Here is a 72,089-nt window from a genome sequence, read left to right as displayed (position 1 = left end):
AAATTAAAACTTTGGTAATGGAATAGGAGGAAGTCTTTGTAAAGAAAGAATTATTTGGCAGTGCACAAGAAAAGGCACAATTCGTGTTTCCGTGTTCGTTTCAGTGTACATTCCTGCATTTCGTGTTCGTTTGAACACGAAATGCAGGAATGTACACTGAAACGAACACGGAAACATGAATTGTGCCTTCTCTTGGTTCTGAAAATCTTCGTTCTGAACATTCCTTTTCAGCACTTTATCCATGTCTTACTGATGGCCGCAGCGTGCCATTACTAGGTTAAAGTGCAGCGTGGGAAAACTAACCTAACCAATCGCAAAAAGGGTCCGTAGAGGCCGCCAGGAAAGCGCCATGCTATTACTTAGCCAACTGGCAACGATGCTCGAATCATCCTCGCTTGCGGAAGGAATCTCATTTTGCGGGAATGCAAATCCGCCTTGGTGCGCCTTTCTATCAAACACTGGACTGCCAAGAGCAAAGCAAAAAAGATTAGATCTACGTTCAAAAGAAAAACAAATTAAGAGGGCGTGCAGAGGGCGTGCAAATGGGGACATGACGAACAGCCGGAGGCTTCGCAAAGCACCGCGTCTTCCGTTCGCATGCATACTGCAAGAGCACGCTCAAACGGAGCCATTGCATGCTTCGGCCGCCATGAGCTCTGCCGCATGGACGGACTGCCCTCTCATCGGTTTTCCGACTGTCCGGCGCCGTCTCGGTCGGTACCATTAATTAAGGCTCGCTCTCTGCCCGTCCTTGCGCTTATACGTTCGTGCGCCGCGCGCCGACCTCGATCGTTCTCGCGAACCGCGCGCTATAGTTGCAGGCTTCCGCGCGGCTCGTTTCTCGACGCCGAGTGCGCTCCGGTGGGCGCCGACGGCGAGAAGCCGCGTAATGCCGCGCGGTCACGAATCTCTGGAAAGTTTCACGTGACCGACGCTCTCTGCCGCGCGGCCAGGCGTGTTATGCAGCGAAGAGAGCCATAGCGGGGAGCAGGTATACGGTTTGCGATTCGCGCGCTGATTGCACTTATCACGTCGCTGTTCAGCGTATACGAAGGCTTACTGGCAGCTGAAGAGGCGTCCGGCTCGCTCGCCTATATTATTTCGTTTTTGTTTTATTTAGTAACATACTGCTGTTTTTGGAAAAAAAAAAAAGACAACAAGCAGATGGGCGATATCAAATACATAAAGGTGCATTAATCTGAAAAAAAAAAATGTTTTGCATAAATGCATCACTATAAGCATGTACAGTCTTTGCCAAAAGTAACTGGGCAACGGTGGTTTTATTGGCCGCGTAGAGAAGCACGTATGGCAGCCCTTAAGCTCTGAGAGAGAGAGAGAGAAATGGACGGAAAGGCAGGGAGGTTAATATGTGTAAAGTAAGGTGAGCTCTTGTCCTCACATTCTGACACATGTCGCTCCTTAGGGGTGCCGTAAAGGCTCCGTTATAGGGTTGAGAAGCAAAAAACCTGTTGCTCGGTTACTTTTGCCAAAAGGGGTACGTATACGTTATACAAGTAGATGCTATACAAAGACAAGTTGCCAGAGTAAGAAAAGGCACATGAATGCATATACGTGCCTTTTTCCAGCAGGGAAGCCTCAGACAGCTAGCCAACGTTTCGACAAAAGGATGTGGTCTTCGTCTGGACCAGGTCCTCCTGCCGAAACGGCGGCCAGCGGTCTGAGGCTCATTTCCTGTCCCTTGTTAATTTTGTGCTACGAAGAATTCCATTCCCTGTCCTCTGTCTTTCTTCCAGAAGGTTACATGTTAAAGGGACACTAAGGACGGCTCCATACATTTTTTTTTTTCTGAGTACAGACTGTTCGGCTTTCGTGCCTATCTGTGTTGATAGACAGAGAGCTGGGCTTTTGCCCTGCAGATGACACTAGTTAGGCTGATGACGACGGTGTTGATGTTGGTTCAGTAGCAGAAAACGCATTTATTGATCAGAAAATTGAATTTTAAAATGTAACATTCTTCCCTGCCACGCGATCCTAACTTGTGTCGTCAATACCAAAAAATATCCATGATCACTTTTTGAATGTGAATGGCTATTAATGTAGTCTAGCCCCAAAGATCCGAGCACAAAAACAGCCTTGGCGTCATTGCAGTTTGCTTACAGAAACGGCTGGGGGCGGCGGTGCCTGCCGCATATAATTTCTTGTTCTTTTCTAGTTTGTAATTTTAGCTTAGTTTTCAGTGAAAGCGGTCTCTTTGTTATTAGAAGGCTGTAACCTATCAAGACAGACCAACTTCAGTTTGTCTTAAGAGCCCTTTCAAACATAGGGCTGTTCTCATTTCAATGCTAATTAATTGTTCCATGATCATGCCTCCTATGTCACTTTCCGTTATTTTATTTTGTTGTTTATTCGTTTATTTATATTACTGTAAGCCATTTGGGGCTGTTACAAGGCAGAAATCAAATAAATCAAAATACAAAAGAACAGTTTCTAAGTTACACTACATGCAGGGAGGACATCAATAGAGGGTTAACAGCACAATACAAAAGAGCAGATTCCAAATTAGACAAAATGCACTTTAAAATTCTTCACAAAATTGTAGGATAATTGCAGATGACGGACATTTCAATCTATGACTAACTTATTTTGGAAGAGAAGAACGCGTAAGAACATCGGTTTTTCTTCTGGTGATAATAACTGCATGCGGGTGATTAACACTGGGCGATAGTTACCCAGCAGGCCGAAGGTATACGAGATGGGATCCAAGTTTATTTCATTATTTTAGAGCTGATAGAGAAACTTCAGTGGGCCTACCTTACTTCTTGTGGCTAGAAGTTGTGCTACAGCAAGCAGGGCTGTTGCCGACTGGCGTCCTTTGTCGTTGGAAAAAAAAAAAATAAATCCAACTGTAAGCCTCTGAGCTCGTTCTCTATAAGGTACTATTATGTACTATTGATGAAGTACCCAGATTATAATCATGCATTCCATAGTTGGCCTTATGACATTTTCATTAGCTTTTTAACACCAGCGCAAGCTATTCGCAAATTGCGTTTTAGAAATTCCGAGCTTTCTTTGCGCCGAACGACAAATACGGTTTATACGCTTACTTCAATGCAGGTTGTTATTAAATGTCACGTCGATATGATGCAGCTTGGTGATGCGTTTGATTTCGTTGCTGTTAACTGCATATAGAAAAATCAGAGCCTGTTTCTCATTTGAAACGGCCATGTAAACCATTTCCCAGCGATTAAAGCCCATAATCCATTCAGCATTACAATTATGAGTCTCCTTCAAAGAATCGTTTATCAGAACCTAATCATGAGCATTTCTGAGGCGTTAAAGTTACAGGCAATCTTTCCCGAATAATCACACTTCAACAGAAAGCTGCATATCATTTGCGGTATCATTGATGTAAAACAATAATAAAAAGCCTTAAAGGGACCCTGGTGGGACAAGTACTACAGACGACGCATCTAAGAGTGGTAACGTTCACCACCAGTCTCAACGAATTGCCTCCTGTTAGGCAAGTAGACCTGTACGCATTTGGTAATCTTAGGTAGACACAAACTTGTCGTTTTTTTTAACAAATTTCACTTTGCATACCCTGTCAAAAGCCTTTCGCAAGTCTAAAGCAACGACGCCAATTTGATCTTTGAAGTTAGTGGCCCCCGGCAGGGCTGTGAATGGTGTTAAATAACTGCGCAACGCTCGAGAGGCGACTGCGAAACGTATGCTGTTTGGGGTAAAAAAAAAGATTACTACTTTCAAGTAAGCGTTTGCGGATATTTTCCAGCATTTTCACTCCGTGGAAGTGGTCGAAATCGCCATTTTCAACACTCAACCTGTCTCCAGATTTATAAATGGGTACAGCTCTTTCCAACAGTCAGTCACTCGGTACGGCGCCTTCAAGCAAGGAAGCAGAAAAAAATTTTAACCAGGGAATGTGAAACCAATTCACAGTAAAGTTTTAAAAGTTCGTTTGGTGTCATGTCAGGGCCTGCAGACTTCTTGGAATCTAAATTGTCGGTTCAACCGCAGTGAGTTCAACCTGCTCTCGATATACAACAATGTGATCGCAATTCGTCTTGCATGGCGCTTCTAAAGGACTCTATCAAGTTTTGGAACAAAACCTGAGGCAAAGAAACTGTTGACCGCGTGAACCACCACCGTCGACTTACAGGGTACGGTTTTCCATTTGAAAAGTCGTTGTAACTCGGCGTTAACTCCCCAGCGCAAGAACAACATAAAATAGAATAACTACCGCATTACGCCGCTCTTGAGCTAAACCTTAGCAAATATATATATGAATGTCTCTTTGGTATCTCTCAAAGGCACGAAATTCACCGTTTGCTGCAACGTATGCGGTACCGAGTTTAGGCGAGGCATAATGCCTCTGTGGCACCCCTCCTCATAAAGACCAAACTGCAAAAAGTAAATAGATAAAATTAACAAAATTAAATAGTGACAGATTCATATACTTGCTTACCGGCGAGTTTGGTTAATACCGGGTGCATTGTGATAAACGTCCTGTCCGTCAGGGTCTTAAGGAAGCACTCGTAATTTCTGGGGTGGCGGCCGCTACACTTCGCCTCCCCTTGCAACGTCACTGGGGAAGAGGGAACACCTTTTTTTTTCCTCCTATGAAAAAAACACATAATCCCCATCGTTCATGTATCAAAGCACCTAATATGAAATCACTTTGCGCGCGTCTTTGCGCGCGTCTTTAAGCTCTGCTAACACTGGACCGCCAAGAAAGCCATCTTGCGGAGGGAGAGGAGGAGGTACGAAATAGAAATCAATAAAGACTGTCACATGTTTCTTCGGAGTAGAATTATGACTGAGATGGAGGATGACGACAACTGCCAATTTCAGCTCCAGGATATTTTATATGCACTCATTTATGCTTAGAATGACATGCATATATATACTTCATAAACTCTACAGGGCCAAATAAATGATGAGCGCTTTGAACTCCGTTGGAACATTTATAAGAGGCAGCCAGGTCTTTAACTTCCCAAGTTTTTACAAGAAGAACCTCTGTGAGGAACTTGGAAAACCTTTGGTGGCTGAGGGTACAAAGTTATCTGTGTATAAGCACCTAAAACATCGAAACCGGTGCTTGGACGTTGTATAGTCCGATGCAGTGGCGGGTAGTGTATTATGCCCACGTAGACCCATCTAAGTTGTTTTCACTTAACTTCGCAATGTATATTCCCAAGGAAATTTCCGATTGAAAAGTTTAATATATATATGAGCTTGTAGCGGTGACATCGTCATCACTGGCTCTGCTCCGCCTAGCTCGCTGCACCCGCCGGATCGAGTTGGAACCTGGGCCTGTTTGCCTCGTCCGCGAAGTCCCTTCTCCCCACAGCGGGGTGACCCGGACGTGATTAATGCGGATGACGACGCCACGAATCCTCCGCTTCCTGCAGAGTGGTGAGCTCTCCTTCGACCGGGCCGCACGCTCATGGACCCCTGGTCGTCATTTCACTCGCCCATCCCGCAGTTCCGGTCCGCAGCTTTGGAGATGGTACGCTCAGCTTGAGGCCATCAAAGCGCTCAACGCCGTCACCGTGCAGCCTTGTTTTAAGCTCGCTATTCTCTACGCGCTGCCGACCAAGCCTCCACACCCCTCCTCGCCAACGGGGACGCGTGTGTATTCTCTCCGAAGTTTCCGCAGTCTCTAGGCGCCGAGGCAATCGTCCACATGGAACTGATCCCTGCCACGCATCAGGGCGGCTTCCTACCGCTACGAAAGGCGCTACAGCAACCTTAAATATTCGACGAGCCTGTGCGCCTTCGGCTTCCCGCCCGGTGTCACTGTATACACACACCCGCGACCGACTGCCTTTCAGATGGCATCGTTTGTGAATGTCGTGTCTGCGTCAACAGCACCGCCTTCGATGAAGTTCGCAGACGCCACTCTGCTTCTCCGTTTGTGTGTTGCGGCTCATCCACCTTCCGCGACTTGTCACTTCGGCTCCGACTGTTCCGACGGTGATGCCGTAGCCGCCCCACCCGTCTTCCCGATGACCATCGGCGACCGCCGAGCCCGCCATGCTTGCTGTCTTTCCGCCATGTGCCTGGAAAGAGCGTGGTCACCGAGCCGCACAGAAGACTCTGCAGCGATGGTATTTGTTCGTCACGAAAATAACGTTTATGTCCAAAATTCTCGGAAAAAAATTTAGGAAAATAAAAAATTGTTAGGACACTGCTATGGAAATATTGAAGGTCCATTCTTCTGATATATAGCAAAATCTTTATTTTATAGTGTTTCCATCGATCGCAACGAACAGTTAAGATTGCCATAGGAAATCATTGGGGAACGCTTTTGACGATAGCAAGAACGTTGATAGAAAAAAAAAAAAAATTCAAGACTGCCGTCGGATGATCTGCGGATATATTGATTGTTATAGTGATACACTACATGAAAAAAATTGCATTTTAAACGGTTTCCTGCTCTAAAATGCTTTCATCCAGAATTGTCGGGTATTTGCACTCGAAGACTGGGCTTAAAATAATTGATGGTCTATTCTGTTCTAGCAGAAATGGAAAACTACTATTCAGAGTTCTGTAGTCTTACTGCAATAGCACTTGTATGGCAGTCTATCCTCCCTATACTACACATAGCTGCATCATCTTAAATGGCTCTAAGGGGGTTAAATGGCATTTAGGGTATCGTAGACTTCCACACTATTGCATAGTACATCGTCTCAGCACCGGTTCGATGTATTTACGAAAGCGCCTTGTGCCTACGCCATCCTCTACTCAGGAAGAGGTGGCAAGGTGATGTTGAAGAAGTTCGAACAATCTAGAACATTATCTAGAACATTATCAGGAGATAATGGATTAATGATATGATGAAGTGGGGAGGGCTCATCAGAAACAGCTGTCCCATATAAAAATGGGACAAAGCTGTAAAGAAGAAGATAATTTTTGGGAGGACTCTGGCCAATCCCCCACCGTGGGTATGGGTCATTGCTTCGGAGGAAACAACTTTCTATGCTATGGCTGGTATGAGAGGCATTGTCTGTGGTGAGTGACTTCAGCAAGGTGTGGCATTAACCGGGCGAGTATAGTTTACGGCGAATATTGTAAAATGTTTTTCTTGTAGTCAAGCGGAATGTTGTAAAGGTGTGGCGGTTGCTGTACTTCTCCGATCCTGATAAATGAACCCAACGTAAACGAGGTTTCAGGATAAGCAAAGTTAACACTCATTCCGTCACGTTATGCACCGTGGTGCAGCACACGGTGCAGCGTCGATGGCACCCAGAACACGGCAACCACCTGCTTTCATTGTGCGATACGCCTCAGCACCGACAGCCGGAGCTCTTGCTCATCTTCGTGCTGATTACACTAGCGGCCAAGCTCTCAAAATACGCACGACATATCGAACATCCTTGCTGTCATCGTTGCTCTCTACTGACCGACAGTGCTGTCTTTCAAAATTCAAAATTCCGCAAGTGCGCTTTTCTGCATAACAATGTTGCCACAAACAAGATGGCCGACTTCGCTATAAAGGAACTACGTGGACTACAGGACAGGCGCTAAAGGTGTGGATAGAATGTAAGAAACGTATTTTGGAAGAATCAAACAAAAAAAACCGTCTTTCTTGCTTTGTTTCAGCTGGAAACGCATAATCAGCCATCTTGTTTGGGGCAACATTGTTATGCGGAAAAGCGCACTTGCGGAATTCTGAATATCCCCTATTGTGAGCTATATACCTTTCTATCTGGCGAGGAGCTAGTGCGAGAGACAAGAATCCTCCTCTCGCTGCCTGGTACCATTTGTGCACCTACTTCACACTCTCCTAAGGGCTCCACTTGTCCACGATATGCCGTGTTCGGCAGGCAAAATGGCGGCACCCTGGATAAAGAATCACGGATACATCATAGAATTAATGACTCCAAAGTTATAGCGGCGGCTGCCCTCCCACGCACAACTTCTCCACAATCTTCCGAATCATGGTGGCAGCCATTCTGGTAACGCCTCTTGACAGCCAGCCGTTACCCTCCGGACAAAATACAGAGTATGCTATTGCCCTTAAACGATTTTTCCATATCCCATGATCCTAACCGGTACCAGGATGGTCACTACGAACCACACTGCTGCGACGATTTTAAAAGGTGTAGTGAATAGTACGGATTCCCTTTTCCCATCGCCCGCTCGAGGTACCTGTGGATCGCCACTACGTACTTCCCTCTACGGCCTGCCTCAGAGCGACAGCAGAGGGACACCAGCGCCGTCTCTTGAGCAGCTCTCCTTCCACCCTCTTGTGTATGGGAATTGCGTGGGCAGTTGAGAGAGAGACGGTTCCACCTGCGGAGAGGACGAAACGGTAATACACTGCACGTCTGCCCTGACCATGACCCGGCCCACAACATCCTGGTGAGCGGTTACTGACACCTCGGCCTTCTAGCCACCTCGGACCAGGATCTCTTCTTCCCAGCCCGCCACCATGTGGTAGTCCTAAACTTCCTTCCGGAGTTTCTCCAGGCGGCCGGGCTAGAGTGGACGATGAGTCACCAGCGAACTGTTCCATCCCTCCCCTCTGTCCCCCCCCCCCCCTCCCGCCAAGATTCAAACAGTGCCCCTCTAGAGGTTGGCAAAAGACTAGCTTAACCCCCCTCCCAAACAGTCACTCACCATAGAGAGACAACGGAACGATGCCGAGGTGAGAAGACAGAACAGAACCACCGGAGAGTAAGCCTTCCACCTTCCTGCCGCCTGCGCTACCGAGGGAAGCCAACAAAGTGGGAAACCCTAATAAACCCTTTTTCTTGCTGGCTATTCGTACCGGTGTTGCGCGTGTTGTTCTTCGTGGCCTGATCCGAACTACCGGAGCGGGCCTGACCACGGTAGAAACCCCACATTCATGACGCTCAGCGCGTGGCATCTTTGCAAGTCCCGTTGGGGAGGCTATAGCTCACGAATAGCATGACGACCTAGCTACTGCAGATGCGTACTGCGAGGTCCGTGGAATTCCACGCACGAAGACGCGGATGCAGTGAGCAATCGAACTATCCTGCCGAGAGCTCCTGACCAGTACAAGAAGCCTGAGCCAGTTGGTCACGGCTTCCAAGCACCGTCGCTCCGTTGATCTCAGGGTCATGAATTTCGGTCCCCACGTTGGGTGCCAAAATTGTGGGGTTTCTGCCGGTGTCAGGGCGAGGACCGCTCAGCTAGCCATACCACCTTTGTATTCCCAAAGAACAACACACGCAACACCGAGGAATAGCCAGTAGACAAAGGGGGATTTCCCAAATTTCGTTGGCTTCTCTCTCATTTGCGCAGGCGGCAGGAGGCAGGCGCAAGAGGGCAATTACCACCTGGGCGATCGCTCTTTAGTTCTTCTGGTCCGTCTGCCTGCCTACGTGCCCCTCCGTTGTCTGTGTCCACATTCCCCTAGCGCATCGCGTGAAATCAAGGGAGGGAACGGAAAGGGCCCGGATGGGAGCGGGTAACGAAGTTGCCACTTGTATGACGCTGAGTGTAGAGTCACTGATTAGTGACAACAGCTGAGCGAGGGTGTTAAGTGCATAGGGTGCGCGAGGGAAGAAGCGGATTCCCGCAAGGCGCACTAAGGACTATTTAGTCCATTTTTTATTTTTAATAAAACTCGATCCTGTGACTCATTCTGGCAATTTTGTTGACTGTCCTGCAGCAAAATATCAATTTCTTGCCAAGCAAATTCGGTTTAACAATATTCCAGCGACTATATTCGAACTCTTTACGTCAAGACCGAAAATGACCTCGTGGCGACGTTTTGAAATGAACTGTGGGGTAACCTAGCCTCTGGGATCCGCACCTGAGATGCTGTCCTGACAAAACGCAGTTTGCTTGCAAAATCGGCTGGTGATGGCGACACCTTATTTCGTTTTTTTTTTAGACTTTTATAACTTATAAAAGCTGCGTTTTCAGTGAAAGTGGCCTATTTGCCATTAGAGCGCGGTGATCTGTCCATATATGTCCACTTTAGGAGCTGTGAGCTCAGATATATGAAAATACTATTCTCTATAAACGAATCGCAACGCTTGCTGAAACACCGAGTCTGGTTTTACGTCTCATTTTGAGCAAGCATTCTTGGCGGTGTATCATATTCTGTCATAGTACGGGGTTATCGCAAACTCTACTGACCGTCTTACCGCTCTGCTATTCGTAGAAGACTGAATTTCATTCAACGTACACTAAAGAATACGAGGGAATTGCGACGGCGCTGCTCTGAAGCTATGGTTTAACATTTCTAAACCGATTTCGGATCAGATTTCGAATAAAGTCGCCTTACTGTTCGAAGGTGAACGTCGTTAAAGAGAGCTAAAAACATAAAATACTTCCACTCTTAAAAATAAAATCACCTGTATATGTTTAAAACTGCTTTGAATTATTTCGCTTCGTATGCATCCCCCCCCCCCCCTCCCCTCGTGCCTCAAACCCCTAGAATACCACCTCTATATATAACAACTTTAGGCGCTTTGTATTATTTTTGTTTTACCTTAGTTCCCCAAAAAACTTTGGTATGTTCAATGTGTGAGGTTTGTGTTATTTTTGTTCAGCATCCCGATAACCCCCTCCGAAGAAAAATAAAATTTCCCGTATGGCTTTAACATATATTTTTTTTATATTGTGCTTTTCATTACTGCTTAAATTCAAATTTACGATGGCACCAGGGCGACAAAAGGCCTCAAAGCGTTGTATCCTACCTCATTCCATCTGTCCCCTTCCCCCAACGAAAAAATAAGCACATTCCTCTTTGCCTGAGAACTGCATACTCTCGCAGATGCTCTGTGGACGTTTGCGACATGAAGTATTTTGTCATCATTGCTAAAAAAAAATCCTTTCGTGTTGCAAACGACCAAAATTTCCTTCCAGGACTGTGGAAGTACAGTAGCGGCTGACAAAGTGATACGATCATGTAAGAACGCACGCACACACGCCCGCATGCAGACTACTAAAAATCCCGCAACCGGTAACGAGCTGGTCTTTCGAAACAGCGCGCCAGCAGAGCTCTCACAGTTTGCCGAATTACGTAACCTGAGTGCACTGCCCGTTACAAAACCTTCCCTTAAATTGGAGCCCGTTGCCTAGCTATGCTCCTCTCTGTTTATATTTACTCGTGAAGCAACAACGCAGGAACTCATTACACTTCGTGGCTCGTTCGTTACCATACCACGAAAAATCGGAGTTCGAATTTCCCGCGCGCTCTGCGCTTTTCTTAGCGTGTTCAGATGAAGCTGACCCACATATCTTGCGCTAGTCATCTCAGAGAACACGCGAACTCGTCCAGTAATCAGTATCGACTTACCATTGCACAACAAAAAAAAAAGTGTATCTAACCTTAAAAAAAAAAACACAAACTATTCAATTCGAAATTCTGAAATAGGTGAGTAAATAACTTCATTGATTCATGAGAGAATCAAGTCGGGGGAAGGGGGGCAGGAGGAGTAGGACGACCATGGGCCCTCGGGGCGCTCTAGAGAATAATGAGAGAAAAATACTGTCCATACATTTTAATGTCACCTGAAGGAACACCTGGCTTCAAAGAATAGATTCTCGTAGTGCTCATAAAATTCGCTCTTCAAAAATATACCTCACAAAGATTCGTCCCCTATAAAATAAAATAATGCTGCGAGTTAAAAGCTGATCATTATTGGACTTGGCAATGATTCATTTATCATAGCAAAAGCCTTCCAGGTCTTTCAAACTACGAACAAACCAGTAAGTATCAATCAATCAATCAATCAATCAATCAATCAATCAATCAATCAATCAATCAATCAATCAATCAATCAATCAATCAATCAATCAATCACCAGAACTTAGGATTCTCACTTCCCCTACACACACTACGCTTTCAGAAAATACAGGTTGCACATCTACCCTTACGTCATGCGATCAAACCCTGCAAAGAAAAAGCGAACGGCGCACGGAAAAATCGAAGAGCAGCTCTCATCAAGAGAGCGAACGGAACCGACTCCGGCAAAGGTGAGTGCTGCCCCCTGTGGCTACGTTGTGAACTGCGACACCTAACGGACGCGCACCATCGTTGTCAGACACCTGTTGTACTAACGGTTCATTGTCTTTCATTGTTGCCAACGTTAGCAGCTGTTACGGACGGTTCTAGCGAGCAAAATAAACTCGTTTTGAGTAAAATCAAAGAGGAAACATGAGTAGCATAATAAAAATAGCAAGTTCCAATTACGAACCTTTTGTGAGGCACAAGTACGCCCGCTCAAATTGCACGCGCAGCCTCCCCGCCCACAGAGGTGAAAGTCGGGGCGCGGCGGAGCGCGCGGCGAAAGCGAAACCGCATGCTCGGCGGCGCTGGCAGCATTTCCGGGTGCCATTCCACCATGGCCCCGAGCAGTTTGGATGGCGATCTCGCGAAACTGGCCCTGCTCGGTGAGTGTCCGCGTTTAGGCGCCCAGAAGGAAAGGAAGGCGCAGTGTAACACCCTCGCGCCCTTCCGTGGCGCGGGGCCGTGCTACGCCGCAGTCGTGCGCTGTCGTGCCCCGCGCCTAGCCCGCGCTGGCCCACGCCTATCGCGCTTTGCTTGTCTTGTTGGCTCCTCGGGCCCGCCCTGCGGCGGCGGCGCCCGGCCCGCCGTTGCTGCTGCTGTTGCTGCTGCTGTCGCCGCGGTGCCGACAGGCCAGGGTGCGGGCACCACCAGCGCGGCTGGTGGGTCCTCTTTAAAGTCCGGCCGCTGCACGAGTGGCGCCGCCGTCACTTTATGCTCCTCGCACGCACTGCTGCAGCAAACGAGACCGCGCTTGCCCCTCCTTCCCCCACGCCCTTCCCTCGATTCATTCCTGCTGACCGGCCTGACGGGACACCTTGGTACTACATCGCTGCTGCTGCTGCCTGGCACACCGCGTGCACACGCGTCCCGTAACTTCCCCGCTTCCCCTTTCACGCAGTTTCGGTTTGCGCGCTTCCGTAGGAGGGAGGCGCACTGCAGCAAAGCTCGTGTGCGCCGCCTCGCCAGATATGTGGCAGCGGCTGAGCTTGGTTGGCTGCGATGACAGGTGCGAAAGGTGAATGACGAGGAAAGCGGACTAACTGACCGACCGCTGTCGTGTCAGTGCTTGACAGTCTGCGTAATTAAAATGATAGGACTCGCATACGTAATAGTTGCGCAAGTGCACGCGTCGTGCATGTCTTTACATGCGTGTATGTATACTTCTGTGTACTAAAGCTTAAGTAAAAAGAGAATGCATGCGGTAAAGGTCCTTGTTAGCCACAACTCGCCTTCCAGCAAGCTTTGCTCAAATTTCTTTTTGTAGGTTTGACGCACTGCTGTAACTTCCATCACGTTTTCTCTTAAGGTGTTGCTTAGCGTGTTGTACGCACGAGTCAGACCATGGTTATACGCTGGAATGTCACTGATATGTGTTACGTCGACAGTTCATGTACTGTCATCGTTCGCGCATTGTAATTTTCATCACGTTTTGCCCTAAGGTGTTGCTTAGCATGTTGTACGCTGGAATGTCACTGATATGTGTTACGTAGACAGTTTATGTGCTGTCATCGTTCAATGAAGTATTAGAGCGCTTGCCAAGCAATGACTTTGAGTCTGCTGTTATTTAAAAGGAAAAAATCGCCTTGAGAAAAATCTCCTCTACGTGCGAGTAATGCGAATTAGTCTATTCCAATTCCATTCTAATTCTATTTCAATTCTATTCTATTCTAATTCTGTTCTATTCATTTGTAGTTGGTGCAGTTGTAAGTACTGGCACTGACTGGGATAAAAAATGAAACCAAAAACCAAACGACGTTTATACATTGCTCCTTTCTTTAGCCACGCACGGCTATTCTTGATGTTTAATGTCCTTGTTTGAATTAAGCCAATACAATTTTGAACAAAAGCCAAAAGAAGGCATCTTCGACCATTAGACGGGATATTTGATCTGTCGTTAGGTGCTAAATATTTGTGGTAGTGTCTGTTAGAGAGGCTAAATATATGCTCATTAAACATTAAAAGGAGTTATTAACTCACTTTTTCGCAGCTAAAGGAGATGACACCGCGGCTCGTTATATTTCCTCAGCAACACTTGAAACCTTGGTATGCCGATTAAGATTTACGCTTCATTCAGAAGCTGATCAATAAAACCAATCTAGAAAACGCATGTGGGAAGCGGATTAAGGCAATTCAAATGTACTTCACTAACGTATGTCGTTTTTCGGGTGTGCTGACTTATACTATTTGAAAAACAAAGAGCAGAGCATGGGAGCTCTGGTAATAAGGCACGGTTCCACTCGCACTGTTTGACATTTATTTTTCTTTTAAAATGATTTCATCCGCGGCCCCGTTGTTCGCTCTTACTGTTACGAATGAGACTGTATTCTTCACCGACGTACGAACGCGTTTCAAGGAGAGAATATGCGTCTAATATATTTGCCCTACCAAAAAACTGTTATAGCCATTTATTTTGACGGACAGCCATTTGCACCACAAACTTAGGCACTTTGTGGAAACCCAGTTCTTCACGATTTATGGTAGTGGCGTAATTGAATTGGCCTTTTCCTCTTATTCTGCGCCCATCAGTGACAGGTGGGGCTATAGTTTTTTTTATTTTTTAAGCCCACACTCATTACAATTTTCACCTGTGTCGAAAAGCATGTTGTATCCTGCCTTTTCTCTTGTGGAGTCAATATTTTTTTTTATTTTGGGGGCAGTCAAATCTCTCGTCTCTTTAATCGGTTCACCGCCGACGTTCTTTACTTAGCGGTAATCTTGATTAACGTCTTCAGGCGTGTTGTACGTTTGCTTTTTTTCAGCGACTGACAGCTGTTGTACGATTTATTCCCTGCCGAGAGGACAGGCCAGCAATAGCAGGAGCTATGTTTGCTAAGAAATAATAGCTCCTAAGCGAATATTCAACTCTTCAAATAAATGTGCCTAAATTCATCCTCATCTACCCCCATAGCAACAACCTGTAGTAAAGCTACGGTTCCTTTCGTAACTTTCCTTGAATTGGAGATATATGGCGGAGTCCATTATATATATGGAACATAAGTAATATATATATATATATATATATATATATATATATATATATATATATATATATATATATATATATATATATATATATATATATATATGGAGGTATGTACATGGAACTGGAGATATATGGCAGAGGCCTTTGCCTTGCAGTGGGCTTAGTCAGGCTGATGGTGATGATGTTGTGTCGAAATAGGTCGCCACAACACAGCCTAAAGAGTTGTACTGTGACTTCCTTCATTTTTAGTCGTCATGCAAAAATGTAACGGTGGCTTAATCAGGGTTTGAACGCACAAGAAAATTAAGATACCAGGAAATGTAGTGCTTTTCACTCAAATACCGTGGCTGAAGCTTTTGTGTTGATTGGTAAATTTTGAATAGAACTGAAAATCTCTAGAGAAACAATTTCGACGCAAAGCGCAAGAAATTAGATTGTAGGCACTTGATTGTATAAATTTTTATAATGTTTTATTAGTGGCGCAGCCAAGCAATTTTCAAGGGCAGGTGTAGCAGAAGAGACACTTTGCTAACGCGATTCGCAAAGAAGACAGAAGATGCAGTGAGATAACAGTCTTATTTATGTACACTACGTGTACGGAAAACAATGAACACAATTTCTGAAAATTGTTGCATGGAAAAGAATTTGAAAATTCATGCTGTGACCCTCAAAAGTATTCCCATCGCGTCCGCTAACGTTGGCAATCTTGGCGACGTTGCTGGAAACTTAAGGAGTCTACACTGTGTAGCTTTAGGGCATCGGCCACTTTGCTGAAGTGTGGCCTTTCAGACTTATCAACTTCTGGAAGACAAGCTACGCGAAGCACAGTCTGAGCTCAATGTTTTGAAGCTTCTATAGGACTGGTTTTCCCAGTGAAAGTTCCTTGGCAGTTACTGAGGTGTGAGTGGGTGTAATATCCCTATACAAAGGATCCATCATATGGCAGTTTCATCGCTCATGCGCAGAACTGTTCAAATGGTCAAGAACTTTCTCGTAAAACTCGGGCTAGGATTGACATTGGCTTTAAGATTGGCGCTAGGATTCATATTAAATACTTAATACTGTATTTCTTTATTGTCATTATTTTAGTAGCCGGTGCCACAAGCCAAGGCTTGATGCCATTTATGTGCCATGATGGTGATTTCGTCTGAAAACAAGTTGAAAAGTTTCACTTCATTATAAACAGCGTTCACAAGTACGAATTGTCGCTAATGTTGTTCGCACGTTATATCGAAATTATCTTTGAGATAACGCCGCTGTTTCTATTCGTTAGTTTTAAAAACTATACCCTAAGCCCACACTATAGAGAAAAAAGATGCCGGGCGCTTTTAAGGATCTTACGTGCGAGTAATGCGAATTAGTCTATTCCAATTCCATTCTAATTCTATTTCAATTCTATTCTATTCTAATTCTGTTCTATTCATTTGTAGTTGGTGCAGTTGTAAGTACTAGCACTGACTGTTACTGATTAACAATTTGTATTTTCCCGCCTTTGATGACGTCACACAGTTTCGACCAATCGCGAATTTTGCAACACCGCCACTTCTTGTTCGACGCCGGGTTTTCTTGACGATTAGCCATCTAATGTTTTAGCATTAATAAGCGATAGAGTGACAGTCGCAAGCGTCGGCAAAAAATGAAGCCGGGCGCAGTGAAAGGGCAGATGTGCATCGTCTGACTCAAAGGTCATCTTCATCATTAGCCAGAGAACGTCCACGTTAGGTGAGAGGCCTCGCCTCCTAATCTCCAATTAGCCTTGACCTGAGCCAGCCACATCAACCCCATCCGTGCTAATTTCCCTGATCTCTCATCTCCCCACCTGACTCTCGACTCGGGCTGCGTTCGCCTTCCCTAAGAATCCCTTTTACCCTATTGGTTATCTGCTCTCAGGATTGAAAGTTAACGAATATTTTTACTTGATACGACGTTGGTTCTAACCAAGTGATGTGCTCTTCTGCATAAGCAGCTTGGACGAGAGTACGCATTTCATGGGCGTGTTGTACGAATTAATTGTGAACAATTTCTTCGAGAGTAAAGAAACTATGGGGACATTTAAGTAACAATAAGAGTGAAATGCGAAGCACAAGATTTCACATTTGTCATCTTGTTTTAATTTCTGTACGTGTTTGCGTCAATTTCTTTGCAATTGTCGGTCCATCAACCGCCATACCTAGATTGTTAGCTGCAGGAGCAGGTATCTGCTAAGCTGTGACGGTGCCGACATTTGCACTTATAAAATTCTTTTTCTGAATTTAGATTTCGATTGTTTGTCTAGGTTGCTGTCTAGGAACTAGGTTGCTCACAATTCGGTGGGCAGGTTATGATGACGTCGCAAGGTCACGTGACCTCTGTCGATCTCTCTCGACCAATCCACCTCAGACATCGCTGGGTTTTTGGCGTCACGACGACTCTAATGCTATTGCTATACATAAAAAGACGATAACATTGATAACCAGCCAGATGCCCAGTGTTACTGATGGGGAGAGGTGTCCAGGGTGTTTTCCATGTTGCACAGATTGTCGCCCCTATACTTGAAAGCTTTGTGACATTGGTAGACCTGCGATGTCGATAGAATAACTTCCGCACATGCTTTGTTTGTAATTTCTATAGTATCCAATGGTTGCTCATTTTCACTCATTGCGTGCTGTTTCCTCGATTAGCCTAAATTTTTTTTCTGTGACGAGGTGTTCTAACAGGGTACCAAAATTCCGAACTTTTTGATACCAAGGGGCACCGCACACAAATGAAAAGGGTTCTAACCTGTACCTGGTTCCGCCGCATGTCTTGGCAGCATCTTTTGCCAGCCAAAAGCCCAAGGGGGTGCAGCTGTTCTCATTACTTTTCTGGACACATGTCATATGCACTGTTACAAATGCGAAGTTATCATTTTCTTCCTGTTGTGAACCCCCCATAGAAACGTCCATAAGTTTTTTTTTTACACTCGGCCCTTTCGAAATTTTTTTTTTTTTTTCATGTACCACTCGCAAAGCACATGTAACGTCTTAATAGAGATCGTGGCATCGTAAAGGCAAGAATCCTGTTTCATACGGCAGGTTTATTGGCCAGGAGGAATTGCATCGATATCAATGGGCTGCGCTAACTTTTATCATTTACACCGAAGTGTATGACCGCGCAGGGAGGATCTGCTACAATACTGAAGCGGCGAGGTGCTAAAGAAGTTACGAGCGCACTAGAGATTGCGGCTTCTGGGGGAGGCAGGTATACCATTACGATTTCCGGGCCTACTTTGCCAATACGTATTTCCTTTGTGTGCTGTCGAGCTTTCTATCAAAGAAACCTCGCGTCTACGAGAGCTTGTAACGAACGCCGCAGCCACACTTCCGGCATCTGCTGGTGTACGGTGAACGGGGCTCTGCAGCGGCCTCAGCTTACAGTCGAGTTCTCGTTACGCCACGTGCTACATTCATGCTCTGAGGACATGAGACAGTATCGAGGAGTGTCTCTGAGTGGCCCAACGAACGTTTGCGTTACGCCGAGCTGCAGCTGGCTGACGTTGGGCAACGAATTTTAAGGACGAGTCAAGGACGACGAGTCTGTCTGCGATGAAGGTCAAGTTGACCAAAACAGCAACCACGTGACCACACTGTATCACATAGCCACAGTTGACGCGTTGCGCTTTAGTCGATACGTTTAGTTTCAATCCGTTGTATATGTGCCAATATGGCGGCCATCGAAGTGGGGCCTCCCCAGGGACCACCATTTGCATAAAATTTGGGGGCCACCTGTTTGACGCAGAATGTTCGAAGCCATGTCAAATGACTTCTCATGTTCCTGAGGATAAAATTACCAATTGAGATGAAGCCCAAAATATGTGCGGGATTCGCGACGACGACCTTTCCGCCCACAAACCGTGCGTTCCGAGGACCTTCAGACTACCGTTACGGACGAACTCTTTGTCGCAGAGTATTCCGGATGGTGTCAAACGACTCGTCGTGTTGTGATGCACACGTGTATAATATTTATTAACTGATATGACGAGGAAATATACCGGATATAGCGAAGGTAGCTGTAAATTGCAAGAGCAGTGGGAAATCCATGTGGTAGATGGCGGTGCTCGTAACTTAGAAATTCTGTTTCCGGAAAGGAAACATATCTGCGGATGTTTGAATTTGGTCTTCTCCACGTTTGCTGAGCACACTGATATGAACGCTTGAAGCTCCCGTAGCTAACGCTCAAGTCGAACACTTAGGCAGCGTTGGCGGAGAATTTCTTTAGAAACGAGATACCACTACCAGGGAAACTTCGTATACAATGGTGATTCGTCAGAAATGTGAAATGGAAGTGTGGGAATTCCCCCTGATGAGTGAAGTGCTGCGAATAGTTCGCCTTGTTGCGACATTATCTGCGCGAGGAGAAACGTTTGGCTGTCCGTATTGTTCAGGGAGATCAAATCTATGACGTTTTCGCGTATCACGTATGGCGAAACGGTGCTGTCTCCTTTGAGGGAGTATAGTTTCGTATTTGTAATGAACTAGCTATATTATATTAGAAGGCGGCCACATGCACGAAACGACTTGCCTGCGTGTATCCTTCGGTCTTTTTGGACTGGCGTGAAAAACAAAATCTGTACACAGCTGCATTACAAATGTGAGTTATGGCAAACCGAATTTTGCTGCATCGTGTTGATCTCTGAAAGTTCGAGCCTTGAGCGATTTTATTTCGAGTCCTTGATAGACATGCCATCGACTCTGTCTTTACTTTACTTTGTACGAATATTCGTGCCTTAGACATAGGATTGTCTCAGAATAGAAAGTGTTTCATTAAAGGTGGCGTTCATATTTCACTGGCACCGGACTGTAGCTTGTTAAGAAATGCGTTATTTTGGACAACCCGCACTAAGTTCCTAACGGGAAGTAGTCGCAAGTGATAGACCGCGCACACGGCTTTCCAGTGAGCGTAAACGTGTTCACCGGTGATACGTCGGAAGGGTTCACTAATGCGTAAAAAGACCAGTCGGGAAAAAGCGTGTTGTAGAGTTCCCTCTAACGTACTGTTCTCGATTTTCTGGATTTAAAAGTGACTCCCGCAAAAGGAAATGATACTTTGAGCTTCACTATGCGATGGATCGCTCAGTAAGTTAAATGCGGAGTTCATTATGCAGATATATCGCAACGTCTGCAACATTTACGCATGCAATTAACATTTATTGGAACGTAAAAAATGTCATACTCCAAAAAATTCTTTGTATTCTTTCATATGTCAGGTGTCTAGTGGATTAATTTATCTCAGCGTCTTAATTTGACAAAATAATTGCATACGGAAGTGCAAATCATGACACATTTCAGGACAGTGTTATATTTCCTAAAGCTACGCAACAGGATGGCTTTACCATGTTTTGCAACGTATAAGTTGCGAAATTAATGCCGTTTGCTCCTCACATGCTTTGAAAATTTTGGACTACGTTATAAATATTACGAAATATAATTTTCCGCAATCAAGAAAAGATGAACTAACAAACATGCTCTAAGTAGTGATATAGCCTGATATTTAAAAAAAAATTGACAGACGATCATGAGAACTGATGCGGCGAAGCTGCGGTGGGAGGGGGCTTTTTCCATTCACTTTACATTGGTCGCCTTTCCATTGCTTCTTTGAATTTGCTTTCGCCGTCACTTTTTAGTTCATCTATACTGCGCGTACTACTGATGGGTGGACCCTTCTGAAAGGTGGAGTTGGGTGCGGATCGGTGGGGGGATCCTCTCGTTTGCTTCTTGTCTGTGGAGGCGTTCTGGAGGTTGGAGAAGGACTGAGGTGGGTATATGGTGTCATGGCTGGCTGAAAAAATAAGAGGTAAAGGAGGGTGAAAAACGGCGCTGAAATTGAAGTACACTCTGAACACGAATCATCATCATCATTTATTGACCCTTAAACACCCCTGGTTGGTGGGGCATTACATAATGGGGGGGGGGAGAAGGAGGGGGGGGGGGCGCTGCATCACAAAAATACACCAGGTCACAGTCAGTGCCATATACATATACGGCAGGATATAAAGAAAAAATGTGGATGCACCTATATAGGGAAAAGAGTAAACTGTCCTTTAGTGCAATCCCGTTTAGTCCTTTCTGTTTAAAATGTAGACACCCTAAACAGAAAAGAGTAAAAAGGGAGTAACGTTGTCCTTTAGCGCGTACCCTTTATAAATAGAGTGCACTAAAGGACAGCTTAATCCCTTTTTACTCTCTTAAAGGTTCATTTGTGTTTAGAGTGTAGGCATTTGAAAGCTGCTGCTTCCAGGACAGTGTATACGTAGCCGGTAACAGAGTCCCGTGCCTGTATCGATCGTCACTGATGTGCGGCTGATGAATGCCGCGAGGGAAAGCGTTAAGCCTCGACGCTCTAATGAGTGCAGGCCTGGGCGGATGTTGCAAAGCGTCCGCTCTCCAGGGAGGCGCGGTGAAGAGCCTGATGAATACAGGAACAGTACAAAAGACGCACAAACAGCGCATCTGTTCGCGCATGCGCCGTGTAGCTCTGCGTGGCGAGTTCGATACTGTGCAAGGCAATGCGTTGAACTTAGGTCGGGAGTTTCTGACAAAATATGTTATGCCTGCACGATGGACGTTGGCTTCAAGCTACCCGCACATTGCAGCCTTCGCAACCAGCGCCCTTGTCATCGTGGGCCTTTAGTGTAACTCTTTAAGAGAAAAGAACAATTCTTTTTAAGCCAGCTGGCCTACGAGCAGATGAATTGAGCTTATTACGCACGAAGGGCGAGAAAATCGTTCCCGATTTTCTTCATAATTGACGCATTCGAGCATTGCAAAACAACGCAGGCTTTATTGTTCGTAACGCGCCGACGACAGAAAGATGGCTTTCTTTTTTTTTTTTCTTGAGGCCCCACGAAATAAGCAGCAGTGAATGTCGCCAGGAGCACTAGCCTTTGTGTTCATTTCAAAGCTGCTACCGGCAAAAGAGACGGCGTGTATTTCTCTTTGTTGTGCGCTCTAGAAATGCTGACTTTGTGCCTTCAAGTACAGCAGTGTGTGACATAGTGCATGTGCGGTGGACAAAGGCTACCCCCCCAACCCCCTCGTTTTCCGTGTGGAATTCGTGCCTTGTGTGCTTCTTCAAACAGCATTCACATATCGCTTCTGAAAAGATGGGCTTAACTCGAGCGGCTGCTGTGCGTAGAGCTTTCAGATTATGATCCTTACAAAATCGTGGATTTCTTTCGGAGCTTACGATCCGTAGTTTATCTACAAAAGTGCACTCTAAATACCTTACTTTCACTAATATCATTTCGAGCTTATGCTGCGCCTGGTAGGTTCATTATTGCAACCTTTCGAGCGCTCTTGTTGAGATAACGTTACTCTTGGTTATGTACTTGGAGGAGCGTTCTTTTTTTTATTTTAGGTATGAATCCGTGTTGTTAAAGCGGTCGAAGATGAGATGCGTGTCCCCACCTTAAACCGACGCTGCGGACAGCCTCACCCAATTATTGTTATCAGTAAAAATGGATTATCTGCAGGGAAAGACGCATTTATCAGCGAGAAAATTGGATTAAAAAATCTGCCCGCCAGTCGAGTCAAACTTGCGACATATTTACCGAAAAAAAAAATGGGTTGCCGCCGCCTCGAAGTGAATAGCGGAGTAGTGTAGCCTCAGGGATCCTGTGCAGAAAAATCGTTGTCGACGCAAGCATTTTACTTCCGACATAGGCCGGTGATGGCGACACCTGTATTTCGTTTTTTGTGTGTGATTTCTTGCTTATAAAAGCTCCGGTTTTGGTGAGAGTGGCGATTTGTGATTAGAATGGGGCACCCCCTCGATAAAGGCCAACTTTTAATCGTTCTCACTGTCCCTCTAATACAACATAGTCGGGGACGACTAACATGTTGCGTGGGCTTGCATCGTGCTTTTAACCCTACGTGCACGAAGTGGCGGCTTCCCCAGTATGCTGTTCTCATGCGCTCACCAGCCAACCAGACGGCTGGAAGCTGTCGCTTCGCGCTCGTAGCATCTGCTTCATAGTGAAAGAGTGTTGTGGACAAGCATAGAAGCGCTCATATACTTAACCTTCTTCCTTGAACTTACCTCACTCGTCAAAGTGCGGTCGCTGACTCGCTGTTCGTCATGAAAGAGAAAACAAAATTTATTTTCAGCGAATGAGTGTCACCCGCTTGTCCCTATCCACAGCCGTCTCCACCGACAGCTTCTTCTCCCGACGGTGTATACCTCCACCTGTTATTTCCATTTAGACTTTGGCCGTCCCTCTTTCCTTACATATCCGTCACTCTCATCTTCCGACGTAATCACCGGTTTCACTACTGTATGCGTTTGCAAGGGCCTATGATGCGTGGAGGACAAGGAATCGTTATGCGAATGAAATCGTCAAGCGATCAGTTATGCTCTAGTTCCAGCTGCCTGAACAGCATGTTCTCGTTCGGCACATTAACGCTGCTGCTCTCAGCACTTCTATATCCGTGCGGTGTTTGGCGTTCTGCTCCGCATAAGCCATGGCCAGCGGACGGCAGCGGCCATGGAAACTCCAATACTGTAAACTGCTCACGAAGATGAGCAATGGAAAGTGAGTCTTCTAGTTTTCTCCGCGACAACAGAGTACAAACAGTGCTGTTCAAGCAAGTTTCTCGCAGCCTATCCGAAGATGTCCTTTCGCCCCCGGCTGCAGCTCTGCCAGGGTATACACGGTGGTTCCTTCTCCTTCTCCCGCGCAGGGCCATCGGGCTGCGGCGGGCGCCAGTGAAGGGACCACCATGCGGCCATGAGCGAGGCGGCCGGGGACCTGCCAGAGCCCTGGCTGCCGCCGCCCACCAACGGCGAGCCGCTGCGGCTGCCGCCCGTCTCGACGCTCATGCAGGCCAAGGAGGCGGCGGCCGTCGTCGGCGGCTGGGCACCGCCGCCACACGACCTGCTGCTTCTCTCCTCCGAGGAGTCGTCGAGCGCCGCGCCGAGCCCCGCGGCGCCGCCGGCCGCCGTCCCGAGCCCCGCCGCGGCGTCGACGACGACCAGCAGCCGCGGTCCCTTCCAGTGCAGCGTGTGTGGCAAGCAGCTGGCGTCCCGCAACGTGCACCAGCTGCACATGCGCTCCCACTCGGGCGAGAAGCCGTTCGGCTGCGCGCTGTGCGGCCACCGGTTCTCGCAGAAGACGTCCCTGACGCGCCACATGCGCTCGCACACGGGCGAGCGGCCGTTCCCGTGCGAGGTGTGCGGCAAGCGGTTCGCCGACAAGGAGCGCATCAAGATCCACATGCGCACGCACACGGGCGAGAAGCCGTTCGGCTGTCACGTGTGCGGCAAGGCCTTCTCGCAGAAGTCCACCGTCAAGCGGCACATGAGCGTCCACACGGGCGAGAAGCCGTTCGGCTGCCCCGTATGCGGCAAGGGCTTCGCCAACCGCGGCAACCTCAACGCCCACGCCAAGACACACCACCAGAGCTGACCGGCTCTGCTTTACTTAAGGCCCATATCACACAGCGCCGCTGCATGTAGCCCTTCCTCGTTAATACTGTTGTTGTTGTTGCTGCTGCCTGCTGCTGCCTCCGCCGCCGCTGCCGGCTACATGCATTGTTGAGAGCGCTTATTTATCACTGGTTAGAAGGAGAGAGAGAGAGCCTTTATTTATACCTCTGTTGGGCATTAGCTGGCTGGGCCAGCCGACCGTAGGAATCTCGCCTCGTCAAGAAGAATCTCTTAGGGCATTATTACTTCGACATTCCAGGGGCCGGGGGGACACCACTAGTCAACTGCTACCGCGGGGTCTGCTCAAAGTCCTGTGTGGCCTACGCCACCCGTAGAAGCCTCTGCGTAGCCTCCATTATAGCGTAGTCTATCCGTCCAGGCAGGGCGGGTGCCCAGTTGCGCCCTCACCGGCCGCACACGACGGCTGAATCTACTTCTGTGCATGATATATCGCTGTGCCTTCCGTTTTCACGGCTGCGAGCAACGGTGGTGGTACCTGTTGAAAGAAGCGTTTTGTTTTTGTTACGCTTTTAGAAGATAGAAAGAAAAATAAATTTCGTTTTTCAGACTCTCTGTCTGCGTCCATCGCCGTCCGCGGGTCGGTGCGAATCCTCCGCCCGCAGAGTCAATGTGACGGCGAAGTGTCTCCTGTAAGAGAAAGCCGGCAGCCATAGGTTGCGTTTGTTTTGAACGTTATTTTCCACGAATGATACAATAGGGGGGTCTTTGGCGTTTAGACACGTAGCTACCGCTTCCGTGGCAACGGTAAACACATTTGAAAGGCACGCAATCCACACCTTCACAACGCAATTCACGACAGATTCGCAACCTTGACCTACGGGGCCGAAAATGCCCGCGCGAATACACGCACATCCTTTGGGGATCGGAAGACAATAGGCGACGTCAGGCAGCGCCACTGATGCGGAACGCCCACCTTTAATTAGATGCGTTTTCTGTTTGCCTCCACGTAGCCGTCGGAGCACCGTTCTATAGCGCTACGGCACCCGTGGCCAGCACGGAGAAAAGAATCGGCATGCACCGATCCACGCTGATAAAGAAATAGAATCTGCATGCACTGCCTAGTGATCTGAGCGAAAGAACAGTACTGTTATTTCGCCGCATTACATCGATAAAACAAAGACGACAATAAATAAGCGCTCTAATATCTTCAAGATGTACAGTCGTGAACAGAAGAAGCACGCTTCGGCGGTAAAAGTCTTCTGATGCGTTACCTAGCGAAATTTAATGGATGTTTGATGCCTACGTAAGTAATATTAACTATTACATTTACACATAAAGGCAGCAAACATTTTCGTTACTCTACGCGACAGAAGAGTTTGGTTTCGTTTGGTTTTATGGGGTTTAACGTCCCAAAGCAACTCAGGCTATAAGAGACGCCGTAGTAGAGGTCTCCGGAAATTTCGCCCACCTGGGGTTCTTTAACGTGCACTGACATCGCACAGTACACGGGCCTCTAGAATTTCGCCTCCATCGAAATGCGACCGCCGCGGCCGAGATAGAACCCGCGACTTACAGGTCAGCAGCCGAGTGTCATAGCCACTGAGCCACCGCAGTGGCCGTACAGAAGAGTTTGAACACAGACGCGTGGTCCATATACCTCCACTTCTTAATTAATGTTCACTTCGTCGCCAGCATGAGACTTGGTTAAGAACTGCCTTGACGCGCTTGAAGATCAATTTTTGCAGAGAAGAGGCGTGTATAAGACAGCAATATGTCCAAGTTGCTGCCACGTTATAGAAAGTTAAGCTCATAAGAGACATGTGGCGTTCATACTTAGCAACGGGTTCACATCTGTCCGGTATTAACCAGTTCCAACTGCCGTCTTATAACCGAAGGGGAGTAAACTATTCGACGTCGACCAGGAAGACACTCCTGCAGCCGCCATGGTGGCTCAGTGGTTATGGTGCTCGGCTGCTGACACGAAAGACGTGGGTTTTATCCCGGCCGCGGCGGTCGAATTTCGATGGAGGCGAAATACTAGAGGCCAGTGTACTGTGCGATGTCAGTACACATTAAAGAACCCCATGTGGTCGAAATTTCCGGAGCCCTTCACTACGGCGTCCCCCATAGCCTGAGTCGCTGTGGGACGTTAAACCCCCTTAATTAAACGAAACCAACCAATGCGCTGCAACAAACGTTGTACTCGGATTGTATCCGCCTTGCTGTTTGCACACCATCGGAAGCGTATGCGTACACAAGAATTTGTGTTGGTGAGGTGTAAATCTTCTCGCTTCTCTACTTTAGGGAGCTACCCCCAAAGTCGGACCCCCACGTGAGCGCGCATACTATTCTGACAGAACGAATCTGATTTGTCGTCGTTGCTGTTGTTTAGATTTCCATCACTGCTGCATTGGAAGCCAAACAGAGGAAGAAAATTTCGGCAACAGGCCTCACATGGTAGCAAGCTATATAACAAAGCATATATACATTTCCAATTAGCGTTCCTTGACGTCGCCCTATTGCCATCTGGACTGCTGCGTGTACCTGGCTCAAAGCACGGTGGAAGCGGTAGCGCGAGCTCTACGCACCTGTCCGCAACGCTCTAACAGGTGTTTTAACATGTGCGCGTACTGGATGGAACTGTCTATAGCTTATCCAAAGAAAACTGCGAAAGCAGTGAGCTAATTAGATACTCAGCGGTTCATATGCAGGAATGTACACGTTATGTACACCGAAAGCATATATAAAAGGGGAGCGTGGTAGTACTGCTGCCGCTTCTCGTCTGGGTATTCTGAATACGTCCATGTCGGGATATAATTCGGATATCTTGCGAATAGAGTTGTTTTGCAGCACCTGGCGGGCACCGACCGTGCATCGTGCGGCATACATAACGGATGTCCGAAGCATAAAAAAAAAACGTACCATGTCCGTCGAGTGGCCATTCTGTTGTTGATTGGGAAATTAGGGGTAATGATGAATTACTTCCTTATTTAATGGTTCAGATGGGAAACGAATAAGCGGAACTGCATGCCTATGTGTGTCTGTGACTTATCGGCTCTATTTTAAGCTCGTGTTACGCAATGGATAGTCATGCTGCGGAAGTGTGCTTTCATGCGTGCAACTGATCTCATCGCCTGCATTTTTAGAACTTCGCTTCCCTTTGCTCAGTGGTAATGACGCCGCTTCTCATTAAGCGAAGCGCAGGCTTCGCACGAGGTTGATCAGGATATGAGTTGTCCTCCTCAATCGTGCAGCCTTCGGCAGCACAGGACATGAAGCCTGTGGCCGAGATGCCCGTGCTGAGCTTGTGCTGTTCCTGGTAGTCTTTGAAGATTAAGAAGCTAATGAGGCGCCTTATGGTCCATTTGGGACTGTTTAAAGCAACTCGAGTTTTTGTTGCATAGCCTTGAGGGAAAGTCTGACATTCAGCTCGTGACAAGGGTACGTATAAAGTGGTTTCAATGTGATGGTGAGAACAAAGCATAGAATATGTGACGACTTTGCGCCAGAGCGCACTGAGCTTATTTTAACCAGTTTGGGAATAACAGCTACTCTAGCTCAGCCTTTTCTCTCAACTGTGGACAACCACTTAGCGGGAGTTACTCTTTGCACTTCAGGAAAAATTATTGAACCTGTGTCCTCTTCATTTATTTTTTTAATTTGGCTACATTAGATATAAATTACACTCACTTGTAAGTTCAGAATGTACCACGTTGAGTACTATATACGCCTCATCACTGTCCTCTGTTATTCATCCGCGGTGCCGAATTGTTCTAGTCGAGCGCTCTTGCGGGGGTTCATTTTCGAGGAAGGGTTTCTTTACCTACTGTCCCTGTCATTTTGCGCAGTTTTACCTTCACGCAAATAGTTCGTTAATTTTTTTTTCTGACGAATTAATTTCAGACAAAATACACTGATATGTTTGTAAATGCAGCCCTGCGCATGTTTCCGATTGTGACAAGTATGGAAGCTGTTTAACGCCACGAAATCAGGCGAGTACCCATACAACTCCTTCGCCACTTATGATTTCTGTCGGTAATAAAAGCAGACGAATTGTAAATACAACCCTCAGATAACGCGGCAGAATTTTACAGAGAACCACTTAGTTACCCAAGCACGTAGCCATAATTCGTTCAGCAGAACACCACTTCATTCTTCGCAAACAAGAACGCTTCTCAACGCAACTAGCGCAGCAGAACAAAAAAAAATGGGGCGGTTGAAGTAGGGTGGGGGGGGGGGGGGGGGGGGGAGCGGGACAAAGCGATAAAAGCGGAAGTTTCAGTAAACCCAGCCCCATATACAAAGCCCTGCAATTTTGCAGAGGCACGACGTAAAAACCCCCAAAAAGGAAAAAAAGAAAACAAAATGCTCGTGGCAAGCTACTTTGCCAGCGCATAAATATGTTGAAGAAAGAAGAAAAACAAAGGGAAGACGAAAATAAAACAGGTGTGTGTAGTTTGCCGAGCATTGTCTGCTGTCACATCCGCTACACTAACTCCATGCACTTCGTTGAGAAGCTTACGAACACATTTACAAACACACCACGTGCACTGCGCGTCTCCGAAGCCGTCTCCGAGGGAAAGACGTCGTTAACGTTTTATCGTTGAGGACAAACATCTTCACAACGTACCTTCAACGCCTGCTTTGACACAACGCGTATCTTGAACACCTATGTGGCGCTTGGGAATTCCTTCCGCGCATGACGTGAGCTCAGGTGATTGAGGTCATCGCCGGGCGCTTGACCACCGATTCCGGTCCGGACCTGGCACATTTTTTCTCCACCTCGGCGGATCGGGGTGAGCTTCCGCCCGGCAATCAAGCACTTCCGCACGGACCTCGGTAATCACTGTGTGGCTCGGCGCGCAACTGATCGCCGGTTTAGGCCTGGAATGCTTTTCCAAAGATAGGTGCGGTATCGAAATGGCCGAGACACGCATCGCAATATCATCCGGAATGACGGGCCGAAGACGAATGCAAGCACAGGTTTGGAATAAACAGCGCACCCTTAAGACATGGACGGAGCAAGACAGGCCGACACAACGCTGTGTCGTCCTATTTTGCTCAGTCCGTGTCTTAAAGGTGCGCTGTTTTTTTCCAAACGCGAACTACCATGTGTCGTCCTATTTTGCTCAGTCCGTGTCTTAAAGGTGCGCTGTTTTTTTCCAAACGCGAACTACCAACTAGCCCGTTCGACCACCCTTCGTCCAGAATTGTTTGCTCGCGGGCATCTTAGTAAACTTGTCCATTTCCAGTTTACCTACGATTAAATCCGTTCAGAGGGCCAGCTCTTGAAACGGACTGTCTTGCTCCGTCCGTAAGGGTGCGCTGTTTCTTCCGATTAAATCCTTTCTGAGGGCAAGCTTAACACTCGCATCCTCGCATTACTCAAGGTCGCGTTAGTATGAAACACAAAGTCATTCAAGTGGGACCAGTAGGTGGTACCACTGGTACACAGAATGTGGACCACCTAATTGGCGTAGTATGCTTGGAGTGGTATCAAACGATTCAGCGCATTACGAAGCATAAGATTACTAGTCCAATTAAAGCGCAGCATATTATAGGGATTCGCACCGGCTACATTTGGTTCCCAAAATCATGACTTCTTGAAACTTCAAACGTCCATTACGGCCAAACTAATTGGCGTGGGGCATTCGAAGTGGTGTCAAACGATTTGTCTTCTTGCGCTGTTAAGGACAACGCAGCGAGCAATGGAAAGGAAAATGATAGGTGTAACGTTAAGAGATCGGAAGCGGGCGGAGTGGGTGAGGGAACAAACGCGGGTTGATGACATCCTAGTTGAAATCAAGAGGAAGAAATGGGCTTGGGCAGGGCATGTAATGCGAAGGCAAGACAACCGCTGGTCCTTGAGGGTAACGGAGTGGATGCCAAGAGAAGGCAAGCGTGGCAGGGGACGGCAGAAAGTTAGGTGGGCGGATGAGATTAACAAGTTTGCGGGGATACAGTGGCCGCAACTGGCAAATGACAGGGTTAATTGGAGAAACATGGGAGAGGCCTTTGCCCTGCAGTGGGTTTAGTCAGGCTGATGATGATGATAGCGAAGATGGCTAATGACGCAATATTCGCTAACGCTCGATACTCACACGCTGCCTCAGAGTTTTGCACTTTCTTTTTTTTTTAGACGTTTTTCAGCGTAAGTCATTGAAAGCGAATCGCTCCGGTTCTCGCAAAGACGCAGTATATACCAGGCGTCCGTCCTTTCGCATGGCGTATGGCTATGGAAGTCAAGCACAAACCGCTGTCGGCGTTTCGTTGATGCATGTGCGATAGTATTCACCTGTTCACACTTCGCTTGGTATTAGTGTCAGCGTTCCATCGGGTATAAACTCAGAGTAATCCCATCCCAACCGTGTATCCTTTGTTGATGTGACAAATTTATGATAAAGATATCATCTGTAAGAAGAAAGGGGCCTCGCCACAGTGATAATCCAATCTGTATCTGCACAAAAGGTGTTGTAGCTACAGCGATGTTCTTCTGTGTCTGCGGACCAGCATTGTAACTAAAAAGCTTGCTTGTAGGTTTGTGTCAACTCCGATGTATTGAAGGGACATTGACGACAACTCCACTCACAGTAAAAAAATTACAGTGGCTTAGCTCGGCTATGCCAGGATATACGTAGCGAAAGCGAGCGCAACGACGAGGCAAGCGGTGTGACGTCATACCAAACGGCGGCGGCGGCTCCGCGGCGAGGCGCGCGGTGTGACGTCATGCCAGATGGCGAGCTAATGTAGATTTTGCTACAAAAATTGATTATCTGACTCCTCTTGGCTATGTTGACGTTTGTCCGGCAGAAAAATACGCATTTATCGCGGAAAAAATCGGATTTAAAAATTTTCCCGCCAGTCGATTCAAACTTGTGGTGTTCTTACCGGAAAGGACATGGTGCCACCGTATTGAGATGAATGGCCACTTATCGTAGCTTCAGGGATCAGCTCAGCAAAATCGGCGCCGACACACGCATTTTGGTTGCGAAATCGGCTGGTGATGGAGACATCTGTATTTCGTTTCTTGTTTAACTTTTCTTGCTTATAAAAGCTCTGTTTTCGGTGAGAGTGGTCTCTTTGTGATTAGAAAGCGGTACACTATCGATACAGGCCAACTTTTATTTGTACTCGGTGTCCATTTGTACTCGGTGGTTGGTGCCGGCACCAACCAGACAAACTCGTCAACACCATCCCAGTTCTCTAACCCCTATATTCGCTAGAACAGACACTTACAAGTTTTCGTTTTTTCCACGCACAATAACAGATTGGAATGAGCTAGTTAAACCATTATCCCAAGAGTTTTAACCAATTATTTTTTCTATATTGTGCTGTTCTTTTTTGAAATGTTGCGTTTTTTTGTCTCTTGATTGACCTTGTTCGCCCACCCTGCTTGGACTCAGTGTCCGCAGTATTTTGTAAATAAATAAATAAATAAATAAAAATTTAAGATAAGCAATTACATTGGCGGCCTGCAAATTCAGTTTCAATGTCCTTCTCCTTGTCAGGCGGCTAAACGAAACCAGTCGACTTTCTAATAACCATGTGTGAACCTGTAGGAACCGTCATCAGACTTGCGCACAGATGGAAGTTGATGATGACGACGACGTGCAATGCACAGCGTGAGTGTGTGCTGCAGTTTAAACACGAGGCGTGATCGGCTGCGGCGATATATCATATCGTGCAGTGGCCAGCGATGTTGATCTGTTCGCGCTGCCGCGGGTTCGAAACCCAGTCGCGGTAATGTTTGGTTTATTTCTCCAGCTTGGTCCAGGTCACCCTCATTCAGTCTCGTTTATTTCCCTGCCATTTCCCGCATCACGTGACCAACTTCGGAGGCTTCACCACACACCGGCCACTAGCGCTTTCGCACTGAAAGAAATACGCCCCGAAGCAAACGTATACTCTAGTCTTCATCTCAATATCTATAGGAAGGCAATAACGGCTATAGAAAGTCTATAGGCCATTTTTTATAAGGGTGAGCCCTGACGCGTTGCCCAATCTTGGAGCGTTATGAACTGTGCCACACAAATTAACCGCGCCGTTGAACTCCTCTTTCTGGTCAGGCCGATCACGGCCAGAGCCACCTAGACTAGGGTCACGGCAGCATGCTTTGCGGCCTCGGAGTGGGCCTTGTTTTTGAACCAGTCGTAGATGAAAACTACGGCAATACTTACCGTTATAAAAATGGTCTATAGACAGTATATGGACTACTTAGAGACTCTATTGCCTTCCTATAGATATTTCTTCTCGTTTGTCCATAGTCTGTAGACATTCTATGGACAGAAGGCTACTAAAAGTGCACGGCCATAAATCTATACATTGTTCATAGGATTTGTACTGCCTGTTGACTATTCTCTAGGGTTTGTCTATGGACAGTCTATAGACTGTCTAAAGAAATTTTTGTAAGGGAAACCTTTGTGCCAGTTATTTGACAAGTATTAGAAAACTTTTCGCATAATATTAAAAACGGACTTTTAGATTCGTTCAGAGAATCAAACAAAGGTATTTGATCCTCTGTTCAAAAGTTTTGAATATTCGCACGGGAAGTCGCCATACACTCTTAACGCCTTACGGAAAATGCACCCCAAAATAACGGCAACGAATCCTGTCAGAATAGTTGCTGTTCCCCGGGCATGCCCCGAAGGCGTTTCGAAATAATTAGTATAGTACAAAGGGAAAGTGGCGGCCGCGGTGGCCCAGTGGTTATGGTGCTCGGCTGCTGACCCGAAAGACGCGGGTTCGATCCCGGCCGCGGCGGTCGAATTTCGATGAAGGCGAAATTCTAGAGGCCCGTGTACTGTGCGATGTCAGTGCACGTTAAAGAACCCCAGGTGGTCGAAATTTCCGGAGCCTTACACTACGGCGTCTGTCATAGCCTGAGTCGCTTTGGGACGTTAAACCCCATAAACCAACGAACATAGGGAAAGTGCGCTCATAATGAAACCTGTAGGATGGGTATTACACGGTTGAAAAGTGAGTATTCTGAGTACGCTCAAGGACGCATATATGCGCATTACAGCGGGACCTCCCAGAGCAGCCTGTATTCTATCTATTACTTCTTTGTTCAGTTCTCCAGTTCTCCTCCTCCCAAGCCGACCTGCTGGGTAACACCGGATTTTATTGAGGCCATACCGGACATCAGAAAAGCACAAAGGCTGGCCCAGTTAAATGCTTAGAATGAAAAAATTCCATACACAGTCGAGCCCTCTTATAACGAACCTGGCTTTCGCGCGGATTGCGTTCGTTGTATCCGAGGTTAGCAGTAAGTGAACTTTCCATATTACGACCAGAAATACTAATTCGGACAAAGCTGGAGTGAATATTTTAAACATTGCGTCATGCGCGTCTGCTACGCCGTCATAATGCCTGCTGCTTCACCATGACGGTGCTTTCTAAGCTATTCAGCTCAGACACGTGTTCCCCACCCCCGTTTTTTGCCAATAATCTAATTTTGGAGGCGAGGTGTAACTAGCCGCCATTGAAGTGTACGCGGCGCCTAGTGCTAGGTCGGCCTTCTTTTCATCGCATTCTTTAGATCCCAGCAGTTGAGAGGTGCTCGTGCTTAGTGCAGATGTGGCTTCGTCATTCGTGGCCCTGGGATGTCGGCGTTATCATTCGCACCAATGAAGTCATCCCAGCCGGCGATATCAGCTCCACTAAAGTGGCTGTTTGGGCTTGTTGGTCAGTGATCATGCATTAAAGAATGCAGCGCGAATGCAGCGCCAGTCCTGTCCATCTCTTCGTTTGTCCTTGTCTTTTCGCGCTGCATTCTTTAACCATGATATCGGCTCCGACCAGTTGTGCATCAGCGACGCTTTCCGACAAGCCCACGATCGTCTCACCTCACGGGTTTTAGACCGTGCACATCTGTGTTTCGCTTCTCGCACTGCGCATGGTGTAGAGCTAATTGGGTAGGAGACTCATGCTACATGACCGGCATGGGACAGCATGGAATGCCATGTGCCGTGTATTCGAAGTTCTAACAATTGGTTGATGTTCGACCGAATGCCATAGTTTCAACTTCAACACTTCTCTAGCACCCACCACGCTTCTTGTTCTATTGCAGACAATTTGCCGAGCCGGCACACAGGTATGAACTGATTTCCCTCGTAAACCTTCTGGCCCGTAGGCACTTGCTTGGCCGGCAGTTATAAATAGTTTCAATGGCGCCTTTTTATTGCTCTTCTGGGTCGCCATAGTTTTTCTTGAGCGGTGTAAGTGCGGCTGGGAGACGACCTTTGGTGTTCGTGCTCGTGAGAAGCGCGAGTTTATCGATTGCAGCGGTGAGTTGACAGCCCTTCCTCGCTCGCTATAACCGAATAGTGGCCACATTTCGTTGTATCTGAGACGCGGTGACATTGCCTCAGTGCATATTTTGACGGTATCACCACCTCCGTTCGTAATAAGCGAGCGTTCGTTGTAGCTGCTGCCGTTATAAATGGGCTTGATTTATCTGCAATGCAATGCAGTAACTACGCCAAGGTGGATGGAGGGTTCGGAAGCAAATATTTCCTTTCCGCTAACTATGTACCATGATACATAGTTAGCGGAAGTACCATGGTACATAGCAATGCAGCCGCAGAAGGGCCATCGTCCATCGAACAGGACGTATTTATCTTCAGCTACGAAGTATATATGCTTTCATGGAATCGGGCTCGGGCCGCATTTCGTAGCCTTTTTTTTTTTTACATTGATTCTTTAGCCTCGTATGCGGCAGGTGCAGGGTTCGATCCTCAGTGCCATTAGGCACCAACCGGTCTTCCGATGGGTACAAGCTTTTCTGCGCCTATAGTGTTCGGTTTCTCTGGAGCGGAATACTACAAAAAAAAAAAAAAGGCCTTCGAGCCAACTTCGTGCTGACCATACACACGCACACACACGAGCGCGCAATTAAAATCGAACCACCATAACCATCATTTTTTGACTCGAAGCTGTTGGTCATCACCGCCTTTGAATCCAGAACCGGTGACAGGCCTTGCCTGCCAGCTATACCAGCCCTGGCATAACCGGTTGCAGCGGCCAGTGGCAGCAGATCACAGTAATTAAAACGGGTAAAGAAACGTTAGAAAGTACGCACGTCCCTGCAAAGTTTCATTTGTAGCTCCAGCAGCGCGCTTTAGGCGGAAAACTTTTCATTCGCTACTGAGCTATGTCGCGGAAAGCGTCGATTAATCAGTTGTTCCTCACATGCACAAAAAAAAAAAAAAAACGACACTGGGCTGATCTGCGCCCAGGTAGTCACCACTGTTTAGAGCACATAACCGGCCAACGACGAGCGCGCTTTTATCACGCTCAAAAAGTATTGTAAATTCGACCGCTCATTCGAAAACGGCACCTGCACGCTTTGTTGCGCGTTAAACAACAACGGTTTCTGCACCTGAAGAGTACGCAGGCGACCATCAATCTCGCTGGGAGAACACGGCGCACCTTAACCCGAACAGCATCAATAAAGATTCACTTCGGCACATCGAGGCTGTGAAAGAAAAGAAAAAGAATGAGAGGGACGGTATTCTAAATGAAGAAAGACGCCATCAACGAAGGTCAACAACAACAACACAACACGACTCTGTTGATGGGCACAAGGACGCTGCCAATGGAAGAAGGATTGAGATTAACTATCCGTCTGCGCCGCAGGGTTACCATGGGAACGGCTCCCTCGAGTGCAGACGAGATGACTGCCTGGTCGCAGCGGGAGATCGGGCCTAGTGAGTTGAATTCTGTGGCGGGGATGGTGGCACGGTCGGTTTTCAAACACAGGTTCCAGCACTGGATGCCTTGAATCTACTTTTATAAAAATGGTCTATGACAGTCTATGAACTTCTTATAGTCTCTAATGCCTTCATATAGATAATTCTTTTTGTCTATTCATAATCTACAGACAAGTCTACTAAAAGTGTATGGCCATAAACCTACAGATTGTCTATAGGATTTGTACTGCCTATCGACTATATTCTTTAGGATTTGTCTACAAACAGTCTATAGACTTTATAGGCAGAAGTCTATGGACGGTCTATATACTACATAAAGAAAATTTTGTAAGGGTAAGCTGAATTGATGCGACTTGAGTTATTGCATACTGGTCACTAGCAAATCAAAAGTGTCGAAAATGTTTTGTTTCTTTTTCTCTGCTGCATTTCGTGAAACTATCTTCCGCACAACAGATCTAAGGTTTCCGCTGATGCTTGAATAAATTTTACAGACAACGAATTCGTACCGTACGCCCACAGTTCTCTCTGGAAAGTCACAAGACACAAGTATGGCACAGGAGGAATGGGGTGAACGAGGGAGACGAGAACGATTACGAAAGCTTCCAAGGACGACATCGTTTTTTTTTTTTTTTACCACAAATGATCTCCGACGCTCAGGAAAAGAATCAGAGCAGGAGCAGGCATTTCCAATTGTTTCTTTGCTTCCCAAAACTATTTACGCTGTGGGCAACAGTAAACACGCTGCTTCGGAGTGTGCCACATTGATTTCGATCGCTTAATTAGGGCTCCATAGCGCGCAACAAAATCTCAACACACCGGCGTTCTTGCATTCAGAAATGGCCGCAGTGGATGAGCTTCAGACTATTGGCCTCACCGCCCGAGAAAGGAACTGGTTATGAAGAAAGCGCTGGACGCCTGAACCACACCTTGAGAGAAGAGAATGTGCGCAACATGGTTGCTTCAAGCGAAGGGATAGCAGCGAAAGGATAAAAAGTTGGAGGGGACCAGGAGGGGGTATGACCAGGTATGACGTGATAGCTAATGGGTTAATGGCCATGTATGCAGAATTAGCCATTCTGTACTTAACATTCATAGATCCATGGGAGTCCTCATACCACTCCTGTAACAGCGGTGCAGCGATTATGCGATGCGTCACTGCCCTCCGATGGCAGATGCTGCCACCGGTGGGACTTATGCGATCCGCGCACTAAATGTGCGAGCATAGCGACTGAAAATTTGTTTTCAGGAAATGAAATGACGCAGTATCTGTCTCACATATCTCGGTGGACACCTGAACCGCGCCGTAAGGGAAGAGAGGAAGGTGGGAGTGAAAGAAGAAAGGAAGAAAGAGGTGCCGCAGTGGAGGCGTCCTGACTAATTTCGACCACCTGGGGATGTTTACTGGCATCGCATAGCACACGGGCGCCTTTTGCGCTTCGCCTCCATCGAAACGCGGCCGCCGCGGTCGAGTTCTAACCTGGGTACTCCGACTCAAACTAGTGCCTTAACCACCGGGCCACCGCGGCGGGTTGAGAATAGCGATTTGTACCTTTAGAAGCTTGAACAGTTGGTAGATAATACCAAGTGGCTGGCAATGTCACCATGCAGTGTCCAAGAAGACTGACGCCGGCGTAACGTAAGGGGTCGATGTTTTCGACAGTCCAACCTTTTCCGTTCACAGAATATGCGCTGATCCCATCAGCTGCAAGTAGTAGCCCTTTTATTGCGAAGCAATACTACTTTCGCTACCACCTCAGCCCGTGCCGTGCCGCGGCCGCATAGCCACGCTTGACCTTTCGCGTGACGTCATACCATCTGTGTAAAAACGGGGCCCCATCTCACGCCGTCGCCTTGCGCGGCGCATAGCCACGGCCTGACTCCCGCTCCTCTCACCAGGGGCGCTGCGCGCTATGTGACGTCATACCATTTGCTTAAAAACGGGGCCCCATCTCACGCCGTTGCCTTGCGCGGCGCATAGCCACGGCCGCGGCCTGACTGCGCTCTTCTCGTCAAGCCCATGAGATGCCGCCTCCAGCCTATACGCTTCGGCAGGTTGCAAAGAGAAAGCATCAGCGAGCTACGGAGACAGAAGAACGGCAGCAGAACCACGTATTGCTTCGCAATTACCAGGCTTAACCAAGCTAAGCCACAGCCAATTTTTTAAACGGCAGCGCACTCGGAAGTAGTGGCGTTTCCATGCAATGAGCTGGAAAGAAGCCGGTCGCAGCACGGAACTCGACCGCGTCTCGAAGCGCGCGCGTTGCAGCCGAGGGGTTCATAAAAATGGCGGCCATAGCAGCGAGCCTGCTGATGTGACGTCACGAGCAAGCTTTGTACAACTTTCTCGCAATCGCCTCGCCTTCGTAGGAACATATCAATGAAACGTCCACGACAAAAACTGCGAGTTCTGTTGGTTAGACACGCGGAGGTATTGCGGAACCAAGATAACGGTTAGGGCAACTTCAAAAGGCTGAGCAATGTGCCGGAAAGCACGCAAGCAAAAAAGAAGGAAGTGGAACAAGATTTTATCATTCGGCTGACGACAGAGGAAACGTCGGCCGATTATTCTGAGCGGCGCGCGAAGGTTGCACCCCATTTGCGACAGATCACTATTGTTTTTTTGTTTTTTTTTAGACACAGCGCTCACCCGTTTCGATAAGGCTGGGGCTTCTAGCTGTTATCCTATATATACAAACGGTCCTTGCAAGATAGTGAGGGAAAAACCGCACTGGTGAAGGCTCCAGGCAGCAGCGCGGGTTTTTACCATATCAAAGGGACACCAGCGGCTACTCCATGCATGGTTCATTCGACTACATAAACTAATAGATACACAGCTCCTAGTCTACACCATGTCACCGCTTCTCACGAGTGTGCAAACGGTCTTCGGCGATAAATGCGCCATCAGTGAAGTTGTTTATCTCTCGATCAGTGCGGACGACGCCTCATTAGAGTGTCGCCATTAAAACAGCACTGACGAACGTCTGCTACTTGAACCGAGAGAAGCCGCGGGTGTTTTGTTTTTACTCGGTTACGTTTCCTATCTAGCGGCACCGTCGTATGGCTAATCCAACTAAGTCAAAATGACGGAAAAAATATTGACGTGCGCAATTTGTTTTTCTCCCGCGGCTTACAAATAAACGAAAGGCGTGGGAGACAGCATACTACCGTGTACTGTCACGCTAACTTTTCTTGTCATGTTCCCTTAACCCGGCCGTGGGCACAAACAGTTCCGACGAAGCGTGGCGAAAAATGCCACCGGCCATGACTGTCTCGCGCTTAGCAGGGCACATAAAGAAGGCAATCTGCAGTCTCAATTAACCCGCTTGTGGAGGAAAGATTTGAAGTTGAGTAGCGGACCGCGATTAGCCGACTTTCGCGATTGGCAGCAAAATTGCTCGCCGCCCATACTTTCAGTAAAATATAATTGCATACCGTCGCTCAGTTCGTTTTCGGTATTGGTGCCAGCAGATAAAATCTAAGCGCCAAAAACGCCACTGGAATGGACCTTACCATTCCAGCGATGCGCGTTTACTCGCTCAGCGCACGGCAAAGCGCGGCTGTGCGCATAATCTTGTAAAACACAACGAGCGCCATTTGGGTTGGGAATACGTTTGAAAAGACGCACACGAAATTAAAAAAAAAAAGTCAAATTATTCGCCCTTCAGGGGTGAAACAGTGAACATGGTTGTCCACAATGTGTGCGGGCGCGTTGTTACAAAGCGACTTCCGATGTTCCTTTGGGTGGTATCCATGTGGCCAGAGGGTAATGGTCACTAACCCCGACACTTCAGACAGTAGCTATTCTCGTCACTTGTGCTAGTCTTGCTTGTGCCAAACACACTAAAATACGACCGCATTCAGATGCGTCGCTGCACGGGCTTCACTGGCTGTCAGAAACGCTACAGAGGAGAAAAAAAAAAAAAGGCGCAAGCTCTGAACCCCCGATTACGAAAACAAATTCCGCATGAGGCCGAATTCGATCTCGACAGCTCAGTTCCGGCCCGAATGCAGACTTGCCACATTTATGCACGAGCTCATCGGGCCACTGTCGGTGTCGCCGCTGACGTCAGTGACACGTGATCATGAGCGAGCGTGACTGCACCAACAGTGGAAACTGCCGGATGCGTTCTGAAAACACCTCGACGGGGTCCTTGCAATACCGCAACCCAGGCTAAGCAGTGAGCAGGAACCCAGGTAGCACGAAAGAAACAGCGCACTGCCCCGTAGATAAAACTAAATTCTACATAAACATACCGCCTCCAGATTCCGGCAAACGTGTTAGGGTCACGAAAAGCCACAAGGAATTGCGCTAAAAACGTGACAGAAATTCCAACACAAAGACAGCACTAACAACTGATTTATTCAGAGGCTGTCACCACCAAATACAGAGAAGTCGTCTCCATCACATTCTTGGCAGGGGCAGGAGCGCTGTAGCACACGAAGTCTGGGACGCTTTTCTTATTAAGAACACATACAACTGTGTTAGTGACACTACAGTGGCATTACACACAAGTCAATTAGCATTTCTGAATTCTGTCTTGTAGATGTATTGATGATTGCTTGTTATTTTTTTCCAGGCCCGTTGTGAAAGCATCTTATGCACATGCGCAGACTTTTGAATATTTGGCGGCGACAACCTCTGAATAAATCAGCTGTAAGTTTGCGCCCGTCCTGTCTGTGCAACCTTGTACAGTGTTTTAAGCACAATTCCTTGTTGCTTTACAAAAGGATAACTAGCCCGACAACTACTCTTGCCGTATGAAGGTTCAACCGGCACTTCGCAGACTGCCTTGCGTGTGGCGTACACCAACATGAAAAAGCAGGGCAAAGCATAACTCTAGCTTTTCAAAGCTCTTCACGTGTACCGGTTTCTTAACTGCCCATACAAAATTTCAAAGCCCACAATGCTGTCTGGTCCCAAGTTTTGACGTCTGTGCACCGCATCGTAAACGCACGATAATCAAACAAACTACTCAGGCCTGCAGCTCAGAGGATATGCTTTCATTTTGCAACCTTCAGGGAACTGGCCCTGGGAGATGACTCGAGTTTTCAACACCAGTTGTGCAACTCACATGATTGAGGAACTGTAGCTGCTCATGCATAGTGTTGGCATGGTTCATAATGCTTAATGTTGGTTTGGCGTCCGAAGTGACAAGCTGCGGTCTTTCACTTGTTTCGGGAACTGAATTCCAAAGTGTGAAAAAAAACAACCCGAAGCTGGAAAAGACAGCCCATGGCCCACAGGGTGTTTCATTACTCCGCTAGCAAATTACAACAGTAAATGATGTCAATATTTTTGTGTTTATAGTTAGACACAAAAATTCTTGCGCTTATAATTTTATTATGAGAGTAGCTTTTTAAGACAAGAAAAGTTTTAACAGTGGACTATTCACGCATCGCGAAGATACAGTAGTGTGGTGCTCACGAATGTGCGCCATGCTTCGCTTCAGACCCGAGTTGTACTCTAATATAATATTAGAGGATGTGCCTGGCATGGCCATGGGATTCATACAGGCTTCTGAGTGGACGCTGTCATAGGGTGGGTGGTTGGCGCAAAGGTGGCGCAGCTCTTGTCACTGCTTCCATCTGGAGCAAGAAGTCGTTTTTGTCTAGGTGCCGCAGAATGCACAGTTTCGCATTTTCAAATGGGTATGCTACAGTTATGCTTCATTACAACCCCAGTCAAAGTGACAACATTCAGTACTTCCTAGCTGCTGCCTCCAAATCTAAAAGAGCCACTGCATTCAAGTTAGTATGATGAAAATTGTGCACCACCTAGTCCATGAACAAAAATAAATAAAAAATTGCTGTGTCAGGAACCTACTTAATTGCAAAGCAGTGTTTCAGCTTAGAAGACTTTCTCCAGCACTAGTACAGAGCAGATGACCGCTAGCTGCTTCTCGGTAATATGCAAATCACCAGCCACACTAGGCCTAGGGTTGCAAGATGCTTGACACACTCTCCCATCTAATTTGCAAAATCACTTTGTAACATCAGCATATTTCTTTGTATTTCACAGGTGCCTCATTCCTTAGATGCTGCAGTAGCAACGCAGGGACAACAGACTGAACTGGACGAACGAGTAATGAAAAATTGCTACTCACCAGTGCCCGCCCTCCAGGGTACAAATAATAAACGCGAGAAGAAATGGTGTTCACAGACATACAATGCCATCCTGGAGGGCAAAAATGACATGCACAGCACGTTTCGGGAAAGCTGGCTTTGCTCATGCTATTGAGCAAAGCTGGGTGGCATCTGGCACGCCCAACGCAAAGCAGCGGTCACACAAGGGCTAAAACGGCTGTTCGCATTTATTCTTCTTTGACTCAGGGACAAAACACAGGATATTTTATACAATGGCGTGAAAAAGGCTCTACCACCCACAGAAAGCAGTACCAAGAGAGGGGAGTAGCCAGGAAGTTCATTCAGCCTGGCGGCGCCACAAATGGCGAAGAAGGCACACAATTTTTTTTTTTTTTTTCATTGGGCTCCAGCACGAGCACGTGGCCGCTCCACCTGCACCGTAGGAAAAACGCCACTTGTGAGCAGCTGCACTCAACCAGCACGAGTTCATACTCTCTTACGGTGGTGCCAGTTTCAGACAGGCACCCAACCGTGCCTATCCATACTCCGTGAAATTAGTCCCACTGCTCATAAGGATGCATGTCCACATTGCGGGGATAGGGCTACATTATTCCACACCACACTGGTCTGCCAACGTAACATGGCAGTGCCTTCACACCAAAGTCCCACACTGGAGCAGTGGGAGGCGGCCCTGATCAGCGTGGTCATGGAGGATCAGCTTGCCTTCATAGACCGAGACTGTGTGGCGGATGTCTCCTCGGGCGCCCCGGACTACACAAAAGAAGTTGGCAGCACCCCACATTGCTCCCATCGAGAAGCCTTTCCAAATAAAGTGTATTCTTCTTCTACTCTGCCCTCCTGTCAGCTGGTTTTCTCTGATGTTTGGACTTTGTATCGACTGCCTCAATTTCAGCAGCCTTGCCACAGGTCCAGGGTGCAAGGCTGTAATGTACGGCCTGTAATGACCGCTCAGCAGATGGCTTGGACTTCGCGTCTGTGATCTGTGACTGTTGATGCGAGACAGCTTTTCTCTTCGCTTCACTGATGAAGGTGTTACATTTATACCAGCATTAAGTTATTGTGCAGGCGGTAAAAAGATTAGATGTTTCTTTGATCAGTGGTGGCTAGTCCAAAAGCACTTTTCAGTGTGAAGCTGGCTTCAGCGCAGAGCACGTTAGACCTAGCAACACTGAGTGAGCGGCGCGCCCTCAGCCAATGGGCCGCACGGCTGCTCAATTCTCCTGTGTCTGCGGGAAGCACGCTGTCGGCACGGGTGCACTCCAATGTGTGTGCGTGCGTGCATATGTGTGTGGTGTATGCGCGCACGTGAAGATCTTAAACAGGCACTGCTGCCGGCTACCTAAAAATCATAACTGGCAGGGTGAGAGCGCTTCTACATGGAATCTCCGCACAGAGATATTTCGGCGGCATGGTTGTACTGCGCGCTACAAAGCGCCTTTGAAGAGTCGGAGCAATCATATTTTGGAGCGTCGCCTAAATCAGCATTTTTGAGGTGCATGCGATGCCTACTTAAAGTGCAGTGACGGGAGTGCAGGTGCATCTTGTCTAAAGTCACCTTTGAAACCAGAAAAGGCCCTGCAGCGAGATCTCTGTACTAATTGCCGTAAAACGAAAACAGGGGCTCTTTCATAGTGTGTGAGGAAAAGAAATATAACAGCCAGAGTAGTGGGTGCATTTATTACGCAAATGCGTCCACTGTTCCAAGATTCTAGGCTATAAAAAGCCTGGATTAAACGACGGTCTTGTGCGGTCCCCTGAAATTTGTATAATCGAGGTTCTACAGAATGCAGATTAATGTAGTTAGCAAAGGCTGGTTCATAGCCTACAAAGAAAGCTAGTTTCATTATCATGGTGACTGTACAATACCTACAACCTTCACCCACCTAATGCCAAGACCAAGTATGCAAAGATGGGCAATTCAACTTATGCTCGTTTGCTTCCTGTCAAACTCTCTGTTCCCTCAGTTGCCAATACTTATTTCAGCGTTTTCTAAATGAACTTATAACAACCAGTGAACGCATATGCCGCACAAGGTTATGGACCCCCTCAATACAGTTGCTTTAATAATGCCAATGTTCGTGCCACTCTTGGTTCAAATATGGATAAAGTTTCATCTCAGCTCCATAATAAAGATGCACGTCTATTTGGCTTTCTAGCCCAGATGCATGAAAAATTTCATTTCAACTTGCTGTTCCCATTGTGTGTTCCTTGCTCTTGCAGCATATATTGTTGTGAGCAAGCAACAAACATTCCTTCAGTAGCACTACTGCGAATGCAAATTTGAATAAATTCGTTACCACAGGCAAGGTGCAAAATTCTACCTTAGTTTCATGCAATGCCAATTTCACATGACATTTACATTCAGCCAACATGCTATTAGAAGTTACTGAACAATGGTTGCAAAAGTGAGCTAGGGGCTACATTTTCTGAACCACTGGTCTTTCTGACATCCTTGCGGTGCTAGTTCTTTGCCCTTCACATCATGCATTGAGACAGCAGTAACGCAGAGGTCTGAGACAGCTCTGCGCAACAGCATGCAGGAGGTTGGGGTGCAACGTACATCTATCCTGAAGTCGTCGATGCTGCGGTAGCCCTGCAGGCGGGCCTCCAGGCGTGGGTCAACAGGGCACTGGTGACTGAGCCGGTAGTACTTGCGGAAGGCCCAGAACTTCTCCAGGCCATACAACTGGCCCTGATCACAATCACGCAGCGTCTCCTGCTGGAAGTCCTCATAGAGCTCCTGGCGGAAGTGCTTCTCCAGGCCATAGCTGTAGAAGCGGAAAAGGCACTCCAACCCGTACCGGTAGCCCGCACGGGCATCCTCCAGGGCCAGCCGCTTGAACTCCTCGTACATCTTGCGGTTGAAGTGCTCCCGCAGGAAGAACGACCAGAAGCGGAACAACGTGTTCATCTCCGAGCTCTGGCCAGCGCCTAGCCGCTTGCGGTCTGCACCCAGCAAAGAGCATTCCTCAGGGTCACACACATCCACCATTATAAGAGAGCAGCCAGGAAATGAATCCGAGTATAAGCAAATATGGGGTCAGAAAACAAGACGAACAAGGCCGCCAGTCATGACGCAAAGCTAATATTCCCTTACTTCACCACTGAAAATCCCCGACCATGGGATCATACGATCTGTTTTGATTTGAGATACAACAACACTTTCAGCCCGCTGCTAATATGCAGTGCTCGTGTTTAAAGTGCATCTGTTTTCTTGCACCCCTTTTTCGTCTTGTGTTGTTTGTCAATGCAAGCACAGATCAGTAATAACTGCGAATAACTACAAAGAAAAAAAAAAAGGCACACCAAGGCAAGGACAGATATTTCAATTTTTACCAATTTAATTTTTAATTTATTTACCTCATCACATGTCCCATGACTGGACTCGCTACTGTTATTTACATTTGAAGCTGAGGTCACATACAATAAACAACAAGTCATCATATTAAGGAATATGAAATGATTAACAAAGGCACACACATCAAACAGCAACATAAAGACACAACAGCCACAGAAACTCCCATATTACTAAGCACTCCTAGAGAGTACAGTGATACTGTAACAGTACAGTGGTGAGCAGCCTTGTCTAGAGCGCTCGGGCGGTGCACTTCCTTGCAAACAAATCGATTTTGTGGCAGCCTCTAGGGTCCAGCTGCAACGCTTGCACGGAAGTAGTGCCAGATAGCCTCGTAAACAAAGCAGGCACGAAAACTTTGCCCTGTAATGAGGGGCTGCTCTCTAATTTCGGTTTTTGTTACCAAGTGCGCACTGCTCAAGCGCTCTAGACAAGGCTGCTCACCACTGTACACTGCTACCCTTCACCCCATAACAGCAATCAATAATAAACCTAAAAGCATGAGCTGTACCTAGCTGGATTGTGTAAATTTACAAGCTTTACCATTATTACATTACATTCTCAAGAGTGCCACCTTCTATCATTTTCATCAGTCAGTGGAGAAATGGTAGTTCTCAGCTACGACATACAACACTTGCGTAGTTTACAACTCAATAAGCCCTATCTACAGCCATAGACAGAATAATACAGGCACCTTTAGATTAATACAGGCAACTCTTCCCTCGCACTGTGCAGAGGAAAAGGAGGGCCCACTGCATGTATGCACAAGTGACACTTCCATAAAGTGTAAATTACCCAGTTGATATTTTTAGACAATGCATGCGGAGTTTGACTGCTGAAACACACTCCATATTAGTAAAAGCTCGTTAATTCGACACTGACGGGACCGCGAAAAATTGTCGAATTATCCGAATGTCGAATTATCGAATGAACAACAAAAAACAATGTTTGCCGCAACAGGACGTATACCTTTAGTTGGCAAGGAAATCTGTAATCACCGTCCCACGGACAAGGCTTCTGCGGCTTCTTTCACCGTGCACTTCGGCATTTGGTGCAACTGCTCACAATCGTAAATCGTCGTCGTTGTCAGCGCCTGTCACTTCAATTATTTCATCCTCGGTCAGCTGACAGAACACGAAGGCGAGGCGGCGCGCGCAGGCCCTGCGCGCTACCCACCGCGCTACCCACCGGAAAGCAGCGCGGGGAGGAGGTGAAGGGAGCGCCGCTCCCCGCTTATCTGTTTTTTCAACCAGTGTCCGCGGGGACAGCGTTGTTGCTGGGACTCTTAACTCTCCTCTTATCTGCACGGGGACTGTGGACGGTGTCTTATCTTTTCTCTATCTTTTTCTCTGATCTTTTAACTCTCCTCTATCTGCACATGGCAGCGGTGGTGGCTGAGCCAGTAGGCAATCCCTTGCGATTTCCTTTCACCCTTCTCTCAGTCGCAACAAAACAGCAACAAGTAGCGCAGTAAACACGCTGACAAAGCGCGCATTTACCAAAAAGGCGCCGTAAATAACCGTGATAACGACTGCTGCGACACAACAAAGCACAAAAAAAAAAAGACGCCAGCCACTTGGGCCGCCGCTAACTCGCTTCCTCGGATGGATGGACGGATATGGATGGATGATATGACCATAGGGATGGCCTATCAGCCGTACAGTAGCGCCGCTCATGGCAGTGTTTTTTTCTTTTTGCTCTCGGCACACCGGCTTGGCGGGCTGCAGAGTGAAGTCGAATTAACCGACGCACGGCAGAATTTGTTCGAATTAACGAGAGTTTCGCCCCATAGACTCCTATGTATAATTGTAGGGACCTCGCCCGCGCGTCGAATTATCCGATTTGCCAAATTAACGGGGGTCGAATTAACGAGCTTTCACTGTACTGTATTTGCCCGAGTCTAATGTGCGCCCGATGTATGTGACCGAAAAGAAAAAATTGCACGCTGGTTTGTACCGCAATCTAACGTGCATGCAATATCAACCTCCAAAAAAAGGTGCACGTTGGATATGGGTAACTACAGTACTCTGGCCGTGGCTGTATGGTTATAGTTCTAAAATCTCACTCAAGGGTATACCAAACTCAGGTACACAGAATTATTGCTCATTTCGAAGAGTTGGAACATCTCCCTGAAAAACGCAAAAGTATAGCCCTACCGTTGACATGTTTCTCGTGTTCAGTGGAACATTCAATAGGTCTCCTAGATTTGGCTGTACTTTTTACACCAGTTCCACCACACTGAAGTGACTCTAAAACCTAGCCACTAGCAGAAGGCATCATGGGTATATGAGACTTCCAAAATATTTTGCAGTCTCAGTTTGTTTTTCTAGTGCAGTTTCAGCGAAGAAGCTGCCCATGCTTGCTTAAAACCCAAGCATCTAAACAGTTTGACGAAAGCCTGTAATAGAAAAAGTACAAGTATCACATAGTGTCCCCCCCCCATCCATAATATATGCATTATATGATTAAAAATGCAATGCACTGCCAATAGAGGATTTTTGTCACCTCTATTGTGCTTCATGCCGCTTAAAGTCTTAAAACAAGGTACTCCGAGTTAACAAAGGTTCAGTGCATTTTCAACTACAAAGCATAAAGATAAAAAGAAGGGGAAAAAGAAAAAGTGTCGCCTTCAATGGCCCCTACTGAGCACCAATGGCTGAGACTATCTAGTGGCATTTTAGGGGCACACAGCACCCTCCCACTGGCAAGCTCTGGTCAGCAGACACAAGACAACCCTACGACTGCCACGCACCTTTGAGGCAACGTGAGCGGTACTTGTGGTAGACCAGCTGTGTGAAGCCGTTCTCCTTGAGCAGGGCGTGGCTTGGATGCTCGAACGTGGGCAGCGAGTGCGGTGTGCTGCCAAGCGCCACTTCGGTTGCTTCTCCAATGGAAGCTGTGCGCGACCGGTGTTCCCGAATATCCAGCACCCAGCCCACATGGTGCTCCGTGGGCGGGTTGCTGCTGTGCCGCGTCTTTTGTTTGCGTGGTGTGTCTGGCTTGCCCTCCTTGACCACCGGGTAGAACCGTGGTGCCACCCGAGGGTCCTTGCGAGGTGTGCGTCCAGCTGCGCTGCGGGGCGTGCTGCGGGGTGTGCCCTCGGGTGCCGGAACAGGGGGCGGAGGTGGCGGCGGCGGTGCAGCCTGTCCACCTCCACTGGTGGTCCTGGTCCGCTGGGGGCCCTGACGCTGGGCAAACTCTTCTTCACTCACCACTTCAACGGTGCGGTACATTTGCTGCTCCTGACGATCCACCTGGTTCCACAGGTCATCCTCATAGTAGTAAAGGCCGTCGTTGATGATCTGAGCCAGCTCCTGGGTCATCTTCACCCGGCTAGTCCAGTCCCCTGTCCGGTCATAGCCCTCATGCTTGCGCAGACCAGATGGGGCTGGAGGAGTCTGGGTCACGATCAGGATCTTGTTCACCTCTGTGTCACTGAACTCGTAGTCCGAATCGTCGGACCTGCATTATCAGTGGGTTAGTGCCCACACATTCCCCTTCGACAGCCGTACGCAAGCACTCACCAGTCAGTGAAAGTGTTGTTGCGGCCGTCTGGAGCTCGTTGCAGTTCCTCGTCAAACTGGAATTCAAGCTCCTCGCGGTCGGGGGCGGCCTGACTCTGAGAGGCTGTTCGGGCACGCTGTGAGCGGCTGCGGCGCCGAACTTCTTTCCAGCCCTCTTCGGGCGCCTCTTCTGTATCGGCATCATCGCCCGCATCTGATGATGCTGTGTTAGTGGTGGCCGTGGTGGCACTAGCACTGGCAGGAGGGTATGGCTGGCCTGGCACAAAGGCAGGCACATCGGGGTGCAGTGGCGCTTGAGGCAGCGGCCAGCGCAGTGGGTCCCTGACTGTACGCACCTTTACGTCGTTCAGCTCCAGCAACGTACTCTCGCGCACCGCCTGCACACAAATTCACATGAGCTCTGCTGCCCCTTCTGCCGATGGGAAGCAGCCATACCTGCATGACCAGTGCCACGTCCTGTGTCAGCGCCTGTATCCTGTGGAATGACGCAATCAGGCTCAGCGGCAGGTAGCCTTGGGCGTCCATCTGCGGGGACCCGGACGGTTTCCTCAATGACGTCACATGACCCAAAGCAAGGCTTAAATATCATGACAATGCCAGCATGTCACCTAGGGTGAAAAGCCAACAAATGGAAGCACAGGGCTTTGTGCGAAGTGTTATAACAGTGGTTGTGTGTAATTTCAATGCACTTATGTACAAGTAAGAGCAACACAAAAAAAGAACATTTAGTTTTAAACCTCAATGTTATGAAATAGTGTAGTTTTCTCAACTTCTTGTCTATAGAACACCTAGTATTTTTTTTGCTTAAATATAACGAAGCAAAATTTTTCTGCCCTTTCAATGTAATGAAATTTCACTGCTGACTCGAAGCTAACACTAGAGAAAATTGGACAGAAAGCTGAGAGGCTGAGCGGCACACGTACTGAAGCCCACACCGGAGCGCGCATGTAAGTGACCGCCGCCCGGCTCGCGAATACAGAGCACATAGGCCAGTACGGACTGAAATGCAAGATGACAATCATAGCGGCGAGCGCGCCAAATGCCGTGCCACCTGGGATAGTGCAGGTGAGGCTGGCAAACATGGTGGCAAACACACCAGAAGGCATTAATGTCAGCAGAGACAGCCGGGCCCATATTCTGGGTCTCTGCCATAATCAAAATCATCATAATCGACCACACCAGCCCCACCTGATTGGTGGAAGCGCCGGAAGAGGGTGTGGCGGCTCGAACGCAGCGAAAACTGTCCAAGAAACTGAACGGTGACGTCACACAGTGCATGCTCCATAGCAGATGCTCAAAGACCCCAATGAGATCACAGCCAACATGGTGCCACACTCTGAAGCAGAGCCTCTTGCATCAGAGTGAACACGCCTGTGTTACTACATTCTTCAGCAAGTCAACTGGCTATAAATTGGGTACGAGGCTTATGTCTTGCAAAACGCTTGTGTTCACTGTGCATAAATGTGTAATCCCTATTCTAGAACTCTCTATTAGCTGTTGAAGTGTCCTGCATCATGATTGTGAGCAATGTCTGGAAGCGTGACCCCACTCATCATGTGCACGGATGGTCAGTTGCCAGCGACACGCCACTACACTGACGCATCTGGTATGCCAGAGGTGGTTTTTCGGCGTCCCTTACGGTTCTCAATAGCCACGGTGCGGTGGCTCTGCATTGAGCTCGTGAGTTAGCTCGCAAGTTAGTTTTCAGGCATCAATCGGAATGCGTGTGCTACATGGCAAACCTCTGAAAACTTTGTCTGCGAAGTCTCTCAACACAAATATGAAGAAACCCACAGAAAGAAGTTTTTTTCAGCTCATCCCGTTTAGCAGAAAAATGGAAAGCCTAACAGCGGCATTTCGCAGTTCTTAAGAGTGCCTGCATAAAAGGAATGAAAAAAAAAAAAGGCTGGCGGTTTAGCATTGCTAAGCACAAAATATGGTGCGTAAGCACGGTTTTTTTGCAGGTGGTCACCATCACCATGTACCTGAAAGCTTGAATGAGGTGTCCGCTGACCCAAGGTGCCAGTTATGTGCATCTTCCAACTTTTTTGTCAATGCCAATTTACTCAAGGTATGCCTGCGGCCTATGCTCGAGGAAGTGTGTTACTGTAGTATCATTACCAGTGTCGATGAGCTGTTATGTGCCACAAATGCAAACCAAATTTGACCAAGACAAGCAACATAATCATTTCAAACAGAACAGGTGATGCTCCACAAGACTAGGTCACATGGAATGCAGTGATGGGGGCAATTTTCAGCACAATGACTCTGTCCAACCTCTTGTTACGAATAATTACCCAGTGAGCAAAAAAAAATGTTTGAATCTGACTCTTGTATGGAATATACGAAGATAGTACAGAGAAAATTCCTACTATCTCAGATGATTAATTATGCAATTTGAGTCTGGTCCCCATATGTTCACTTCGTGACTCATTAACGCTTTCAGGTTCTCAATTAGTACAGTAGTCCGACTCCCGTTTGAGGCCACATCCAGGTTTGACCAGCGTGGCAAGAGATCATCGAAACTGACCTACTCAAAACCCCGAGTTCCACTCTGCAGATTCGCTCGCGCATGCATTTCTGATGTGCGCGCGACAACAGGTGTGATGAAAACAGGCGGCTGTTCCCGTGAGCAGCCCAAACGGTTAGTTTTGGTCTCGCTTTTCTGAGCTTCGCACTAGCCAGCAGCGACGGTGGCTCGACCAGCCAACATAACCCAGATGAGCACTGTTTCGGATGCTGACGCGCGCGTTGCTGGTTTCCATCATTTCCTTAACTTCAGTCTTTGCGGTTCTGTTCTTTCAGTACGTCGAAACTCCATGCTTGTTGTGCCATTCGCTGTTCATGCAGTGAAGCCTCCTCACACGCGACAGTGCCGCTTATTACAGGTGTGATGCAGTAGCAGTGGAGTTTCATTGCGTCCCGTCATGAAGGATGTGGGGGCCCTTACGATTTTGGAGCATTTCTGCTTCAATGCTCCAGCCAGTAGCACACAATAATGCAATTATTGAAGCATGAAACAGTCACTGTCACACTGTGCTCACCTTAAAATCAAGCAACCACTGCCTGGCCTTTGATCAAACAAACTTACCATGATGCAAGCAGTTCTTGACAGTTCTTTTCTGGGTTATTTGACAATTCGAACATTTTTTTTTGGTACCTTGAAGTTCGAATTAACGAGCTTTTACTGTAGTTATGTAAACAGATTAGCACATTTTAGGCCCCCTAAAACTTTTGCGGTTTAAAAGCAAGCAAATGAAAACATACACTCACCGCAGCCACACCACAGTTACTGTAACATGTGGTGACGTCCATCTCAAAAACAATTTTCTGGACTCATTTCACACACCTGGCTTTAGGCTGTTCTACATCTCTTGTTAAAAGGGCTTCCAAACATAAGCACCAGCTATTCGAGGCAAATTACACTCCAGCAGTAACTGAAATCGACACCAAGCAGGTTATGTGCAGATACTGTGACACTGTGACCAAAGAGGCCAAATGGAGAGGAGACTATCAACACACCTTTCGGCGCAGGAAGAAGTCCCGCTGAAGATTTTCCTCGGAGAAGTAGTACTCGACCTGCTTGCGCACATACTCGCGTAACGTGGCCTCGTCTACTCGCATGTAGCCCTGGTTGAAGTAGTAGGTGCCCAGGAATGATGAGCCCACGCCACCCGCGGGTGCAAAGCCGTCATCTGGGCCTGCATACCACACACAAATTGCCAACTGAGTAGCTTCTTTCGAAAGAAACAGGAAGCCAGTGTTAGGCTTAGACGCACAGCACCGCCACCAGTGGTGCCATTGACAAATCTTTGACTGGCATTGTGAAAAACAGCAGGGTTAAGGAGTTGTGCTCTGCAGAGTTTAATTTACAATTATATGAAAGCATGCCAAAAATGTATGAGCAAAACATTGCTGCTGATATCCAGAAGAGACCCGTTAACTCATTGCTTACCGTGCCATAGCCCATCGACTACATATGATCCGACATTTTGAACCTGCCACTAAGCTGCGCCATCTAGTTCGCTTCTATAACACCACCTTGTTTTTTTTGTTTTTTTTTTCACCATTCAATGAGAGGAGACGACGTGAAAAATGAAACTTTGACCGGACCGGACTCTGGTGGTCGGTGATCATGGCGTCTGCTGCACTGCGCGCTCCTCAAAGGTGAAAGGCAGGCTTTATCAGTGCAATGGCAAGTGCAGTTCTCAGATAAGACATCATAACAGGAAAAATGAGTCACCTTTCTCATGCAGCTGTTACAGCCATACCCGGGTGTCCAAGTGAAGTAGATACACCCACTTAGCGTATCACACATCAAAAGAATACGGGCCCACTGTAGTTGCATCACAGTGAAAAAATTTTTGATCATAAGTGTTCACTTTTACTTGAATACAAACCCATTTCTTTGCCACCACTTCAACAACTAAGGAAGCATGCTGTGCCACTGGCATGTAGCAGGCCAGCTTGTTTATCAGGATTAGGTGGGAACACATTACGACATTGCATGTATACTTAGTGTGCTAGTAACGTCAGTTACAACTGGAAGTGCCTACATGACAGCACTGCTGGTGCTCGTCCCGTTTTCCTAAAACCACCCTTCACATGAGAGTTGCACCATGTTGCTTATGAGCTCACCTCGGCTGCTGGAGGCATTGGTGGCGGGCAATGGGCGTGGAGCGCTCCAGGGCCGGCCAGGCCGACCTCCGCGCTGCCGCCCGCGGTAGCTGCGACCCCGACGCTCGCCTCCCTCCGCAGGCCGGCCTGCAGGTCGCACACCATCGTGCCCAGCTGCACACACAGCAGCTCAACTGTCACATATGCAAGTGGCACTGATGGGGACATGGCATGCGCACTTTGAAGGAGATGGGCGACTGCCGTGGGGCACATCAAGCACACTGTAAATAGAAATAATGGCATAATCCTGATGGTATCGGCCACTCTGCCAAGGTGAGCTTCAGCTAAGCCTATGATGGATAACGCTAGCTCACCAGAAATAGCACCCAATATCTGCCAACTCAGACAAACACTACACTAAATTTTTGCTATTTACCGGAGTATAGAACAAGAAAACTGTCTATAAAAACTATCTGACTCATAAAAATTGAGGAAAGGAGCAAAAAAAAAGTAAAGATAACCAGGATACTCTAGGATCAAGAAGCTGCCAAAAGAAGCAGCAGATGCCTCACACTTTCCTGACAAAATTATTCACCATGTGGCTACTGCATGAAAGGGAACTTTAGATTTTGGTCATCACTTCTGTGCAAATCTGAACTAATTCTAATGAAGCACTGGTGGTCAACTTTCAAGCACACTACTGACATGCATGGCATTAACTGCATACATGCGATATCATTGCCTGCTCAGCTGCTATTTGGGCCCAGTGGTAAGTAAATTATCTGATGCAAGCTGAGACCAGTATGCGTCTTTCAGCAAGAATGAACAGTTGATGCTGTCACACCCACAGGAGGAGATTCACAGTGAGCCTAAAATTCATTCTTGGACGAATTTTCTTCTTCTGGAATCCAGGCAGTGCAAATGAAGCAAAAAGGACCATGTAATTGAGATTTCTCCACTGGCTCATGGCATCAGCACCACTCAGCCATGACAGCCATCCCTCACCTGGTTTACGTGGCTTGGCTGGTTCGATGTCCAACGGGAGCCACTTCTGCTTGCTGCCTGCACGGGTGCCAGAGAGAGGTGAGCATACACGTGCGTGACGATAGTCATGAGTCATGGGGCACCTTTGCGGGGACCCGAGCGCGGAGTGTTGCGGGCCGATGAGTCAGGTGTGCTGCTGGCTGCCCCATCCCGGTTTTCCTTGGCCGAATCCTCATCGTCGCTGCCGTGGCCTGCCTCGTTGTTCTACAACACATACGGGTGGCATCAGACAACTGCAACAGAAGCAACTCCAAAGAAGCTGAGCCATACACAATACAGTAGCCAACTGATTTTTTGGACTCCAGCAATTTAGATTTACACGATGTTTCAAAATTTACCGAGGAACTGTTAGACATCTCATAGTAAGCGTACAAATTAAAGACCAATACTTCTGGCCCCGTGGAGTCCAAAAGTTGCATTTTTTGGACTAAAGTAGACAAACAACCAGCCTTTCCCTGCTGTGCAAGGTGCCATCTTAGAGTTAAACGAAGGAAACTGGACGGACTGACTTAGATAGACTTGGCTATTTGTTCCTCATTGTTGCCACTCGAATTACTGGCAACCTCTTCGTTGCCACTGGAGTGGCCTACAAGCTACAAAAAGCAGTGTCTGCCGCACATAGTGCGGGGCTGACAGGGAATGTGGTGGTGCAGCCTGAGGAGCTTACTTCATCTCGCTTCTTCCAGGGGGTTCTCTCTCTCGGTCTTTGTGACCGTCGGTGCCCTGGGAAGCACTGTGTTCATGACACAACCCATGGCCGCACAGCGCAGTCTGGTTTTGGTAATGTGCGGTGGCACGGACATGACAAAAGCCAACTCTCACTTGAACACAATCCAACATCATTGGCTGCAAAAGGGACATGGGAAACAGCGAAGTCCACAACTTTTCAAGATAGTTTTTTGCAGCAAAGCTTTTTAAGTTCAGAGATCTTTTGTACTGTCTGGTTATTCGGACCATCTTTTGGGTCCCGCTGAGTCCAAAAAATCAATAGGCGACTGTATAGGAATAGCACTCTTGAGCTCTGAAGTCAGCATTCAAGTTTTCACAACAGATTTGAAAAGACGTTCCACATGAAGCACCACGAAACTCCACCACAAAGACTGCTGTAAGAGGTTGCATAAGGGAACTGACACAACACCAGAAATCAGTGACGGGCTGCACACAAAGTGCACGAAAGGCTTCTACTTCGGACGGAGTTGTGCTTCCTCCCAACTTCCTTTATAAACTGAGCAAAAAGCTGAGCTAACTACTTGTAGAGCCAAAGATGAACTACACAATGAAAGCAACAGTACTGACGATGGTCACTAGAGGAGTACACAGTACTGACCTTTCCAGCACTTTATATGTGATGCTGCCCTTACTGATAAACCTCATTTTCTCGTCTAGCACCACAGTAGACAAGAGCACAGGAGCACATGTTTTGCAAAGAAAAGGAAACTGCTGCACTAAAACAGTGTTTAAAGGTACACCGAGGAAAAATTCGACCTCGCTTGTATCAGTAGATTGCCACACGCCAATAACAAAGGTGCTACTTGCATTGAACAAGAAGCTTTCATAACCTTAGAACGCTAAAAAATAAAAATATAGAAGTCGCCAGCGCCACCCGATTTCGCAAGTAAACTTCATGCGTCGGCACAGTTTTTTGTGCATGGATACCAGAGGCTAAGAAGTACTTGTATTTGGGCGTGTTGGTTCATAACTTTTCAGGAGGACACAGGGGCGCAATAAAAGACACAGACAGAGAAGTAGACAGGGACGAGCGCTCGTCCCTGTCTACTTCTCTGTCCGTGTCTTTTATTGTGCCCCTGTGTCCTCCAGAGGCTAAGTTAAACTGCCATTTTCTTAAAATGGTGGTCGCAGAGTCCTCTTCAGTGTAGATGTCATGAGTTTGAATCGAGTAGGGAGAAGTTCTGAAATGCAATTTCTCCGCAATAAACGTGTTCTGCTGCCAGACAAATAAAAAGTCACAGAATCTATTTCCACTAAGAATAAAAATTGATCAAGTTGCCCTCAGTGTCAACCCACTACCCAGTGCTACTTGGGAGGGAAATTCAACAATGGAAGAGCCTGCAATTAAGCCAGGAGCATTGATAGCCATATCTCTGAGTGGAACAAACAATTTGGCAATTCCCAAAATCCTCAATACAGCCCCCAAAGAATCTGATTACCACTCTGCCCAATTACTGCCTGATGTGATCCCTCATTTTTGTCTAGTCAGGAAAATTTGAGTCATTTGTTTGCAATACTGAAAATCCAACCAGCATGATATCAGCCATAAATATGGACATTGCTCGACTCCCATGTTTACTTGGTGTCTTATCCATAACACAAAGCCTACCCTAAACTGCCTTAAACCCAATGCAGATTTCTTCTCAGCTACCCGATTCATGTCCAGTCATTTTTACAGTATGCAGCCACATATGACAAGGTTGGCCACTGTAACAAAAGCTAGGTACACCGTCAGACTAACCACAACTACAGCCAGTAATAAACATCAACTAGAGTACTAATTGAAAGAAGTAGCCAAGACTGGAAACAGCTGCTTGTTCATTACCCTAACGTTTGTGAAATGTAGTGACAATAAGTGCTGCCTCTGAAACGTGCAGTCACACAATTTTTTTTTTATTATTGAAAACTAACTCTCGAATTTCGCAGCCTTCCTCCTTAGCCTCACCTCTGCGTTGAAGGTATTTACATTTATGCTCTTATTAACAATAGGTGCAAGCTAACTTCCACCCCACCAAAACACAGCCACGTGTCCCCCCACTAGTACTCCATACAATCAGACATCACCACACTAACGCCTTTACAACCATGATTATCTGTTCCATGCTTAGCCATCTCCCTCGATGTCAATTGTCATTCATGCCTCTCCTTTCAAGACAGGCCTAACTCAACCACAAAAGTCACAATGCATCTGTCTGCCACTTTTAGTACAGGCCATCAAGAATGCCCAAAGGATAGGCCAGCAGTCATGAAAACAGTCACCTACTAGAAGTGAACCTGTGTAGTATCTCAGATTCAGTTTGCCTCTATGACAAGCATCAATTATACTGACTTTGAGCACAACACCACTCAAACTTTTTATAAATAACTTGCTTGTCTGAATATAATTGCAAATTGTGGAATTTAACGTCCCTGAGGGGACGCCGAAGTGGAGGGCTCCGAGATAATTTGGACCCCCTGGGGTTCTTTTAACATGTGCTGACATCACACGGTAAGACCCAAGGCAGCATAAATCAATCCGAAGCCTTCCAAAATCATTCAAAAATAACATTGTTTTCTCCTGTGGATGCTTTTCTTTCGTGTCAATGAAATTGCAAATTTCAAGCCATGCTGCTGTTTTGTGTGTTGATGATTGAGTTGCACAGGATGTGGAATCAGCCAGTACTTTGCAGCTGCTCTTGCCTTTCAAACCGGTACACAACATTTGTAAATCTTGCAGGCCACCCACCTGAGGAGCTGACGGTGGTCCGAGGCTGGGCCAGTCCTCTTCCTCATTAGCCTGCACAACAACAAGCAATTGCAGATGCTGGCAATCCCGCAAGGCACATAAAGCAAAGCTGCCTTTTTAACTGCATGTGTCTCTTGCCCTAACTAATTTTCGCTTCCATGCTGGCAGAAATTGACTTTCCAAAACTTAATCTTAAGGTGGCGCATGACTTGTTGATAAAAATACTTTGTTCATTCGCTCAAACCAAATACATGGCATGTAAAATCAGCAAAACACAAGAACACTAAAATACAACAGTGAAGTGAGCCACCATTATTATTTTGTCCTGCATCTGGAAAGTGCCTACAACGCTACAAACACTGTAGAGAGAAAGCTGAGTCGGGCTGGTTAGTTCATGTTGAATGGTACGATGAAACAGCGCTGATGGGCGGGATGGAATGAATGTGTCTGTCTTTCCTTCTGTTCCGTCCGTCAGCACTATTTCGTCGTACCATTAAGCAATGTAGGCTTTGTTTTTCTGAAAGAATAAGCTGACCTATCCAAAAACATAACTAAAACCATGAAAACTGTGCAGTAAAGTAAAGGGATTTGTTCAAAAAGATAAACATAACAGTGCAACATTGACAAGGCCAAGCATGAGCACCACAGTGACAGATTCGATTCACACAGCACTGTTGTATGAATGTTTATGAAGACGAAGTCAGATGATCGCTATTCAACCTGTCAATTAACATTTAGAAAGTTAACTGACAAAAAGACCCTCAACAAAGCCTATCTACAGGCCATATCCTGCATCCTGCAAGGACCCATTTCCTTTCCATTCCATTTGGTGTTCTGTAATTGGTCGCTACTCCCATTACCATAAGGCAAAAAAGCAGACATCATGCTTGCAGTGAGTTAAACGTGCACACGATGCCACCTGCTTACATAAACGAGCCTCGAGCCGATGTCACACCGACCAAGCAGCGCCCACGTGCGATAGAACACATGTTTGACACACTTGATGAGCTTTATTGCCGCTAATTCAATCTCGGCAAAGAAACTGCATTGTGTGCGTGCCGAATTGGCGCATGTAGTCTGCACGACCAGGCCTGACTGGATGCGTTGGCATGAGGCTGGCTAGTGGCGGCCCCACAACCAGAAACAGCTGTGTCTGATCAGCAGTTTGCTTACCTATAGGTTGTTGCTTTCGTCACACTGACGTCAAGGTCAAATGAAATGGAAAATTGAATGGACTGTTCAGAATACGGCCCTAGGTCTAGTTTATAACAGGCCTCTACATCTCAAGCTATGACCTTGGTCACTCGTAGTGTTCTAGCAAGATATCATAGACGGCACTGAAACCGGATGCAGGAAAGGGAAGTGCATTGGAGTGCAGTTGGTTTATTTTTTAAAAGGGCAAATCAGCTTCCTGACTGAACACGAACAGTGCTAATTGAACAGGACATAGGAACATAAAGAACACAACAGTGGCATTGACCTGTGCTAAGCTGCAGCTAAAATGATACAAACCAAGCTTTGACATTTGAACTTTTCTCACATATTCCTCAGAGGACACATGGTTTCTTCAGTTTTTTACACAAACACACCGCATTTGATAGCATAAGTACCCCTAATTTTCACTACATGAGGCCTGGGAGGAGCTGGATCTCTGAAGAATGCTCTGTATTATGGCTGCAACTGTAAATAGGCATAGTTGGATATAATTCCAGAACAAAGAAGCAAATGCCCCTCAAAGAAAACTCTCCTGCCTATGGCGCTGGCCGGTTGTCATGACATCTCAGTTAATCCATGGTTAATCTCCTTGTACCTGCCAGCCCCCTGCAATGTCGCGCTAGCAGGTGCAAAGAGATTAGCCAGTACACCATGACAATCAGTCGATGCCATTGGCTGGCGGACCCCCTCTGAGGGGAAGCATTTGCCGCTTCATTTTCGAGTTGCACCTGACTAGTACATCTGCGCCCTCTAAAACTTGCTTACACCGTTGCTGTCCTAGCACTTTGCATTCAGACGTATGCAAACTAGCCTGCCTTAATACAATCAAATTCCCCACATCTGCATACAATGCATACACTTGACACAAGAAATGAGAATGCTAGATACTTTGTCTGTTCCTTTCAACCTTGTGAATGTGAATTTTGTATTTTCAACATGCATCCAAAGTTCAGCTTTAAGCCACTGCCTTGCCCGTTTCCATTCCTTCTCGTGTAAGGTGTGCATCGATTGCAAACTGAACAGCCTGCTAGGCCAATCTCTGGCGCTACCGCCATTCAATCTGCCCCACTTCGGGAGCTCAACAAGGTTTGCCACCTATAGTGTCAACGCAGCACACAGTGCCAGCAGGGTGCCACTCTGATATATCAGACGAGTGCATGTGCTATGCAGGTTGAGCTCGTGAAACACTCTGCACTTGCAGGAAACATGACGTGAAGCTTACACACCCAGTGCAGCACAAAATGTGGAACAAGACATCTCAGAACTGGCACCGAATGGTCCTCAGGCATGCCTGGGGGGAAACTTACATGACGACAAGGGCACCTGCTGGCCAGGTTGAGCAGTCAAATTACAGTTGTACACAAAAATAAAATCAGCCCATCTAAGAAAGGCACAGGCTGAAGCCTCACCTTGCGGCAAGCGGATGACTGACGTGGTGCCTCCTTCCCCCCCGAAGGGCCGTCGGCTGTGAAGAGAAAAGCACAGATTAGCTGCCTCTCAGAGCAAAGCATGATGATGAAAGCACAGAGCACAATGTGCCCAGCCCTGCCAATGTGTGACTCAAAATAACTCTCAAACTTTTCGCCTTCTTCCAAGGTCAAAAAGTGACAGCGATTGGTGCACCACACCAATCAACTCGACATTAGTACGACTACCACGCCTATGTGGGTCCAGCCTACTTACATTACGTGGCCACACGGCACTTATTCTTGAGTGCCTGAGTTGCTGGGTTGCTTATAATAGACTAGTTCGGTGACGTTAACTTTGGAAGCCAGTTAATGTCGTGAATGTAATTCCGACAAAGACGAGTAAATGGGGAACAGAACAATGCCACTTATTAAAAAGAAAGTCCAGTTGTAATCTGCTGCAGGAAAATTCTTAGGCTCGTTGGATTGTTTGAATGTGTTAGCATTTTCTGTTCCTGCTGATTCTGTTGCAGCTTCGCCTTAAAGGTACGACTTGATAGTGCTAATGGATTAACGCCCATATTTGCAGAACTAGCTATTCTCTACTTACATTCACAGATCTCTTGGAGTCCTCATACCAGTCCTGGCACAGTGGTGCAGTAGTTAAGCGATCTGCCACTGCCCCAGCAAGTGCTACTTCAAACACAGCCATCAGTGGAGCTTCTCGAGACCCAGGTTGCTTTTCCGAAGCAACCTCTCGCGACCAATCATTAATATAACTTCCACCTGCCACGGTGGGCAGTTTGCTTACAATCCACTAGGCAGGTTGTGATGACGTCACAAGGTCTCCACTGCGTCACGCGTGACGGCGGTTGCCATGTCCACTTCCACAAACCCTCCTTATGCTAACACATTAAAAGAAAATGCAGCACAATCTCATCCAAGATATCAATTCCACTATTCCTTACTGCACATGTGCAGAGCCTGTGCAGTGATCATGCTGCCTGCAGTCCTCACAGCTTACCACTGTTCATGAGGAAACCATAAAATAAGTACACCATCTAGCCACATCAAGAATCATAACAGAGGGCTTTGTCCATCGGAATTTTCCTGGCATACTCAGTGGGTAACACTGTAATATGGAATGTTAGTAAGCACATGTTTATAGATACACTTCTTTTTGGCCATGGGATTATATTCTTTTCAACATCAGGCAAAAATCCTTTAGCTGATTTTTTTTTATTAGAAACGTATTCATGCTTTCAAATAAACTGACTATGGTATAGAAACTAATCATAGTGTACAATTTCAGAGCATAACAGCATGGGCTACCCTGCCTTTCCTGCCTTCATTACCTCACCTTCCACGCATGGTTTTTATGCACTGCTCCGCTACTAACTACAACTTCCCAGCATCCTCCACTACCGTGGCAGCATTATGAAAAACTCACTCCATTAAAATTACAAATGGAAAGGCAGGTGACCTGCTGCCATTTTCCGAAACCCCTTGACAGCTCTAAACAGGCACTGAGACATCCTTTGTTGCAGCTGCCATTTCCCTGACACTTCCCTACTCTCGAGGCAGCTTGCCTGCGGGAAAGTGCGGGCCTGGAGCAGCACGTGCAATGACACCGATACACAGCTGTCCAAGACCATTACACTGCAGCTTCTTTTCATTCTTCACGTGCTTTCTTCTTCTCTTGAGCATTCACACACAAAACTGGCTAGGGGTGGTGCAATGAGTTATGCCACCAATGCTAATGGAGAGGGATTTAAAGGGGTTCTGAAATGCTTTTTAAACGAATTAAATATGCTCAATCAGTCACTGCGCCAAATGTTGACAAACATCTCAGCCAAACAGCTCCTTCATATATGGCACAGGGCCCTTGCTCAGCAAACTCACATTTCCTGTGCATTTCAAAACCTCCCCAACTGCTACGCTTCCTACATGCCATTTCTTCTCTTTATACGCATTACGGTTGGCAGATGGCGGCTCATCCCTTCAGCATCATTAAGCGGAAGTAAAAAGTAAAAAGGTCTGAGAACAAAACAACATACTGCAGCACCCCACATGCCACTCGGTGAAGCATTGCTAGCATCTCGCATTAGTGGTACCTTCCAGTGCAGGAGGAATGATGCGGAGGAGGGAAAATCTTTGGGAGCGCTGAAGGTTAGTTTTCGACTGTCCATGCAAACACTGATATGAAATAGCCCCGAAAATTATTGTGCCATAAGCAGTGATGTGATTGGCTGAAGCCATTTTGGAGCAGCTTTTTGGAGCAGCCAAAAGGGAATTTTGGAGCAGGGAAACAAGCTTTTGGAGCAGCTCAAGGCTCATTGCAAGTGAAAAAATTGACTTTGCGCGAAGTAAAATAGTAAAATAAGGAGGAAACCTTTGGGAACAAAAAGGTGCTGTTCAATACGATGTTAGGGGCATTTCGATGCGAGCAAAATGCAAAAACACCCGTGTACTCAGATTTAGGTGCATATTAAAGAACCCCAGGTGGTCCAATTCTGGAGTCCCCCACTACGGCGTGCCTTATAATCAGATCGTGGTTTTGGCAATAATTTAATTAAATTAGAGGCAATTGTGAAACATCATATGTTGGCCCAAATAACTAATTTTAGAACTTCAGTGTCATGTAATCTTTTATGTGACCAAGTATAGATCAGCCCTGTGTTATGGCCGCCAAGCCCCTATAGGACAGCAGTCATAAATGGACAACAAGGAATTCACTGGAACTTTTATTTAAAAATGACGAGAATGCAGATCACAAGCTTACAGAAAAACAATGAAATAACACTATCAACGTTTCGAACTGAATAATTATGTACACGACAGCACAACTTTCGGCTTCTTGGCCTATCAAAAAGCAGTGGACCTATTCTGTGTCTTTTTTCTGTGAGCAACATCATTCAGTCTTTAACTGCAAAATACTGCCTAGTTGGCTGCCTTAGGCGACATTTTGTCAACAGCAGCTGAAAGCCTTGTTTTCCCTTCAGCAAGCAAGGCCTGTCCACTTTTAATATCACCAAAATTCTTCGTCTTTATGCCATTGTTGATGAGCAGCTCTGCATTCACCAGCATTTTCTTTGCTGTTTCTACTTCCAGCTTGAGGGTTTTGTCAGCATCACTTGGTGTCATCTTGGGAACATTGGCACGCTGCCGTTTGGCAGCCTGCTCTTCTTCAGCTGCCAAACGTTCTCTGTACCTTTTGCTTGCCCCTCGCACTGCTCTGACAACATCAGGCGTAACATCAAAGTGAAAATACGCGTTTGGCGCAGCTTTGGCGCACAATAACAAAAATGTAGCAGGATGTAGCAGGTTTTGCCTTTTGGCGCACATCGGCGCAATTGGCGCAGCTATCACATCACTGCATAAGAAAACAAGCACAAAGAGAGATGCACAGCGTCACATTGCCTTATTAATAATGCTCAACTCAATGTCAACGCTCCATATCTTAAAAGCAAACCCCTCAAAAGAGCCCTCAATGCTGTGATGTAGCTTCCAAACAAATAGGCTTTCCAAGAATTACTTTGACAATTCATTGGACCACCCAAAATAAGTGACATCAAATGGCAGCTGCCGTGTTATGCATCATGCAATTTTTGAAATTTAAATCCTAGATTTTCACTCAAAAGTACCCACAAGTGTAACGAGTAGAAAATGATCAGGTCAGTAATATTTAACGCTACAGTTAACATGCCCCGAAAGAGACATCCAAGTAGAAAACGTTCATGCAACTAACCAGATGTTGAACAGCTAAGCGATTAAATGTACGTTCTGTAACTGTTCAGAGCACATAGATTAGATGCACAGAGTTATATTGCCCAATTAATAATGATCAACTCAATGTCAACGCTACATATCTTAAAAGCAAACCCCTCAAAAGAGCCCTCAATGCTGTGACGTAGCTTTCACAATTCATTGGATCATCCAAAATAAGCGACATCAAATGAAAGCTGCCGTGTTATGCATAATGCAGTTTTTTAAATTTAAATCCTAGATTTCCACTCAAAAGTACTCACGAGTGTAACGAGTAGAACATGATCAGGTCAGTAATATTTAACTCTACAGTTAACATGCCCCGAAAGAGACATCCAAGTAGAAAACGTTGTTCATGCAACTAACCAGATGTTGAACAGCTGTGTGATTAAATGCACATTCTGTAACTATTCAGAGCACATAGATTCTGGATATGTTTAGCGTGGTGGCATTACTGAAAAAAAAATCTACTCCAGTAGCTTGAATATCTGAAGGTCACTTTTTTACTCATGGCATGAAGCTATCTTGGCAACGAAGAAAAAAAAATGTCAATATGACACTAAATACTCAACAAATAGTTCTGTCCCTGTGACCGGAAAGGGACGCACCACGTAAACTCACTTTTGATGAGTAAACAGATGAACAGAACAAAGGAACGAGATTACCGATTTAAAAAGAACATGCTTAAAAGCTTTGACACACGATGACAGTAAAAAGTCAATCAACCACCATTCTACTTCACTGACATTAGGAGCTAGTGGTTCCCTGATCTACAGGGCATTGCAACAGCAAGGTGTTTTCAACCGCTCGTAGCCCAGAAACAGAGTATTGAGTATTTTTGCAGAGGGCAAATGCCACTGGCTGCGAACCGACACTCAGCCACAGTTCAGTATCGCGTTCCGAGGCAAAAACCGGAAAGGCGTCAAAAACCACGCGGCGCATTGTTACTGCTTCAGCAGAAATCTTGTCACCATGCGAAAACATCAGCCATGCCTTGCGGCGCCTCGGACGGATAGTGTCCCCCTTTCCATCTGTCTCTATGCACAGATTAGAAAAATAGCGTAATGATTTCCGATGACAGACAAAGGTCATCGGCTGTCAAAGCTACGGAAGAGTAATACAAGATCACGTGCGCTTAAGCAGCTGCCAGCTCTCGACTCGCTACACGAGGCAGAGCGGTGTGCTTCCCGGCTGGTTTGCACCGGTGGTAAAGAGGCGTTTAAAGTAGATCCAATCGCTCAACGCGATCGTGTCGTACGCGGCTCGTTCCCAGAAGGATCACCTCATGGCATGTGCTCCGTGGCAGCCGCAAGGCAGTACTGGTATCACCTGCGCCAGCAGCCTGCGCGCGTGGATCAGAGCTGCTGCACTCGAACCCCGTACGCCGCGCATGCTCCAGTGCCGTACGGCGCGCGAGCGCTCACCTGTGGTGTCGGTGCGGCCGGCGGTACCGCTGGTGGCGTGTGCCGCCGCGTTGCGCTTCACCCAGGGGTTCGCCCTGGGCGCGTCAGCCGCGAGCTGCGCGCACGAACCGGGGCGAACCATATTGCTGTTTAGGCTTAGGCCCTGTGAAGTCTCCGACGGTCCTTGGTCGCTTAATCCGTTCGAAACAGCAGCCGGCTCCCGGGATGACACACGGGCCGCGGCTTGGGCGTACGAGCTGCCGCTGTCCTTTGTTGTCTTCGGTTCCGTCACATCGCCACCAGCGGACTGCGCGTGGCCGCTCGCCACTACTGCCGCCATGACGGCACGCTGCCAGCCCAGCAGCAACGACACCCGCGGCGGCCGACGTCCGATCTTGCCCCACACACCACTAGTATACTAACTCCCCGTAGTGGGAACCAGCCGCGAACTGAACAAGTGCAGGCCAAGCGGTGGCGCTGTAGTTGCTAGCGATGTCATGGTTTCTAAATTTATTAAGCATGAAATGTTAATAAAAGCGTTCTCTCTGGTAAAAACTCTAACCATGGTCCCGCTCATGGTTCGGAAACAAGGACTTTAAAAACATATTTGTTTGTGAATTGAAAAGATCACCACGAAGTGGTTCCCTTTAACCAAGGAAAAACAAAAATGCTTACGACGAAGAAAAGCTGTTCACACGTCATACGGCTTCCTCTGTAGACGAATAATTTCTCGGATCGCGTTCACTGCCACCCGCTTTGTCATCTGCAGCGTTTTGACGATATGCAGGGTTACGTCCCAGAGCGACTCGCACAGTACACTGGCCGCTAGGTTTCGCATCCATCGACCGCCGCGGCCGGAATCGAACCCGCGTCTTTCGGGTCAGCAGCCGAGTGCCATAACCACTGAGCGACCGTGGCGGCTGTTGACGATATACAGTATTTTGCCGGAATCTATGAGGTGGGGATATCATTCAGTACTGTAAATTGATGACAAAACAAATGATTCTGCTCTTAAATTATGTTGAGGCTATTTTGTTGGGTTGCAAAGAAAGCACTCTCTTACGCGCATACACAGTTATGTGCTTCGAGTCAACGCTTTTGGATCGCACCGTGGATGTGGTCAGTAAAGCATAGAGTGAAAAAAAAAATGTTTTTTCTTCCTGCACGTGAGTGAAGGCATGGAGTGAAGGTAATGTCGAAACTCCTTGGAATATAGACTGGATACCAACAACCTTTGCTGAAGCAAGAGTCCCTATTCTGAAGCTCTCAATTCAATTGTCTTCGCTGCTTTGGGTAACAAGAAAATGCAATGCGTGGTACAAATGGAGGCGTGAAAGTGCCTGCCAGAACTATGTACGCAATTTTTCCAAGGTGGACCTTGATTTTTCTTTTCCTTTTTTTTTCGGTGACATCCATTTGAAAATAAAACACTTCGCCAACCAACAACAACATATCATTGTTTACTGTGCCCCAGCCAAAATCTGAGTTCTCGCCTAGAAAACCATAGTGGTTCAGCCATGCTGACGCAGGCGGCATTCTATGCTTCGCACATTTTCGGATCATTGTCAGGTGGCGCCACTAGTATGTCGGGTCGCCTCTATGCACGCTGCACAGTGGTGGCCACAGTGTGCGGCGTCAGCTCGGAGCCAGTAGTCGTACAGAAGGGGTTGAGGCAGGGCTGCCCGTTGTCCCCTCTTCTGTATATGTTGTACGCTGCAGGGGTGGAGCGCAAGCTGTTGGATGCGCAGTTGGGGTTCACTCTATGCTACATCAGCGGTGGTGTAAAGGACCGATGGATATTGCCAGGCCTAGTCTTCGCCGATGATGTGGTATTAATGGCAGAGACAAATGCGGAGCTCCAGGCCCTCATCAACATATGCGCTGAAACCATGGCACCACTTGGCCTGAGCTTCAACTCAAAGAAGTCGGCGGTGCTGTGTTTTTCAGCGCCGCTGGACGCCGAGCAGCCGGTGCACTTACCTAACGGGGACGTCCTCGAGATGGCAACAGAATACCGTTACCTCGGCATTAGGTTCAGCACGCAGCCAGAATATGCAGCAAGACATGAGGAGCACTTGAAGCAAGCTTCGCACCGAGCGGGAAACATACTGCGAAGGCGGTGCCTATGGGGCTGCAATCGGTTTGTTATGGTCCACGAGCTGTGGAAAGCAGTGCATGTGCCCGCAATGTCATTTGCGAACGCAGTTATCTGCGTGACATCGCCCACAAGGGAATGGCTTGAGCGTGGTCAACGAGCGGTGGGGCGCCTGGCGCCGGGGTGCCATGGGCGGGTGGCTAATGAGGCTGTGCAGGGATACCTCGGTTGGTCTACCTTCGAGGCTCGCGAGGCAAGAAGCAAAATAGCCTACGACGGCAGGCTGCGCCTGATGCACAAAAGCAGGTGGGCGCGCAGAGTCTTTGACTATGTAAGTCAAAACTGCCTGCGGACCACATGGGTGAAACGGCTCCAACACCTTCGTCGCAAGTTCGGCTTCTTCAGAAATGAAGTACAAGCCGACAGCGCGAGGAAATGGGCCAAAGCAGTTGATGCCCAAGTGCGTGCGCAGGAGCGAGAGGCGTGGAGGGCTGCCATGGAGGGAAGTCGACGCTGGAAGTGTACCGGGCAGCCAAGCAGGACATCTGTGTCGAGAGCTTCTACGACAACAGTGTAGGCAGCCGCCTGTTGTTTGAGGCACGCGCGGGCGCCATGCCAACGCTTGTGTATCGCAAGCGCTTCGACAATACAGTCGAATACACCCAGTGCAGAGCCTGCGGAGAGCACGGCGAAACAACGGAGCACATCGTCCTACTCTGCGAGAAGCTGCCAACGCCACCGCACGAGGGCGCTGAACTCTGAAAGTACCGCAACCAGCGGGCGGCGCGCAGGCAACATTGGGGTGTTGTTGCCAGAGGTGGTCCAGCGCGGCGAGCGCGTCGTCTGCTAAGCGAAGAAGTCTCCCTTGCGGCGGCCTTGTTCATCGGTTTTGCGCAAAAATTAATGAAAGTATTCATGATTGAGAGCTTAGATGAGGTGAGGGTTTCGAAAACCTTGAAAGCGTTGCACGACAGCTGCGCAGCCTCTCGTATTCTTGAGCCCATGGGTGTGAGCTAACAACGCAAGAAGCAGGCTTGTCCTATCGCTTCCGCGAGAGGCTCGCAAATGCATGTTTTCGGGACCCGGAAAACTTTAAAGCCGGCAGGCTGCGTACTTACCAGCGGTATATAACAAAACGTTTAGTAAATCGGTTCACCTGGAAGTCTGCTGCGTATAAAACGTTCCCTTTACGCTTACTGTTTCCTGCCGCCTGTTCTTCCCTCTGTGTGGTCAGTAGCCGGTCGGAGGCTTGTGGGAGGCAGTTGGGCGACCCTAAAGTCGACGAGCTCTCCGAAATCTCGTAAAGCAACGTCTCCGAAGACATTTATAGTTGTCACGCTCACACAGACACACGACGCACAGAGACACGCACACGCACGCACACAGACACACGCGGTGCACAAAGACACGCGCGCACACAGATACGCACGCAGACACACGCACGCACACAGACGCACGCGGTGCACAGACACGCGCGCACACATACGCACGCAGACACACGCATACACAGACACACGCGGTGCACAGATACGCACGCAGACACACGGACTGACAGAGACGCGCATACACAGAGACGCGCACGCACACAGACACACGCGGTGCAGATACGCACGCAGACACACGCACTGACAGACACGCATACACAGACACACGCACTGACAGAGATACGCATACACAGAAACACGCACGCACACAGACACACGCGGTGCACAGATGCGAACGCAGACACACGCATACACAGACACACGCGGTGCACAGATACGCACGCAGACACATGCATGCACAGACACACGCACGCGGTGCACAGACACGCGCGCACACATACGCACGCAGACACACGCATACACAGACACACGCGGTGCACAGATACGCACGCAGACACACGGACTGACAGAGACGCGCATACACAGAGACGCGCACGCACACAGACACACGCGGTGCACAGATACGCACGCAGACACACGCACTGACAGAGATACGCATACACAGAAACACGCACGCACACAGACACACGCGGTGCACAGATGCGAACGCAGACACACGCATACACAGACACACGCACGCACACAGACACACGCGGTGCACAGATACGCACGCAGACACATGCACTGACAGAGACACGCACACAGACAAACGCGCTCGCAGCACACTGTGCGCACACAGATACAGGCGCGCGCACAGACACACGCGCGCTCACAGAGACACGCACGCAGACATACGCTCAGATCGAGGCACAGAGACGCGCGCGCACACGCACACAGACAGACACACACGCACACAGACAGACACACACGCACACAGACGCGATACTGAACGTGCTACTTCGTAAAACACGCAGTCCAACCCCATCGGAAGCTCTGCGCCCCGTCGGCTCCTAGAGCGAGTGGACCCTCTATGGAGGCGCCTAATCACGTGATCGCAACTGGCCAATAGGCGGCGCGGCGGCGAAGAGAAAACAGCTGCGGTACTTTCAGAGTTCCAGTGACTTTAGCAGGCGTTGGGTTTCCGTTCTGCGAACGAGGGCTGCACGGCGGATGCGGCAAACCAGGCGGCGGTTGCAGCGACGAAGCGCCGATTGACAGAGTGGTGGACGCTGGTGCGACACTAGAACAGTACTGTTTCGTCGGTATTTGCGTGTGTGTTTGCCGCTTCGCGTTTGATAGTGGTGTTTTTATGTGTGTGTATATCCAGCCGGGGCACCTTTGGTAGGCGCCCACCCGTTACAAAGGGAAGGCTACATCATCATCATCATCATCGTTAGCGTAGAGGAGGCGCTGGTCGGGTTTTCTAAACGTGAATGCGGGCTGTGATTTTGCCATGGAGGAAGGAATTTTCCTTCCTCCAAGGATTTTACTGTTTTTATTTTCCGATGGCTGCGGTCATGTTTAGCGACAGCATCGCCAGCGCCCCCGCACGGCACTCCCTGCGTTAACTGGATGCCCAGTTCCCGTCAACCCGTCCGCATAGCAGACGCGCAGTGACATCGTTGCGAGAATGGCACTTCGGCGGGAGACCTGATTTTATGCGGATTTGTGCAGTGTTCGAAATTGCAGACCTTTCCCCGCTGAAAATGAGAAGGCGGGAAATGGAGCATACATTGGACAAAAGAGAGATGTTCTTCCACAAAAAGGTCGTCCAAAAAGATCTTGATGAGATAATCGAAATTGCACTCATTACAAAAGGCCTGGCAGCTGTTCAACGGTTTGTTTTTGTTTGGATTGCTTTTATTTATGTTCCTGAGCAGAAGTTATGAATCGTTGATGAAGGTGGCACCAAGAACGAAAAGTGCGCGTGAGCAGTTCGACATCACACCGCATAAAAACAAGAACTGCTGACTTCAAGTATTCCTTACGTCATCAAGGATGTTCTGTAGTGCTGCAAATTCTTACGGTAAGCTTCGTGGCCTGCTTAATGTATTTGGCCACTGAAAATGTGCTGCACAGCGGTTTGAATTGACCACTTGTTGTAATCCCTGTCAGCTTCTTTACAAGTCTTTTTACCCAACCAAAAGGTCTAGTTCCCCGAAGACACTCGTATTATTCGAAGAAATGAAAAAAGGCAAGTTCCTCCTTCTATCTATGTTAACTCAGGAATGTTTCCAGTAGACTACAAGATGACTCAGGGAGGGGTGTCCAAAGGGTACAATGTATATGGGTTGACTATCACCCATTTATCAGTAAAAATAGAGGGTGAAGGGGTTAGTCCAGCGCCTTGCTTTTCTAGCATGACTGGTTTCGGGCCATTCTTCAGGCTTCAGCCTTGAAGAGCGACTCGCAAATGTGAATGCGCCGTAAAGAGACGCCTGCCGCTTTTCGTTTCCGCCAAGACTGCGAGAGTGTCACCCGGGAATGAAAGGGAGAGGATAGTGAGGAGAAGTATAGACGGGAGCGACAGCAAGAAAGGACAGGGGAGAGCTTTGTACACTAACGAGAGAGGAATGCCCATTGCGTTTTTTTTCTTCTGCGAAGGGGGTGAGTCCTACTCGCTCCCCAGCGGGGGGGGGGGGGGGGGGGGGGGATAGCGGAGGATTCCGGGA

At 47.6% G+C, this 72,089-nt stretch overlaps 2 protein-coding genes across 3 annotated transcripts; one reads left to right on the top strand and one right to left on the bottom strand.

Moving 5' to 3' along the window:
- Window positions 1–12,227: 12,227 nt before the first annotated feature.
- Window positions 12,228–24,966, top strand: LOC149372360 (uncharacterized). The gene is made up of 2 exons (XM_089566822.1): window positions 12,228–12,357; window positions 23,654–24,966. Exon 2 carries the CDS (start codon window positions 23,701–23,703, stop codon window positions 24,376–24,378), a length of 678 nt encoding a protein of 225 aa, XP_089422948.1. The 5' UTR covers window positions 12,228–12,357; window positions 23,654–23,700; the 3' UTR covers window positions 24,379–24,966.
- A 17,397-nt stretch (window positions 24,967–42,363) lies between these two features.
- LOC149372359 (la-related protein 1B-like) lies at window positions 42,364–66,378 on the bottom strand. Of its 2 annotated transcripts, none has more exons than XM_089566820.1 (12): window positions 65,980–66,378; window positions 60,794–60,849; window positions 58,170–58,220; window positions 54,799–54,919; window positions 54,677–54,733; window positions 53,693–53,845; window positions 52,577–52,755; window positions 49,490–49,579; window positions 49,055–49,431; window positions 48,283–48,992; window positions 44,736–45,121; window positions 42,364–42,586 (listed from the first exon to the last, which is right to left on the bottom strand). In XM_089566820.1, the coding sequence occupies exons 1-12, from the start codon at window positions 66,296–66,298 to the stop codon at window positions 42,551–42,553; spliced, it is 2,535 nt and encodes an 844-aa protein (XP_089422946.1). In that variant the 5' UTR covers window positions 66,299–66,378; the 3' UTR covers window positions 42,364–42,550. The 2 variants fall into 2 exon arrangements, with proteins under 2 accessions (XP_089422946.1, XP_089422947.1); XM_089566821.1 differs by having other exon boundaries at window positions 53,693–53,818.
- Window positions 66,379–72,089: the final 5,711 nt, after the last annotated feature.

Source organism: Amblyomma mixtum, chromosome 1 (genome assembly GCF_055824585.1).
Source record: "Amblyomma mixtum isolate Tamu chromosome 1, ASM5582458v1, whole genome shotgun sequence".
Taxonomy (NCBI): domain Eukaryota; kingdom Metazoa; phylum Arthropoda; class Arachnida; order Ixodida; family Ixodidae; genus Amblyomma; species Amblyomma mixtum.
This window is presented reverse-complemented; position numbering and strand designations above follow the sequence as displayed.

Excerpts from the sequence above, each read along its gene's own strand:
- LOC149372360 (XM_089566822.1), top strand. The coding sequence starts at position 23,701 with ATGAGCGAGGCGGCCGGGGACCTGCCAGAGCCCTGGCTGCCGCCGCCC.
- LOC149372359 (XM_089566820.1), bottom strand. The coding sequence starts at position 66,298 with ATGGCGGCAGTAGTGGCGAGCGGCCACGCGCAGTCCGCTGGTGGCGAT. Across the intron at positions 45,122-48,282 it reads CCGCTCACGTTGCCTCAAAG|ACCGCAAGCGGCTAGGCGCT; the intron begins GTGCGTGGCAGT and ends TGCTGGGTGCAG. Across the intron at positions 42,587-44,735 it reads TCGACGACTTCAGGATAGAT|GTGGAGCGGCCACGTGCTCG; the intron begins GTACGTTGCACC and ends CCTACGGTGCAG.